This window comes from Oreochromis aureus, unplaced genomic scaffold, assembly GCF_013358895.1.
Source record: "Oreochromis aureus strain Israel breed Guangdong unplaced genomic scaffold, ZZ_aureus HiC_scaffold_259, whole genome shotgun sequence".
Lineage (NCBI taxonomy): Eukaryota > Metazoa > Chordata > Actinopteri > Cichliformes > Cichlidae > Oreochromis > Oreochromis aureus.
Genome location: NW_024108823.1, coordinates 1 through 62,500, shown reverse-complemented (window position 1 = coordinate 62,500; position 62,500 = coordinate 1). Strand labels below are relative to the sequence as shown.

Genomic DNA, 62,500 nt, shown 5'->3' with positions numbered 1-62,500 from the left:
CATAAAGCATCCACACAATAATAACTAGAAAAATTTGCATTTCCTGCGAAAATGCAGTGTGGATGCTTTAAAGCTGAAGCTTTCTGCTGAAACTAGCTGAAAAAGCTGAAAAGTTGCAGAAATTGTAAAATCTTTGCAGAAGCAAAGGAACTTTGCTAAAATGTAGTGACTTAGCAGAACTGCAATACCTTAGAGGAAACATAATACTTGGCAGAAATACAATAGCATAGCAGAACTTAGCAGAAATATTGTAACTTACCAGAAACACGATAACTTCTCAAAAATACAAGAATTTAGGAGAAATAGTATAAGATAACAGAAAGAATATATTTAGCCAAACATTCTTAAACATTACAGAAATACTATGATTTAGAGAAACAGTACAACATAGCAGAAATGCTGTAATTTGACAGAAATACTATATTTAGCACAAATCTTATAAAATAGCAGAAATGCTGTATTTAGCACAAATACTGAAAAGCAGCAGAAATGCTATGACTTAGCACAATAGTAATAACTTAAATAGAAAAATTGGATAAGCAAAATGGACAGCTGAAAAAATCCTGAACATGCTAAGGGTCCCTCAAATGTAATTGTTAAATAAAGAAAATCAGCAAAAAAAAGTATAACAGTCACACAATCACAAATATGGACACATATTGAAACACACATGCACAGAGAGACACACAGGACCAAATTCAGTCAACCAGTCTAAATATATTGAATTAAAATCATACAATAAGATGCTCCCATAAAAACTCTCTCTCTCCCTCCCTTCTCTCTCTCTCTCACACACACACACACACACACACACACACACACACACACACACACACACACACACACACACACACACACACACACAGCAGCAGCAGCAGCAGAGTGAACAGGGGCTGTTTCTAGGTCAGTCAAACAGCTGTGACCTTCTCAATTTGAATCCACCAATCAGAGAGGCTGTGTGCTTTTTCCCGCTAAAACTGGTGCACCAAGTGTAGGCTTTTACACATGCAGCACAGAGAGAGACAGGATTTTTGCAGTCTATTTCTCATAGTGAGAATTCCCTCAAACAAACAGCCATAAATTTCTAACCGTAGGGGCTAAAACAGTCATTCTTAGACCATTTTATTCAGAAGACATAGGGGAATCTTGAAATGCTGACCATTTAAAATAAAAATATGAAATATTAGAGATATATGACATAGATGATTGGTGGGCTTAGAAGCCACGAAGGGAACAATATGCAAATTTAAATGTGCCAGGACTCAGATATGATTGGCTGGCTGGGAAGCCATGAAGGTCCCAATAGGCAAATTTGAATGTGCCAGGACTCAGATATGATTGGCTGGCTGGGAAGCCATGAAGGCAACAATATGCAAATTTGAATGTGCCAGGACTCAGATATGATTGGCTGGCTGAGAAGCCATGAAGGTCCCAATATGCAAATTTGAATGTGCCAGGACTCAGATATGATTGGCTGGCTGGGAAGCCATGAAGGTCCCAATATGCAAATTTGAATGTGCCAGGACTCAGATATGATTGGCTGGCTGGGAAGCCATGAAGGCAACAATATGCAAATTTGAATGTGCCAGGACTCAGATATGATTGGCTGGCTGGGAAGCCATGAATGCCCCAATATGCAAATTTAAATGTGCCAGGACTCAGATATGATTGGCTGGCTGGGAAGCCGTCCAGGTCCTGATATGTAAATTTGAATATTAGGACTGACTCCCTGGGGACCTGGCAGAAATATATAGAAATACAATGATTACCCAGAAACACTGCATTTAGTAGAAATACTATGTTTTAGCACAAATACTATAAAATGGCAGAAATACTATAATTAAGCAGAAATATTATATTAAGTACAAATCCTATAAAATAGCAGAAATAGTATGATTTAGCACAAATGCTGTATTTAGCACAAATCTTATAAAATAGCAGAAATAGTATGATTTAGCAGAAATGCTGTATTTAGCACAAATACTGAAAAGCAGCACAAATGCTATGACTTAGCACAATAGTAATAACTTAAATAGAAAAATTGGAAAAGCAAAATGGACAGCTGCAAAAAGTCCCACAAGCACAGAGAGACACACACAGGATCAAATTCAGTCAACCAGTCTAAATATATTGAATTTAAATCATACAATAAGATGCACCCATAAAAACTCTCTCTCGCCTCTCTCTCTCTCTCTCTCTCTCTCTCACACACACACACACACACACACACACACACACACACACACACACACACAGGAGAGAAAATCAAGTTTCTAGCTCAGTCAAGCAGCCTGGGAGCTGCTAAATTTGAATCCACCAATCAGAGAGGCTGTGTACTTTTTCCCGCCAAAACAGGTGCAGCCGTTTTTACACACACAGAGCACAGAGACAGGATTTCTGCAGTGAATTTCTCATAGTGAGGATTCCTCTCAAACAAATGGCCATAATTTCCTAACCGTAGGGGCTAGAACGGTCATTCTTACACCGCTTTTGTTCAGAAGAGATGGGGAATCTTCAAGTGTTGACAATTTATCATTAAAATATGAATTATTGAAGATATTTGACTTCTAATGCACCATAACTGAGTAGAGCAAAGCAAAAACTGCCTTGACTTGCCCTCAAACAACGCTTTCTAACTCTAAATCTATTTGGAGTATCAATATCATTCTTTCACCGTAAGAGACAGCAGGCTTTGGTGAACAATCATGGAAATTTTCAGGTCTCTGTGGAAATCCATTAAAAGATATGACGAGAGAAAAAAGTGGTTCATTTCAGAGTTTGAAATCTGAAGAAATCTGAGCGAAGGACTAATTTCCTACCCTCAAACAAGTCTAACTCATTTCAGAACGGTAATAGGTGAGAAAATAATTCTTGAATTGTGAGCGTCATGAGTGTCTGAAGATATACGGGACAAGCCTCATGTCGTAACCCGCTTCGTTAAGGAGATATGACGATTCGAATATGCCTCTCATTACAGAAATCAAACGATGATTTTGAACAAACTCTCCATTGACTTTCTATGGAGAGTTTTCTGACTTTGTGTTGGTCTGAGGAGATTTGCCAAAATTCTATAAATTTCACAACAATGATGGTGACATTTTCTGAAAGCCAGCAAAAATACCTACGTTTTGATGTATAATTTGTGTGGGTTGAGTGAAAATTGAGCAAGTAGCAAGAAGTTGTTCGGACATGAAGAGAAGCCTGCGAAACCTACAGTGGCACACTGAAAGCCAAGTGCATAGCAACCATAACGACGCATGTATTTTCTGAAAAATCACAATTTTGCAACTCAAAACTTAAAGAGGGATAAGATGAAAACCGTAACAGATATGAAAAAGCTGAATCATCCATGAATAGCCCAATAATTTGTGAACATTTTAAAGTTTAAATGGAGTTTCTATGTGAAAGTATGAAAAAGTAGTTAAGTTTCAAAAACAATCAAGTTTTAGCAGAATTGCAGAAGTTTCCCATTCATTTCAATGGGACAAATTAAAGGAAAAAAGCTTAATATTTTAAAAAGTATAACAGTTAAAAATACCAAAAGTCATAGCGCACATTAGCAGAAATAGCAGAATAGTTTAAAATTTGAACGGTAAAAATCGGTTGAAAATTGTGGAAGTAGTTAAGTGCCAAAAAAGTACAAAAAGTTGCAACTAGAATAATAATAAAGTATAACTAGAAAAATTTGCATTTCCTGCGAAAATGCAGTGTGGATGCTGTAATGCTGAAGCTGTCAGCTGAAACTAGCAGAAAAAGCTGAAAAGTTGCAGAATTTGTAAAAACTTTGCAGAAGAAAAGGAACGTTGCTAAAATGTAGTAACTTAGCAGAACTGCAATATCTTAGAGGAAACATAATACTTGGCAGAAATACAATAGCATAGTAGAACTTAGCAGAAATATTGTAACTTACCAGAAACACGATAACTTCTCAAAATACAAGAATTTAGGAGAAATAGTATAAGATAACAGAAAGAATATATTTAGCCAAACATTCTTAAACATTACAGAAATACTATGATTTAGAAAAACAGTACAACATAGCAGAAATGCTGCGATTTACCAGAGACACTGTAATTTACTATTAATATTGAAATTTTTTTTAAAAATACTATGTTTTAGCAAAAATACTGTAATTTGACAGAAATACTATCATTCGGCAGAAATACTATGTTTCAGCAGAAATACTCTGGTTTAGCACAAATATTATAACATAGCAGTAATACAATTATATAGCAGAAATGCTATATTTAGAAAGAAAAATATAATATAGTAGAAATACTATGATTTAGCAGAAATACTGTAATCAGCACATATACTGTAACATGACAGAAATTCCTCCACTTAGTAGTAATACTGTAACATAAAACAAATGTTATGATTTGGCACAAAAACCATAATTTGGCAAAATACTATGATTTAGCAGAAATACTATGATTGAGCAGAAGTACTAAGATGTAGTAAAAGTACTTTGATTTAAGAGAAATCAATTATGGAGGAGTAATACTTTAAAATGGGAGAAATATTGATACACACACACATACACAGAGCCTAAAGGGAAGAGTATTTGTGCCATGGAGTGTTAACAAGAATCTGAGGTCCATATTAGAAAAGCTGCTAAAATCATAAAAGTTTGCAGAATTGTAATAAATGATGAATATCAATTACTGGTCTGTGATAGTGTATTAATTTGTAGGGAAAAAAAAACATGTTGCCCAAGGTGTAATTGAACCCACGACCTTTGGGTTGCAGACCTGTGTCATTACCAACTGCGCCACTGGGAAAGAGAGCGAGTGCCTGGAAAACTGGGTGATGAGCAGTCAGAATTAGATTGCGGTGAGAGGCGAAAAACACAGTTTTTGGAGTTACAAACGTCGTGTAACTCAAAAACTAGGTGCACTAGAAGCATAATTCTTATACTGGGTGAATCAGCGTACTTTCGTGTACTTTGACTGTGATTTGCATTGCTCTTTGTACATCTGTCGCTGAGATATGACGAGAGAAGAAAGGGCAGACCTCAGATATGATTGGCTGGCTGGGAAGCCGTGCAGGCCCTGATATGTAAATTTTATATGTATCAGTCCTCACAGAGGATTAGCTGCCTGGGGACCTGGCAGAAATATATACAAATAGTATGATTAAGCATAAATACTACATTTAGTAGAAATACTATGTTTTAGCACAAATACTATAAAATGGCAGAAATACTATAATTAAGCAGAAATACTATATTTGGCAGAAACACTATATTTAGTACAAATCTTATGAAATAGCAGAAATAGTATGATTTAGCAGAAATGCTGTATTTGGCACAAATCTCATAAAATAGCAGAAATAGTATGATTTAGCAGAAATGCTGTATTTAGCACAAATACTGAAAAGCAGCAGAAATGCTATGACTTAGCACAACAGTAATAACTTATAGAAAAATTGGAAAAGCAAAATGGACAGCTGGAAAAATCCTGAACATGCTACGGGTCCCTCAAATCTAATTGTTAATTGAAAAAAAAAATCAGCAAAAAAAAGTATAACAGTCACACAATCACAAATATGGGCACATATGGAAACACACATGCACAGAGAGACACACACAGGACCAAATTCAGTCAACCAGTCTAAATATATTGAATTTAAGTGATATAATAAGATGCTCCCATCAAAGGGCTCTCTCTCGCTCTCTCTCTCTCTCTCACACACACACACACACACACACACACACATACCTGTTTTTCCTACATCGTGGGGACCACTGAGTGACAGGTGCCTGATGGGATCCACCCTTTCCAAAGGGTGTAAAGACATGATTTTCACTCCTAAATTCATAATAAATTCATCTAGAGAGTGTTGAGACTTGAAAAGTCAAACACTCTCAAATAAATTTTTAACCTGAATTTTTGTTTTAATGGGGACCAGACATAACCTATCTACTGATACTGGGGACCAGTCATGTGTCTATGAGATTACAGTTAATAATACTGATCCATGAAACCTTACTATCATATAACATAATGACTGACACCCTGAATTGGGTAAATGGAAGAAAATGGATGGATTGCTTTATTAATCTCATCCTGACTGCCAGATACTCATTTCATTAATTTATTTTTTAATCTGATTCTAAAATATTAGTTAGGAAGTTATGAAATTACACAAACACTATTTATGAAATTAAGGAATGTTGTAAAAGTTGAGCAAAAGGTAACATTTTGTATAGTGTTTTACTTGGTATGACTGAACATATGCTAATAAAATAATTTTAAATCAATTCTGTTTGTCAGTTGATTTTCATCAGATATGAAGCATCAGATCTGCTTTAACAGAAAACAAAACAATATTTTTCCCGAAACCACCACATGCAATGTTTTCTTCCAAACCACATTTGACGGTTAAAAGAAGTCACCTACTGTACGAAATGGGCAGACAAACTGAGCTTATGCCTTCACATAACATTTATTCAGCCTTTTAAAGTTAAACATTCAGTCCCCTTACATCCAACAAACAGTGTATGTGTATATCTATTTTCTATATCTCTATATACCCACACATACATATATTTATATCCCTCTATATATATCTCTCTATATCTCTCTCTCTCTCGCTCTCTATATATATCTCTCTATCTATATATATCATATTATATACAAGTATAAATATAAGTATATATAAGACCGTACTCCCTGATAAGCAAGGTGGCATTTTTAGATATGTCAGAACGGGAATGTCTTTTCAAAACATAATTAAAACTAATTAAAATGGATGAGTTCCATTCTTTCCAAACGTTTTTTTTTGACGTCCAAAACATTGGTCTAGCACAGAACGTAAAAACATTGCAAAGGGGCAAACAAGGCACAAATGAACAATTAATAACAGGCTGATTAGGCTGTTAAACTCTTTTGCAGCTTTACGCTGCATTGCAGTGATTCGATTTTTCACATAGAACTTTACCGCTGTCCAGGTTCTGTTTTTAAGTGCTTTCGGTGAAGCCTCAATACAGGCAACGCAGTCTGACTTTCCTGGTACTTTACCAGACTCAATGAAGGACATTAGTGTCTTTTTTCCACAGCTTGGACCTCAGCTGATGTCCAAGTCCTCTTCTTTGATGTTCCTAAAATAGAAATGAAAGTGACTTAATACAGTTGTAATAATTAATTTAAGATAAATTAAGACAAAACTAAAAGGGTAGAAGCTTCAGTTTTAGAGTAATCACTTTCAAATTTTGCACTGTTTCCTCTTAGCTGTTGAGGGTCCAGTTAAATCATGAATTTTCAGAATATTAATAAAAGAAATCTCTCAGTGAACTGGCAAATTACACATTAGGTTCTTTATCACAGTTATATGTGGATACATTCTAGGTCCCTGAAGCTGCCTACATTTTTCTATCATTTGCATTTTTTCCTTGCTTCTGAGTACCTCCCAAGAAGGATGGAGGATAGATGCAAGAAAATGTAAGGGAAACATCCATTTCTAACAAGTGAGGTAGCTAATCACAGTTCAGTTGTCAGTCAGCTTTAACAGTTGAGACTAACAATAATAGAGACACTTGAAAGCAGCATTGTTTTCTCCCTGTATCCTGCTATCACTTTAGCACCTGTAGATAAGTAACAAGCTGCCATCTGGATTCATACTGCATCCTGCTCAGAGACACAGAATCCACTTACAGAATGAGTGTCAGTATGTACTTAAGTTCTAATTGTGAACTTATTTTTTTTTAATAATACAAAATATTCTAGCATATTCATAATACTAGAAACCATTTAGTTTAAATGTTTGACAAAATGAAATTTCAAAGATCAAATCAGATGCTTAGAAACAATCTCCTGTGAGTAGAAATAACTTAGTTATCAGTGTTTCTTGCTGACAGACCGACTTTATCCAACACACCATCATTGGTATGAAATTCAGTGATTATGTGATGGATTAGACCAGGGTGGGCAATCTCAGTCCACGAGGGCGGTGTCCCTGCAGGTTTTAGATGTGTCCTCAAACCAACACAACTGATTTAAATGGCTTAATTAGTTCCTCAACATGTCCTGAAGTTCTCCAGAGGCCTGGTAACGAACTAATCATGTGATTCAGGTGTGTTGACCCAAGGTGAGATCCAAAACCTGCAGGGACACCGCCCTCGTGGACTGAGATTGTCTAATCAGGGTGGGCAATCTCAGTCCACGAGGGTCGGTGTCCCTGCAGGTTTTAGATGTGTCCTCGAACCAACACAACTGATTTAAATGGCTTAATTAGTTCCTCAACATGTCCTGAAGTTCTCCAGAGGCCTGGTAACGAACTAATCATGTGATTCAGGTGTGTTGACCCAAGGTGAGATCCAAAACCTGCAGGGACACCGCCCTCGTGGACTGAGATTGCCCACCCTTGATTAGACCAGTTTGCTCAGCCACTTCAAAAAATAAAAAATAAAATAAAAAAATCAATAATATATAAATAGGGTGGCTTGTCAGTTGAAAACTACTTTTGTGAAGCCTGCTTCTGTGAATGTTGCCTCACTCATCAAACAGAAATAAGAGCTTTGAGATGGCCTGCAAGAGTTAGAATCAAACCAACTTTCAATTTTAAAAAAAAAAAAACAACAAGAAAATTAGTGAATTAGGATGTACCCAGTGTATTTATTTGCATCAGTATGACATCTTTGTCATCAAAATGACATATTGTGGCATGTCATATCTGATGACACTCACTACATGCTATTAAAAGGATTTTTTAAACAGTAACGCACAGGAAATGTTTGAATACATTGGAACTACCAGCCTAACAGCTGTACTGCCATCCAGAGTTGGTAAATGGGCTATAAATTTCATCTTTAACTGATAGTAAATCTGATGTCATTTCTGTTTCCATTCTTACGTTGGTAAATCATTATAAAATGCGGTCTTGTTAAGTACAGACTATTATCTCACAATGTCTGTAAAATGTAAATTTCTGCAAACTAAACCACTCAACTATGACCTTTGATGGCAACTTTATGGATGAGAAAAAGATTAAAAATGCAAGTCAGCCATTTCAGATAAACCAGGAGAAGGAGAGGAGTCAAAGAAAAGGTTAGGTTTACAGGGTCTGACTCAGCATCCACCCTCACTCTGAAATGGAAAACCTGGATTACCTAGTTTTAGCCAAACATGTTTTCTGACACAGAGCCCTGATTCCTGGAATGATCTTGTCCAGAATTAACATGACATAAAGACTTTTGTATGACTTTGGTTGCTTCAGGTAAAAGTATTCACCTACTGGAGCTCTCAAAAAAGAGCTGACAGAGGAAGAAGTGTTTTTCTGTTAAGTAACAACAGTAAATTCTTTGACCAGTAACAGTCTTTTTTGGACAAGAGTCTAATAACCAGCTAATCAACCAGAAGTAGTCAGCCTTAATAAATTTGGCACACATTTTGTCTACTGTAACGCTGACGAAAAAGCCTTGTACTGAAAGACCTCGTTTTTTTCTTACTGCCTGTTACATTAATCATTATTAATTCATCATCATGTCATCATCAAGTCTAGATAGGTTGTACTAAGAACATTTGTACAACTTTGAAATAAAAGCATTATTAGGGTAAGAAAGCAAATCTGTGCTTATTTTAGTATAGCCTTTTAGCTGTTGTGTGGAAAAGGGAATGGGTAAAGAAGAAATGTGGGCAAATGCCAAGCCTCAAGTCTGTGGGATACCTGCGGTAGTGTGGTCACCATCAGGCTCATCTGTGGTCCACTGTCCTTGCTTGAATCTTGGTGGTCCTATGGGAAGAAGAGTAAACTGTGTAAGTAGAAAAAATATGTACCTTGTGACCCTGGAACAGAGAAGACAAATACTGAAAAACATGCAAAATTGTGACTGAAATGCAGTACAGTCTTATCACCCTGCTACTTAACTCATCTGTGCTAAAATTTAAAATATTTAAAAGTTTCAATATTACACTGTCAGTCAAATACCTAGTCCAGTTCTCCTTCAGTTAAAGAATGTGTGATTTTTTTTTGGCAGAGCTCTTGAAGGAAAAGAATGACAAAGGTTGAAGCAAATGATTTTACCCATTCATGGTTCTCTATATGCAGAGAATTAATGCCAACTGAACTGACGTGGCTTGAAAATAAAATGGTGGGAAAGCAGCTAGCAGCAATAGAAAAAGCTAACAGTAATAAGCATGCAAGGGTACAAAGAAGGTTACACAATACAGGCAACAATAGTGCTATCAGGCTCTTTAGAAAGTAGGTTAGAAGTTTTTTTAGACTGATCGCTTTGAGTATCCCCTACCAAAGTACATTCAGTACATCCAGTTACAATTACAGAAATTGTGGTTTTCTTGTGGATTATTGGAAATCTGCTCTAGACAGGCAATAGGGACATGGAATGTCACCTCTCTGGTGGGGAAGGAGCCTGAGTTAGTGCGTGAGGTTGAGAGGTACCGCTAGATATAGTCGGGCTCACCTCACGCATGGCTTGGGCTCTGGAACCAGTCTCTAGAGAGGGGCTGGACTCTGTCTCAGTCTGGAGTTGCCCCTAGTGAGAGGCGGCGGGCTGGGGTGGGTATTCTAATATCCCCTCGCTTGCTGCCGGTACACGCTGGGGTTTTTCCCGTGGATGAGAGGGTTTGTTCCCTGCGCCTTAGGGTCGGGGAAAGGGTCCTGACTGTCATCTGCGCTTATGCGCCGAGTGGCAGTTCAGAGTACCCAGCCTTCTTAGGCTACGCTCACACTGCAGGTCTTAATGCTCAATTCCGATTTTTTGATCAAATCCGATTTTTTGTCTGCCTGTTCACACTACACATAAAATGCGACATCAAACGCTCTCCAGTGTGAACGCCAAAGCGGCCCGCATGCGCAAAAAGAAGATGTCACACAGAACTCGCTCTGTTTAGACCCAGAGCAAACAATATTGTTTGACTGATTGCCCTTAATATAAAGAATTCGGACTTTATGTTTCCAGATTTTTGCTTTAAGTTATTTTGTTATTTACATAATAATGTAGATGACCTAATAATGATCGTTTTTGCTGTTTTAGAGGAGCGGTGCTTCAAAGGATAGTTGCAGATTTCTGTCAGAATCTGCAGAAAATACAGTAAAAATAAAATGTTCACATTTCTCCAACATTGTCTTCCCAACAGTTTCACCGGATGGTAGGAAATCGTTCGCGATGTCTTCTCCGGCGCTGATAATTGGCGCCTGTCTTGTGTCAGTGACGTAAAGACGGATTTAATGCGACTTGACCGTTCACACAGCAGTCGCTTTCTAAAACATCGGATACATATCGGATTCAGTACCACATACGAAAAGTGACCCAGATCGGATTTGAAAATATCGGATGTGTGCCGCTCACACCGTCATACCATGATCGGATACGGGTCGCATAGGGGCGAAAAATCGGATTTGATGCGCCGCCTGCAGTGTGAACGTAGCCTTAGAGTCCCTCGGGGTGCTGGAAGGTGCCCCACCGGGAGACTCTGTTGTCCTGCTGGGAGACTTCAGTGCTCACGTGGGTAACAACAGCGAAACCTGGAGGGGCGTGATTGGGAGGAACGGCCTCCCTGATCTGAATCCGAGCGGTGTTTTGTTATTGGACTTCTGTGCAAATCACAGTTTGGCCATAACGAACACCTTGTTCGAACATAAGAGTGTCCATAAGTGCACGTGGCACCAGGACGCTCTAGGCCGCAGGTCGATGATCGATTTTGTAATCGTATCACCAGACCTGCGACCATATGTTCTGGACACTCGGGTAAAGAGAGGGGCTGAGCTGTCAACTGATCACCACCTGGTGGTGAGTTGGATCAGGTGGCGGGGAGGACGCTGGACAGACCCGTGCACCTAAACGCGTAGTGAGGGTGTGCTGGGAACGTCTAGCAGAGGCCCCAGTCCGCGAGATCTTCAACGCACACCTCCGGCAGAGCTTCAACAGCATTCCGAGGGAGACTGGGGACATTGAGTCCGAATGGACCATGTTCAGCGTCTCCATCGCCGAAGCTGCTGCATTGAGCTGCGGCCGCAAGGTGGTTGGTGCCTGCCGTGGTGGTAATCCCCAACCAAATGGTGGACACCAGAGGTGAAGGGAGCCACCAAGCTGAAGAAGGAGTCCTATCGGGCTTGGTTAGCCTGTGGGACTCCGGAGGCAGCCGACAGGTAACGACAGGCCAAGCGGAATGCGGCTCGGGCAGTGGCTGAAGCAAAACTCGGGTGTGGGAGGAGTTCGGAGAGGCCATGGAAAAAGACTTTCGGACTGCCTCAAGAGATTCTGGCAAACCGTCAGGCGCCTCAGGAGGGGAAAGCGGTGCTCTACCTGCACTGTGTATAGTGCTGGCGGAGCGCTGCTGACGCCGACTGAGAAAATTGTCAGGCGGTGGAAGGAATACTGAGGACCTCCTTAATCCCACTGACACGCCTTCCGAGGAGGAAGCAGAGTCTGGGATGAGGGAGTGACCCGCCAATTTCCGGGGCGAGGTCACTGAGGCAGTTAAACAACTCCTTGGTGGCAGAGCCCTGGTGTTGATGAGGTCCGCCCCGAGTTCCTGAAGGCTCTGGATGTTGTAGGGCTGTCCTGGTTGACACGCCTCTACAATGTTGCGTGGAGATCAGGGGCAGTACCCCTGGACTGGCAGACCGGGGTGGTGGTCCCCATCTTTAAGAGGGGAGACCGGAGGGTGTGTTCCAACCACAGGGGATCACACTCCTCAGCCTCCCTGGGAAAGTCTATGCCAGGGTGTTGGAAAGGAGAGTTCGTCCGTTAGTCGAACCTCGGATACAGGAGGAACAATGCGGTTTTCGTCCCTGGTCGCGGAACACTGGACCAGCTCTTTATCCTCTCAAGGATACTTGAGGGTGCATGGGAGTTTGCCCAACCAGTCTACATGTGTTTTGTGGACTTGGAGAAGGCATTCGACCGTGTCCCTCGGGGTGTCCTGTGGGAGGTGTTGCGGGAGTATGGGGTGTCTGGCCCATTGCTACGGGCCATTCGATCCCTGTACAACCGTTGCAAGAGTTTGGTTCGCATTGCCGGCAATAAGTCGGACTTGTTCCCGGTGGGTGATGGGCTCCGCCAGGGCTGCCCTTTATCACCGGTTCTGTTCATAATTTTTATGGACAGGATTTCTAGGCGCAGCCAAGTGGCGGAGGGCTTTCACTTCAGTGGCCTCAGAATCTCATCTCTGCTTTTTATGGATGATGTGGTTCTGTTGGCTTCATCAGGTGAAGGCCTCCAGCTCGCACTGGAGCGGTTCGCAGCCGAGTGTGAAGCAGCGGAATGAGGATCAGCACCTCCAAATCTGAGGCCATGGTTCTCAGCCGGAAAAGGGTGGAGTGCCCACTCCGGTCGGGGATGAGTTCCTGCCCCAAGTGGAGGAGTTCAAGTATCTCGGGTCTTGTTCGCGAGTGATGGGAGAAGGGAGCCGGAGATCGACAGGTCGTGGTGAAGAGGGAGCTGAGTGTAAAAGCGAAGCTCTCAATTTACCGGGTCGATCTCACGCCCCTACCCTCACCTATGGCCACGAGCTGTGGGTAGTGACCGAAAGAACGAGATCGCGGATACAAGCGGCAGAAATGAGCTTCCTCCGAAGGGTGGCTGGCCTCCCTTAGAGATAGGGTGAGAAGTTCGCCATCCGGGAGGGGCTCAGAGTAGAGCCGCTGCTCCTCCGCATCGAAAGGAGCCAGTTGAGGTGGTTCGGCATCTGACAAGGATGCCTCCTGGGCGCCTCCTGGGTGAGGTGTTCGGGCATGTCCCACCGGGAGGAGGCCCTGGGCAGACCCAGGACACGCTGGAGAGATTATATCTCTCGGCTGGCCTGGGAACGCCTTTGGTATTCCCCGGATAAGCTGGAGGAGGTGGCTGGGGAGAGGGAGGTCTGGGCTTCTCTGCTTAGGCTGCTGCCCCGCGACCCGGCCTCGGATAAAGCGGATGAAGATGGATGGATGGATGCTCTAGACAGTCATACCAATCAAAAGTTATCAGGTTTCCACAACTGAAATATACCCCCAAAAAGAACTTCTATACTCTCTGTGCTCCTGTTTGGTTTAATTCTACCAATTTGTAAAAGCAGGTTTCAAAAAGGAAGGTGGGGGGCCTTAAAGTTCTGTAGTTTGTGTGTAAATTACCCATTTTAGTGGCATCAGTGTCAGACTCCTTTTCCTTTGTTGAAGTTCCTGTTAACAAATTGAGATAGCACAATCAAAATTCTGTAATTTTTTTTAGGTATTTGTGAAGCTTGCTTAGAGGCTAAATTAAGACAGGTACCTGAGGCAAAACAGGGTGTGCGGTGGGTGTGAGAAGTACCCTCTTTAGGGTCATCAATGTCAGATCCTGTCTCCTTTCTTCTCTTAGGTGTTGAGGATCCTGTTAAAAAATATAAATATATATACATTTTAAATTTCTGTGTTTATAACAACCACAAAATAATTAAAAAGGTACCATCTGGTTAGTCTGCTGTAGGGATGGGTATCGCTTAGGTTTTATCCGATACCGTGCCAAACCGGTACTTTTGAAACGGTGCCGGTGCTTAAACGGTGCTCAAACCGGTGCTTAAAGAATGGAGAACACAAACTTTGTCCAAAACCTCTCATGTTCAGCTGGTTTTTTTGTAAAAGATAACAATGTTAGCCTTTTCTGCAGCTATAGGGCATATATGGTCTCACTCTTGGCTGGAAGTAGTGCTTAAACAATGGAAAAAAACACAAACTTTGTCCAAAAACATCTCATGTTTAACTGTTTTCCACTTTTTCTTTGGTCATTTTAGCCTTTTTGGCCAGGGTGAAGGGGGTATCTGGCATCAAACAAGAAGACAGCCGCATGTAACTACGACGCTGTTTGCTAGTTCACCTTACATGCATTAATGTAATAATGTGGTTAGCATACTCAACGCATAATTACACACGAACAACATGAAGCTACTCACGCAGAGGAGAACGGCTGCTGCTGCCATCATCATCCTCATCATTTCTGCTACGCTGACAGGGCTAGGGGCCAGGACTCTACTCTTTGGGTTTTGGGGATGTTGCTAACTCCGGTCCGATAACAGGCACCACACCCGCAGTAGATGTGCACGGTGTGAGGTCTTGCAGCAAGCTATCAAACACGGCGCATTTCTCAGCTTTAAAATAAAAAAAAAAAGCTATGCGTCGCCAGGTGTTTCATCAGATTTGAGGTGTTACCTCCTTTGACAGTATCACAGTATCAGCTTAAAGCACTTGTTGCAGGCTGCTGAGTTTGCATCTTTTGCTGTGAAGTACAGTCAGACTTTTGACCGCTTCGCCTTGGGCATTTTTAATCTGTAGCGCTGCTCTAAAAGAACGTGACGTACCTGGCCCCGCTACTATCCTCGGAAACGTAAAATGATTGGCTAGAATTGGCTCAGGAAAAAAAAAAGCACCGAAATAAAGCACCGAAATGTGCGCTGCTTTTCGGTCTGGTTACTACCGTTTATGTCAGAACCGGTGCCATCATGGCACCGGACACCGGTACCCATCCCTAGTCTGCTGGATACCTGTGGGTGCTTCATCAAACTCATCAGTGGTTGGCTGACTTCTCGATCTTTGGGATCCTTTGACAAAAAGTCAAAAGTCAAAGAAGTCAGTAATGGTATATGGTTGAACTGTGTGCCCATTCAGCCTTCACACTACGCAATGTATTTTTGTTAGAGGTATTAACTGTATGTAAAGATGAATGGCATGTCTCCACATCTTTGCATTATTCAAATATTAAGCCATAACAACAAGCGCAGACATCTGTTGCTTATCATTTGGATCAAGTGTCTGCACAATAGTGATGGGGCAGTGCAGCAAGGGATACAGTTCTTGTCCATCCGCCTGCCAGAAACAAACTGAAATCAGCTGTCAGTAATGACAGCTCACAGCCTTTTATAACATTTAAGTACACTTCAAACCAAACTGATCAGAAAATTTAACAATTGAACATACATTCATGTGATAACTAAGTAAAATGAGAGAAACTCTTTCGAACAATTTGGCATGTACTTTGAGGTTTCAGTTGTCCCCTCTGTTAACAGTCTGCCACTATAAGATTCCACGTTTTTACAAATTTAAAACTATCAATGTCATCTATTTTTATATGCAGTAAATGGCTGGATGCTAAAAACAGTTAAACCTGTCACCTACTCGATGTTGAGGAGCTGAAAGATGACTCCTTTGATGCATCGGTCTCTGAAAGATCACTTTCCACATCTTCCTGCATTTCTTCTGTAAAGCAGTGATAAGAAAACCATGTAGCACAAAAAGACATTTACTCTGAAATAAAAATAAGAACATTTTGTTTACCATTGGGATTAATTTGGATTTGATCGAGGCTCATTCCCTTGAAGTCTGACAGTCGGCCTTGTTCTAGAGCAATGAGCACTTTGCTGACTTTAGCCAACTCAAGTGTTCCTTCAGGCAGTCTATAGTACTCCCTATGGACTCTGATATCATGGCCTAGAAAATTTGCGAGGATGTCCATCTCATTGTCTCTCAGGTTTAGGACTGTCGACAGTGTGGACACATGCTTTCTCAACTTAGTTGAGGACAGTGTTTCTGGATGCTTCGCTCCACATTCCTTTGCAATCTGTCTGATGGCATCCGATCCCCTGAGGTGAGTGTCTGCTTCAGGTCTAGAGAAGAAAAGGATTTTCATCAGACACACCACAGGTCCGCCGATGTGAAACCAAGGCTTCCATTGAGGACAGCATGTCTGGTGTTAAGAGGATAGGAACTTTTCTGTTCCTTTTCCCTCTTATTTCGATGCGCTGGAAATGGCGACAAAGTTTTTGTTCAAACTCTGAAAGTCCTACTGCCAAATCCGAATGGACTCCTGAAGTGTCTCGCAGGGTGAATGCAGTTAGTGGCATTTTTGATACCTCACCCTCTCTCCTGCGATTAAACAGTATCACTTCAAAAGAGTCAAATTGGCCAGCATTGACCAGTTCTTCTTATTGGGATCACTGGCAAGTCTGGTTTGGTATTCTTTTCTGTACCTATCAAGATACATATGCATGGTTTTTACATCCTCGGTGAAAGGGAGGAGTTGAGGAGTGTTCCATTTTCCTTCTTTTAGAGTTTGCAGGGCACGAGATGAAACACACACATCCCATTTCTTCTCATAAAGATCCCGGCTTCTCTTCAGATTCTTAAGAAATTCCTCATCATGAAAATCTGCCATCTTTGCTTCACACTCAAGAATATCTGCAATCTTCTTGAGACTATGGCCCAGTTTCAGAGCCAATGATGGAGCTCTGTAGATGTTTTTGTCTTCATCAAAGCCAGCCACATCCTTCACTGCTTCAACCACAAACTTGAAATTTGAAGGTACATAGAAATCCTCCATTTTTTTCAGTGTCCCTGCTTCCCGTGAGCGCAGAAGTAATCGTCCTATTTCTCGCATTTTTTGTCTGATGTACTCATGTTTGGTCTTGTCATGTCCATGTTTTGAATACAAGTGTTCTCCTAGTCTCAAGATACTTTTCTCCTCTCTGATGATGTTTCTGACTTCATCCTGATGCATAGCACTGACCAGTTCCCAAACCTTTCTGCTGACACCATCTGGGACAGGCTGTGCAAAGGCACAAAGTGACTGGATCCGACTTTTGCCTGGTTTTGCTGTGCTGCACTTCTGTGAAAGCTTGCATCTTGAAATATGTCTCCATAATGAATGTCTTTTCAGCAGTGCCTGGCAGTTAACGCAGTGCATGTAGTCATTTGGCTTCACTGGTTTTTTAGTTTGCTGACTTGGGATTAGTGTCCCAGAGCCAGCTTTCAGAACCTCAATATTATGTGCACGGTTCCCCTTGTTTCTAATGAGGTCAAAATGTAGTTTGCGCCCTTTGATTTCAAAGGAAAACTGATTGCTTCTGCTACAGCCAGTTCACTGCTGTGCTTGCGTATTAAGTGCCTTGCCATTTTATGGCACTCCTGTGGACAGTATAAGCAGTGATGCTTTTTACTGTATACTCTAGCCCCATCTTTCTTTTTTTGCAGCTTCATCACAAAAATATTTCCCTGGTTAGGTTGAGAGCTTTCACTTTCTACTGTCTCATGGTCCTTACCCGAAGATGTACTTGGAAGTGTTTTTCTTCTGGAAGTCTTTTGTGACTTCTTTGTTTTCTTAATTTTCAACAATGGGACCCTTTTTGCAGGACTGTCAAATCCCTCTGAACTGCTTTCATTCCCTGAGTCTTTTGATGGAATATATTCATCATCAGTGCTTTCAATACAACTTCCAGAAGCTTCTGGTGTGTCAGCCACCTTGGAGATTGACTGCAGGTATTCACTGGTAAGCTGAAAACCAGATAGAGACATTTATAACTAAATTTGCAAGAATAATTACCCAGGTGTGAAAATCTTACACCGTCTGTGAGACCCCTTCAACACCTTCATTAAAGTGAACTTGAATTTGTTTGAACTGTTACCAGCTTAATGAAGGGTTATAGGATTTAGTCATTTTCATCAACAACTTTGGCTTTGTATACAGAAAGACTTGTTTACCGATAGTTTCAACCCAACCATAATATTAACAAGGAAAAATTAGGGCTGGATGATACCATTTCAGCACTACCATAAGAATTCACAACTGACAATCAAATGTCAAATGTTTGTGTCAAACAAGATACAAAAAACCCCCCCAAAAAACAACCTGTAAAATAATTATTGAACAGAACTGTTCAAATAATTGGATGAAAACTCCTGTATTTTTTCCTCTCTCTCATTACTTTACATTTTTACTCCAAGGAGGCAGACTTGTAATTTCTAAAGTGCTCTTGAGCAATAGTTCTCCAGACATTCGGAAGGTTTTTCAAAGTTTTTCTTTGGACATTGTCTACTTTTTCACTCATTGGACTCCAGTCCTTGTACCTGACCATTTTCAGAGGAATGTTTTTGCACAAAAAGAAATCGCAGCCATGAAAACATAAAAGGGAGGAAAAAAAAGATTACCTACAGCAGATCAGTATCTCAAAGTCTTGTCATGTTTGTGGTGCTTAAGAATGGTTATTAAAGCAGATGAAACTGAGAAGATGCTGAGGTATGCCGAATTACACAAAAACTGGACTTAAAAACAAAATCACTGGAAACATGGCTTGTGGAGTAAAAAAATCCAAAATTGAATTTTTTGTTTATAAGTCATCAACGTGTATGCAGGAGGACAGCAGAGAGGTTTAACAGTGAGGGTCTACAGTCATCTGTTAAACATGGTGGAGGCTCTGTCATGGTTTGGGGCAGCATGTGTTGGAGATCTTCTCAAAACTGATGAAATTATGACCAAAATTTAAAAAAAAATTGAAACATTAAAAGTCATTTATTTGCCTCCCCAGAGCCTGGACCTTAACATTATTGAAGCAGTGTGGAGTCATCTGACAGAACAGAACAAAATGCAGAAACAGCCAAAGAGGACCTTTGAATGTCCTTCAAGAAGCCTGGAGAACTATACCCATATTGCTAGTAAAATACAAAGAATGAAGAGTGGCCCAAGATTTTGTTAAGTACATATAGTTTAAAAATTGCAATGCTGCAATGCCAGTCTTCTACAGTAAGTTAAAGCCCTAATAAAAGTGTGGAAATAACCAGAATTATGCAAACTTACAAATATGCTGTCAGTTCGTTTGAGTGATGGCACATCTGGGTCAGCAGCATCAGAGTATGAACTTTCAGGAGTGATTATATCGATGTCAGTATCAGCATCAACATCAATAATTATTTCCTATGGAGAGAGGGGGATGTAAGACATTGACAGCAATGACTGTAATACATCGAGAAAGATATCAAACCTGATTTTTAACTTCTCAACCCAAAGCGAATTAAGAAACAAATTTTTACATTTAGAGTTCTGTAAGTAAACTGTAACAACCTCATGAGTTTGATCTGAATAACATATCTAGAAATTTTAACTTCCCATACATTTGCAATCCTGTGTAGACTTATGCTGACTTCACCACACCAGGAAAAAAGTTAATTTCATGAAAAATTCAACTCAAAGATTGCAAAGCATTAAAGCTGAAGCAAAGCCACCCATAGGCCAGATTGAACCTCCCTGTTGTTCAGTTCTCTGCCAGGCCATGTGGACAGTATGTGACATATAGACAGTACATGCTAACAAAACAGTGAATGCATGGTCAGGGCTGTGTTTGCTGGTTCTCTTTAAAACTGACAGCTTAACTCACTCTAGCAAAAACCTGCAAGTTATGAAAAAGTTTCAGAGCTACTTATGGTCATATGGGATAAGCTAAAAGTGCTTATTTGACACATACCATGCTCTCAGATGATGTTGGTAGCTCAAATGAAAGATCTGACACTGAGGTCTCCCCTCTTGATTAAGACTTGCCGAGGGCTTTAAAATAAAATTAAAAGGACATGTATTACCATGTCTACATACATAATGTTAATGAGGAACATGTTAGATAAGATGTGTGGTAAAGCATACTTGCAATTTTGAAAGTCATGCAAGTCAATTCAGCAGTTTGCACCTTGAAAACACTAAATATGAATGATATCTAATCCACATCAGAAACAGTACAGACAATTCTGGCTCTCCTTCACTCCTTTACCTCTCACACAGGATGGGTAACAAGAACTGGTATTGAAGTACTGCCATTGGCTTTTATTATTTGTTTACTCAATCCAAAGTGTTGAATGTGCATTTTAAAATTCCTAACAATCCTGAACTGAAAAATAAGCATTCTATAATTAAGAAGCAGTACAGCGCTGAAGTACGTAGCTCATGACCACAATAATTATATCTTAGTTATGAAAAAAGGTAACAGAATCACTCCTGTATCTTGTTTAACCATGTCAAGTCTTTGTTCCACATATCGATATGATAACCGAACATATAACATATCTAGGCCAAATGTAAACACTTAAAATCATGGAAATATCTGCCTTAAAACAATACAACAGAGCTTGCCTTTAAACTTAAAATGCCTTTCAGGGTCACTGGACTAGTACATTTTAGGTAAATGAGAGATTTGTTTGGTTTCTTGTCCTGACTGGCACTAAAGCTGTGTCCCAAAACGCCGGCTGCATCCTCCTGAGGCCGCATTTGTAGACCGATTACATCACAGCGACGCCATGAAGGCTGTCCCAATTCGAGACTCCTCCGAATCTGGCCGACAAATACGTCCTCCTTTTCCCCAGATTTGAAGGATGGGTCGGTGTATCCTTTGTGCCCCACCATATCCCAGAATTCATAGCGCGGCCCGGCCGATTCCAGTTTCCAACAATGGAATTAAACTTTTAATATTAATCTTATTACTCTTTCTGGGTCACAAAATAAACTTTTAACATATTTTCAGGTGAGAATGTAGCTGTGTAAACTTCAAATATCTGCTCAGTTTATCAAGAGATCACATATTTGCAAAAGTGCTCCTTTTAGAGAGACTTCTGTTACCCAGCCGCTTCGATAGCTGACCGGAGGGTTCAATGGTCACCGAGACAGCTGAGTTTATTAAACGCCAACGAGACAGCTGGTGACGCAAATCTGAATGCTAGACAGTCCCGTTTTACAAGCCTCGCACTTCCGGCCTTCTCGGTCGTTGAAGGACCCGCCCACGTAGACTGCGAATGCCGGGTCCTCCGAATGATGCGACCTAGGTTTTGGGACACAGCTTGAGTGTCAACATACTTTGCACACCATCTTAATATACAACCGATTTCTAAAGAATGCAAATTTTTATTACGTTTCATGAGCTGTGGAGGATAAAGTCACTTTAGCATTAGATATAACTGTGGAAAATTAATTGAGTGTGGTTTAAGGGGGTAATGAGTTATGGATTCTCAATCATGAGGTACATCCTGAAGTCCATTTCATTATCACTACTGTGGGCTGTGCTCTTGTGCTTGTGTGTCAAGTTCTGCTTCTGTCACCTACGCTGCGTGTGTGAACATAACCCATCTTTTATACAAATTAGGCTAACATGCAGTGAAAGAAAGGCAGAAAAGCCACATAATGACTGGCAGCTGTCTCATTTATTTATTTATTTATTTTTGATCCCAGCACCACTGCTAATTTTTCATCTATATCTACATGGTAAACTGTTAAACTTGTAGAGTACTGAGCCTGTTATATACCACAAGTTAAAATCAATTTGTTACTTACCAAAGTCTTGGCAGCTGCAAGCTGCTTAGGTGAGAGCTGGGGTTGTGATGAAGTCTCACCCTCTTGGTTTGTTCTCTCCGATGGCTAAACATTACAGAGACAAACATTTCTTTTAATAAGGTTCACAAAAGGTGATTAACAAGACCAAATGCATCCTCTGTTTTATTTAAACCTAATGCTGTGTAAGAAAACACAGCATTACTACACATACCTTGGTTTTGAAGTCTAAATTCAGAAGGCTTTAATTACAGCACAACCAAAAGAAAAAAAAAAACTTTCTATTAGCCTATAGTTGACTAAACATGGCTCCATCTTAAAAAGTGGCCCTCAGTACTGTTGTAAACTAAGCTGTAGACAATTTCAGCTTGCACTGAGTGATGGAATGTACCAAACATTTTTTCAAGTACTGTACAGAAGTACAAAAAAAAAAATGAAAAGCTGAATTTCAGATCAGCCAGGCTGATAACACCCCTGAAATACATGTAACTGTGTACACACTTTGCTTTTATGTATATATTTGATATTGAAGTACATTATTTGCCAGGTAATATTTATGATACTTAGATACATATATCGGATATTTAAGAACTTAATGATGTATTTACATGACTGCCTCACTTTTTTACCAAAGTACTAGTTTACTACAAACTTTTACATTTTAGTTTAGAATGACATTTGGGTACATCTTCTACTTCTTTATAAAAGGCTAATATGTCTTGCTTAAATGTCAGTCCTGGGTTTGTACACTATTCCCCCTCCTCCGACACTTGGCAAAAGCCATTTTAAATTAGTTAACTAAAGAGCTGACACAATGCTAAAGTTGCTTGGCTGAAACTCGGGCGTTAGAGAGACACACACACACACAAAACTTCAGCACCTGGCTTTGGTGAAAAAAATTATCTTTTCAGTACACCTGCGTAATCAAACCAACACACCCCTACAGAATGTTTTGGCACATGCATTCATACTGTCACAAATCTAAGTCAGAAGCACCACTGTATTTATTAATATTGTAATATAGGAAAAATCAAAACCCTATCATGATTACCTGTGTTTGGTGTTTTAAGGGGTCCATGGCTCTTGACAAGCATTTATCATGATGGTCTCTCAGGCGTTGCAAACGTGCCTTCAGTCTGGTGGATTGTTTACTCTGGAGGAGGTAAAACACAAAACAGCTAACATAACATGTCCATACCTGAAGTACACTAGTTTTATACATCAACAAGTAAGAAATACACAGTGATAATGGGGATAGTATTTAAGGTGACATCAATAGGTCTAATCACATATGTTAGTCACTATAAAGACATGGTGCAAATATAAATTCGGTTTTATAAAAATCAATCTTTTGAATATAAGTCAGTTTAAATTAAGCTGTGCAGTAGTCTGTTCACATGCTTAATATTGTTAGTTTTATTTATCTTAATTTACTATGATAGTAATTTTATTATTTAATATTTTTAGTACTTCATCGTTTGTGATTAACAGCAATCAAGCCACTGCAGAAGGAAAATGAATTTTTTTTGTCTATCAAAAACAATCACAACAAAAATTAAACCACCACCAAATTACTTTCCACGGCTGAATATTTAACTGAGGGAAAAGTCGGTCCACCTGCTGCTCTGGTACTGTCGCTGCCCCCCGCTACCTCACGCATCGTTTTGCATATCACGACACAACATTACACGTTAGCCATTTCTTAGCTCGTCACGACAATAATTGCATTATGAACTTGGGTCCTCGACAGCCAAAGCTAATCCAGACTCCTGGATTAGCTTCGGTGGTCTGTCTCGCTGTTCGACTGCCACCCTCCCGCCACGAGAAAAACTTGACGCTTTAAAAGAAATGACTCTGTAGCTGCTTAGCTTGTTTCTTGTTGTGAATACTTCAGGCCTATAGTTGAACGAAGTTGTTCTAGAAATTTACTCACCATTTAGAGCTAACACTATTGCTAGCTACTCATTAAGCTCATTGATTGCCCATTAAGCGCTCATTTTCAGTCCCACAGACGCCCGAATATTACGACAGTACCTAATAAAAGTGACCAAAACAGACATTCATGACTGCATGAATGTTAAAATATCAGCTAAAAACTGTACAGTTTAGGAGAATGTCGTCGAACACCCCATTAAGCTAAGTCACGCAAGCATTAGCAAAGCATGCTAACTATAGAGCAAACTGTCGGCTGCAAACACTTCACTTTGCCTAATTATTAAGTAAACACTAAAACAGTTTGTTTAATGTACTTACCACATTCATCCCTTCATCCTCTATTCTCTGACTGTCGGCCATCTCCACTTTCTCTCTGTCACGCTTCTTCATACTTCCAGCCGTCTCCTCTCGCCTCCGAGCTACGCCCGCGTCTGGCTGCACCGAGCACGCGACTAATTAGCAACACCTGCAAGCCTGTGACTGCGGCGGGTGGGGATGGGAATAGGTAAAGTGAGGACCGCAAAAGTCAGGAAAAGTGTGTTTTCCCTACTGCGGCGGGTGGGGATGGGAATAGGTAAAGTGAGGACCGCAAAAGTCAGGAAAAGTGTGTTTTCCTCATCCCTTCCTTCAGCACCAAAATGTCAGCATTAGATTGCTGAACTTGTGTTTTAACAAAATATTAAAGTATCCAAGAAAAACTAGTTTAATATGGTTTTAACATCCAAAATTATTAATTAACCTTTATTGACCAAGCATAATTTAGGCCGCCTGGACTTTTTGGTAATTTTGACTGTAAAAGGGTCAGAAACCATACTATAACTGAATGCTTTTGCCCCATTTTTAGAATAACCTCAGCCTTCAATATCTGGCAGCCATTTTATATTATTTTATTGTTATGAAAGTGGAACAATAGTTTAAAGTGAAAAAAAAAAAAAAAGAACTTGCGATTTATAGTGGAAACTGATATTCAACATTAAGTCTGTGAAGGTTCTCAGTCATCCAGGTCATCGTAGTCAAAGGAGCTTGCAAAGAAAAGCGTCTGGAGTTCTTTAAGTTGCTTAAAGACGTTTCACCTCTCATCAGAGAAGCTTCTTCAATTCTAAGGTCAAATGGTGGAGAGTCCCAGATTTAAACCCAGTGGGAGTATCCCGCCAAAGAGGGACAAAAGGACCCCCTGATGATCCTCTAATCACATGAGCCAAGGTTCAACATTAACAAAATACAACACAATATCAACTTGTAATATGAACTATACTAAATATGATATGTACAAAAATGTTTTTTTAGCCTTGTTCACTCAGTTTTTAATTGCTTTTGACTGTCCTTCCCTGCTGTTTGTGGGGACAGCAAAATGGTTGGAGGTCGGTGCTGGTGGGCATCCTGATTTCAGAGAAAAACCAAGGAGATGAGCACATTTCACCTGCTGATGGATTTCCAGAATTTAGAGGTGGCTGTACACCAGGGGTTCTTTTTGGGATAAACCTTGGTGGCTGGGGGACCACATCAGGGTCTTCAGTAGTTTTCCAGCGACAGCATGGTGACCGGCTGCGAACAGGATTCCCAGAAGTTCGATCCCTCTGTCGACGAATCTGACCCTGGGTGACACTCCTCTCCAATACAGAAACCAGAAAACCAGCAGAAACTTTGGAGTCCAACAAAGCAAAATCCCGGCAAGAGGAGTCCAAAACTAAACAGATGAGCTGGGAAAACCAAAACCACAGAGTCCAAAAACAAAGCTCAGTGGGCCGATCAGGAGGCCAGTGGCTCAATAATACAAGACGGTAACTCCGGGGGCCAACCCAGAGGTCGATGGCACCAGGGTCCAAGGTACTTAAGTTCAGGGGGCCGACCAGGAGGCCAGCAACAGAAACCAAGTAGTTCTGGAGGCCGGCCGTGCAGAAGGCAGCGGTGGCAATGTAGGCGATCTGAAGGCCAACCGCGCGGAAGGCAGCGGCAGCATCGGAGCATTTCAGGATGCCCACCGCGTCGGCGACGGAGTCCAGTCAGCGACCTGGAAGGTGGCCGCTGACACCAAACCACACACGGACAAGGTCGAGCAGGCTGAGCCGGACGTGGACGAGGTAGCGGTGTGGCAGGACCAGGACCAGACGAGGCAGGACCAGACGACAGCGTGGCAGCCACAAATGATGGAGTAGGTGGCGCTGCAGGCTGGATGGATCCCTCGGACCCTCCAGCGGGAACAGATGCAGAACCAGCAGGCACAGGGGACCTCTAGCAGTGTTGACACTGGCTGGAGCTGAGCAGCACATTGGCTTGGCTAAGGCAGCGACAGCGGGATGCAGTCCTCAGAGTGCTGAAAGTGTTCACTAATACACCCAGCAGAGGATGGAGGCAGATGGGTGAACTCGCTGGAGCTCTCAGCGGGTGATGACGGCTGAGACTGCTCAGTGGAGTTCCCAGGTGAGGTAACTGGCACTGGCGCCTTAGCGTCCAGGGATCTAGAGTCGGCTGGTGGCTGACAGTCAGCCTCTGGGGAGGCCCTGGAGGGAGCTACTGTCTCTAACATCGCCAGATTTTGAGAACCAGCATAAGTATTCATGACGTGTGTTCCCTGCGTAGGATGAGTCATTGAACCAATGAGTGGAATGACAGCTGAGCTAAAGGTGAGTGAGCTAGGGGCTGAGCGACAGACTGAACAGGCAGTTAAACTAAAGGCTGATCTGCAGACTGGACTGATGATAAAAGAAATGGCTGAGGTGCAGGCTGTGCTAATAGCAGAGGTACAGGCTGTGCTAAGTGGAGCTAGCGGCAACACAGGAGACTGAGCTAGCGGCAACACAGGAGGCTGAATAACAGACTGAGCTAGAGATGAGTGAGCAGGAGACTGAACTGAGGGTCACTGAGCAGGATACTGTGATAATGACTGAAGTAATGGTTGAGGTGAAAATGGAGCTACAGGCCGGGCGGCTAACTGGGCTACAGGCCGAAGTGGTAGTTGTGGTAGAAGCGGATCAGTTGGTTGAGCAACTGACTGAGCTAGTGACTGAACAGACCAAGCAGTGAGCATTTCTAGAAGTGTGGCTGAGTCCTCCTTGCCTGGGCTGCCCATGCAAAACAGTTCAAAATAGAGCCTCGAACATGTGGGAAAACAGCCAGGAGAAATTAGACTTAACAAGATGGAGGAAGGAAAACTACAAACACTGACATAAGTCATGGACCTTCAAAATAAAGCAGTAAATCCACGGACAGAACTCAGAGGTACAACACCAACAGAGAACAGAGGGAACACAGAATACAGGGACCTGAGAGACATGAGACATGACTGGGGAACAAGAGAATAAACACAAGGGCGGAACTAAACCTACAAGCTAGAATTCACAATCCCAGAAGAACAAGAGAAAAGAAACCAAAACCCCAATAGTCACGAACCATGAACCAAAAGGAAAACAGACTAATAAAGCATAATACAAAATCAAACACTGGGCCACAGGCCCAGGACAGTAACAGACGCAGGTTCTGGTGAGTTAGGGACTGCCTGCCGCTGTAATCTACCAATGCTCAGGCTGGATCGCCAGGTATTCTGACCATAATGCTGCATGTCGCTCCAGGACCAGAAAATGTGTCAGAGTACCAGTGACCCAGACCACCTGGCCAACCTCCATAAGTGGGGCACTCATTGCTGAAATGGCTGGGTCACCCACACGTCTCTGTTTTGTATTACAGAGATAGAATTTGAAACTATGCAAAGCTAGCATATTGCTAGGTGCTATGGCAATCTGTGTTCAAAATATTTTATTTATTTATTTATTTTTTACAAAACGGGATCGCCTAAAATTTTGGGAATACAAGTGGACTGTTTTTGTTGGTGTTTAATTGAAAAGTTAAAGATTATTTGACGTCAATGGTGAGTGGATTTAACTTCTATATCACTTTTTATTTGCTTATACTCTAATTTAGAGGATGTAGTTGCTGTTGTGCTTGAATCTCAAAATGGTTGGCATTATTCAAACTGCAGTAAACAATTTGAACAATGTGGGTTGACTTTGCATAATACAGTGATGCGTTTCCTGAATTTGTTTCTAATTTGTCATCAGTATTTTGGCTGAAAATGCTTATTTATCCCAGTTTTATTGTTTCATAAGTTGACCATTTATTCATTTAAAAATAATAAGTATTATATACTTTAATGATTTGATATTTTGTCTCCTTAAATGATATCAGTTGTGTAAAAATCTTAAGAAAATGAAGTATAATAAGTAAATGAGCTCCCTTAGTAACTGTGGTACAAATAATTAAATAAAATAGAAGTCTGGTCACATTAAAGTGGGCAGGCTCTAATACTAATAATAAAGGAACAAAGTGGTATCTTATAAATACTTTCATACTTTGTCAGAAAAGGGATCCAATAGATGCAAGTTTACACACTGCAATACCATCTTAGACCACTGGGATACACAGTTATACACACTGTCCGAAAATGTCCCCACGGATGCAAATTCACACACTGCAATACCACCCATGGTCACTAGGGTATACACAAAGTTGTGAAAATTGAATCTGTGGGGACCTTTTTTTTTTGAAAAACTTCACCAGGCATATCAGCAGCCTGTTTTCTATTGAATGCAATGGTTGTGCCCGTGGGGACCAGGGCTCGGTCCCCACGGGAAAAATTGGTCCCCACGGCGTGACTGATATCTCAGGTCATGGACCCCAGGAGGATAGAAAAACAAACGCACACACACACACACACACACACACACACACACAGAGCCTAAAGGGAATAGTATTTGTGCCATGGAGTGTTAACAAGAATCTGAGGTCCATATTACAAAAGCTGCTAAAATCATAAAAGGTTGCAGAATTGTAATAAATGATAAATATGAATTAGTGGTCTGTGATAGTGTATTAATTTGTAGGGAAAAAACACATGTTGCCCAAGGTGTAATTGAACCCACGACCTTTGGGTTGCAGACCTGTGCCATTACCAACTGCGCCACTGGGAAAGAGAGCGCGCGCCTGGAAAACAGGGTGATGAGCAGTCAGAATTAGATTGCGGTGAGAGGCGAAAAACGCCGTTTTTTGCAGTTACAAAACGTCGTGTAACTCAAAAACTAGGTGGACTAGAAGCATAATTCTTGTACTGGGTGAATCAGCGTACGTTCGTGTACTTTGACTGTGATTTGCATTGCTCTTTGTACATCTGTCGCTGAGATATGACGAGAGAAGAAAGGGCAGACCCCAGATATGATTGGCTGGCTGGGAAGCCGTGCAGGCCCTGAAATGTATTTGTATGTATCAGTCCTCACAGAGGATTAGCTGCCTGGGGACCTGGCAGAAATATATAGAAATAGTATGATTAAGCATAAATACTACATTTTTTAGAAAAACTATATTAAGCACAAATCCTATAAAAAGCAGAAATACTATATTAAGCAATATAAATATCCTCTAAAAATCCTATAAAAAGCAGTAAAACTGTACTATGATTTGGTAGAAAAACCTAATTAATCAAAAAATACTAAATTTGGCAGAAATAGCAGAAACACTATATTTAGCACAAATCTTATGAAATAGCAGAAAGAGTATGATTTAGCAGAAATGCTGTATTTAGCACAAATCTCATAAAATAGCAGACATAGTATGATTTTGCAGAAATGCTGTATTTAGCACAAATACTGAAAAGCAGCAGAAATGCTATGACTCAACACAATAGTAATAACTTAAATAGAAAAATTGGAAAAGCAAAATGGACAGCTGAAAGAATCCTGAACATGCTAAGGGTCCCTCAAATGTAATTGTTAAATGAAAAAAATCAGCAAAAAAAAGTATAACAGTGACACAATCACAAATATGGACACATATGGAAACACACATGCACAGAGAGACACACAGGATCAAATTCAGTCAACCAGTCTAAATATATTGAATTTAAATCATATAATAAGATGCTCCCATAAAACTCTCTCTCGCCCCTCCCTTCTCTCTCTGTCACACACACACACACACACACACACACAGGGAGAGACAAGCAAGTTTCTAGGTCAGTCAAGCAGCCTGGGAGCTGCTAAATTTGAATCCACCAATCAGAGAGGCTGTGTACTTTTTCCCGCCAAAACAGGTGCAGCCGTTTTACACACTCAGCACAGAGAGAGACAGGATTTGTGCAGTGTATTTCTCATAGTGAGGATTCCTCTCAAACAAATGGCCATAATTTCCTAACCGTAGGGGCTAGAACGGTCATTCTTACACTGTTTTGTTCAGAAGAGATGGGGAATCTTAAGGTGTTGACAATTTATCTTGAAAATATGAATTATTGAAGATATTTGACTTCTAATGCACCATAACTGAGTAGAGGCAAAGCGAAAACTGCCTTGACTTGCCCTCAAATAATGCTTTCTAACTCTAAATCTATTTGAGTATCGATATCATTCTTTCACCGTAAGAGTTTGGTGAACAGTCATGGAAATTTTCAGGTCTGTGTGAAATCCATCAAAAGATATGACGAGAGAAAAAGTGCCTCATTTCCAGAGTTTGAAAGCTGAAGAAATCTGAGCGAGGGACGAATTTCCTACCCTCAAACAAACCCAATTCATGGCCAAATGGTAATAGGTGAGAAAGAAATTCTTGAACTGTGAGCGTCAGGAGTGTCTGAAGATATATTGGCACAAGCCTCATGTCTTAACTTTGCTGCGTTAAGGAGATATGACGATTTGAAAATGCCTCTCATTAGAGAAATCCAGCGGTGATTGTGAACAAGCTCTCCATTGACTTTCTATGCAGAGTTTCCAGACTTTGTGTTGGTCTGAGGAGATTTGCTAAAATTCTATTATACAGAAATACTGTAATCAGCACATATACTGTAACATGACAGAAATTCCTCCACTTACTAGTAATACTATAACATAACACAAATATTATGATTTGGCACAAAAACCATGATTTGGCAAAATACTATGATTGAGCAGAAGTACTAAGATGTAGTAAAAGTACTTTGATTTAACAGAAATACAATTATAGAGGAGTAATACTTTAAAATGGGAGAAATATTGATACACACACACATACACAGAGCCTAAAGGGAAGAGTATTTGTGCCATGGAGTGTTAACAAGAATCTGAGGTCAATATTAGAAAAGCTGCTAAAATCATAAAAGTTTGCAGAATTGTAATAAATGATCAATATGAATTAGTGGTCTGTGACAGTGTATTACAGTTTTTCTGAATGCTTAAACCCTAACTGTGATTCTTATAGCACAATTTCTAAAACTATCAATACTTATAGCAAAACCACTCACTGAGTTTGCAAAACTAAAAGCACAAACACTGCTTTGCACTCAGTTTGCCATTTTGTAAGACACACTTTGCAGAACTTTAAACACAACTCACTGCTTACACTCAATTACCAAATTTTCAACACACTCCTAGCAAAACTATACACATTTATGGCCATTATTTACACTATTTTGCCAACTGTCTGGCACACTTTCACATGTGAAAACTTTTTAGATAATTAGTTCACTTTGCAATCAGCCTAAGCACTATGAATAAGCTACAGGTAAGCTCTGTGTGTGGAGTACAATGGAGGGAGCAGGAAGAGTGAGAAGTAGAGGAGGCCGAGGAAGAGGGGCGTGGAGGGAAGAAGTAGGATGAAGAGGACGACAAGGACAAGGAGGAGCAAGAGGAGGACGAGGAGGGGGAGAGGGAGGATGAGGAGGGGGAGAGGAAGGGTAAGAAGAGTAAGAAATAGAATTGCTGATGACATCAGAGCTACAATAGTGGACCATGTAATCAACCATGGAGTGACGCTGAGGAAGCTGGCCAACGGGTTCAGCCTAACTCAAGCCGCTACACTGTAGCAAGCATCATAAGGACATTTTGAAATGACAGTTGGTTAGTACAGTCACTTTGCACTAAGACTTGTAGCACTGCCATGCTAATGAGAAACACAACAATAGCATAGATGTAAAAATACTGAAATTGTTACTTTACAGAATTGCTAGACGACCAGATGCTGGGGGCAGAGGAAGCATGTTCACTGCAGACCAAGAAACCCATATAGTCAATATGGTGATTGCAAATAATCCTATACTTGGAAATAAACACTTGTGTTTGTTTTGATGTGCGTGAATAAAAACCAGTACTTGAAATTTGGATCCCTCTATGCTTACGGATCTATGACAAAAGTATGAGCTCAAACTGACATGGCCTACCTTGTGCACAGAGAAAGCAAAAGCCAGATGTGTTTTGTATTCATACCATCAGTGTGCAGTTGCCGCATTGTGTGCTTAGTAGATGATGGCTTGTGTGTACTGTTTGATACGAAAACACCATTTTTACGAAGGTGTGAAGAGTTAATCTAGCTGTGTTTGCTTTTGCAAGAGAACTACAATGTTTTGATAATTGGGTGACAGGTTTTCTTATTTCTGTGTAGAGTTTTGCAAAAATAGCCAATAGTTACAAAAATGTGCTTAAACAATCAGAAAAACTGTAATTTGTAGGAAAAAAACATGTTGACCAAGGTGGAATTGAACCCACGACCTTTGGGTTGCAGACCTGTGTCATTACAAACTGTGCCACTGGGAAAGAGAACGAGCGCCTGGAAAACAGGGTGATGAGCAGTCAGAATTAGATCGCGGTGAGAGGCAAAGAGCGCTGTTTTTTGAAGTTCCAAAATGTCGTGTAACTCAAAAAGTAGGTGGACTAGAAGCATAATTCTTGTACTGGGTGAATCAGCGGACTTTGGTGTACTTTGACTGTGATTTTCATTGCTCTTTGTACATCCGTCGCTGAGATATGATGAGAGAAGAAACGGCAGACCTCAGATATGATTGGCTGGCTGGGAAGCAGTGCAGGCCCTGATATGTAAATTTGAATGTCTCAGTCCTCAGAGGATTGGCTGCCTGGGGACCTGGCAGAAATATATAGTAATAGTATGATTAAGCATAAATACTACATTTAGCAGAAATACTGTATTAAGCACAAATCCTATAAAAAGCAAAAATACTATATTAAGCAATATAAATATCCTATAAAATCCTATAAAAAGCAAAAATACTGTACTATGATTTGGTAGAAAACTATAATTAATCAGAAATACTGTATTTGGCAGAAATACTATATTTAGCACAAATCTTATAAAATAGCAGAAATAGTATGATTCAGCACAATAGTAATAACTTAAACAGAAAAATTGGAAAAGCAAAATGAACAGCTGAAAAAATGCTGAACATGCTAAGGGTCCCTCAAATGTAATTGTGAAATGAAAAAAATCAGCAAAAAAAGTATAACAGTCACACAGTCACAAATATGGACACATATGGAAACACACAAGCACAGAGAGACACACACAGGATCAAATTCAGTCAACCAGTCTAAATATATTGAATTTAAATCATACAATAAGATGCTCCCATAAAACTCTCTCTCCCCTCCTTTCTCTCTCTCTCTGTCACACACACACACACACACACACACACACACACATACATAGGAGAGACAAAGCAAGTTTCTAGGTCAGTCAAGCAGCCTGGGAGCTGCTAAATTTGAATCCACCAATCAGAGAGGCTGTGTACTTTTCCCTTAAAACAGGTGCAGCCGTTTTACACACTCAGCACAGAGAGAGACAGGATTTCTGCAGTGTATTTCTCATAGTGAGGATTCCTCTCAAACAAATGGCCATAATTTCCTAACCGTAGGGGCTAGAACAGTCATTCTTACACCGTTTTGTTCAGAAGAGATGGGGAATCTTCAAGTGTTTACAATTTATCATTAAAATATGAATTATTAAAGATATTTGACTTGTAATGCACCATAACTGAGTAGAGGCAAGCGAAAACTGCCTTGACTTGCCCTCAAACAACGCTTTCTAACTCTAAATCTATTTGGAGTATTGATATCATTCTTTCACCGTAAGAGACAGCAGGCTTTGGTGAACAGTCATGGAAATTTTGAGGTCTGTGTGGAAATCCATCAAAAAGATATGACGAGAGAAAAAAGTGCCTCATTTCCAGAGTTTGAAATCTGAAGAAATCTGAGCGAGGGACGAATTTCCTACCCTCAAACAAGTGTAACTCATCTCAGAACGGTAATAGGTGAGAAAAAAATTCTTGAATTGTGAGCGTCAGGAGTGTCTGAAGATATACTGGGACAAGCCTCATGTTTTAACTTCGCTCGTTAAGGAGATATGACGATTCGAATATGCCTCTCATTACAGAAATCAAGCGGTGATTTTGAACAAGCTCTCCATTGACTTTCTATGGAGAGTTTTCAGACTTTGTGTTGGTCTGAGGAGATTTGCCAAAATTCTATAAATCTCACAACAATGATGGTGACATTTTCGGAAAGCCAGCAAAAATGCCTACGTTTTGATGTACAATTTGTGGAAGTTGAGTGAAAATTGAGCAAGTAGGAAGAAGTTGTTCGGACATGAAGAGAAGACTACGAAACCTACAGTGGCACACTGGAAGCCAAGTGCATAGCAACCATAACAACGCATGTATTTTGTGAAAAATCACAATTTTGCAACTCAAAACTTTAAGAGGGACAAAAGTAAAACTGTAACAGATATGAAAAAGCTGAATCATTCATGAATAGCCCAATAATTTGTGAACATTTTAAAGTTTGAATGGTTGTTCTGCGTGAAAGTAGGAAAAAGTAGTTAAGTTTCAAAAACAAGCAAGTTTTAGCAGAATTATGGAAGTTTCCCATTCATTTCAATGGGACAAATTAAAGGAAAAAGCTTAATATTTTAAAAAGTATAACAGTTAAAAATACCAAAAGTCATAGCGCACATTAGCAGAAATAGCAGAATAGTTTAAAATTTGAACGGTGAAAATCGGCTGAAAATTGTGGAAGTAGAAAAGTGCCAAAAAAAGTGCAAAAATTGGCAACTAGAATAACTAGAAAAATCTGCATTTCCTGCGAAAATGCTGTGTGGATGCCTTAACGCTGAAGCTGTCTGCTGAAAATGACCGAAAAAGATGAAAAGCTGCTAAAAATTATATGGCAGTAAAGAAACTGAAAAATTCTGCTGAAAAGAGCTGAAGAAGCAGAATTTTTGCTGAAAAGCGTGAAAAGGCAAAGATTCTGCTTAAAAGGGTAAAGAAATTTGTACTGAAAAGAGGTGAAAAAGTTTCTTCTGAAATGACCAGAAGATACTGAGACTTGTACTGATAAGAGGTGAAAGGCTGAAAATTCTGCTTAAAATAGGTGAATCAGCAGAATTTCTACTGAAAACAGGTAAAGAAGTAGAAAGTTGCACTGAAAACAGGTGAAAAAGCAGAATTTCTGCTAAAAAACAGATTTCTGCTGAAAACACCTGAAAAAGCCGGGATTGTGTTGAAAAGGGTGACGAAACTCACAATTCTGCTGAAACGGGTGAAGAAGAAGAGGTGTTGTGGTCTTGAGAAGAGTTAAATAAGTTGAACTGATATGTTTGGGTACAAATACTATGATTTGGCAATAATACTGCGTTTTAGCACAACTACTGAGATTTGATTAAAATATTATGACTTTGTACAAATACAATGTTTTGGCACAAATACCATGATTTAGTTCGAATGCTATGATTTGAAACAAATACTATGATTTGGCAGAAATACTATGATTTATTAGAAATACTATAATTTACCAGAAATACTATGTTTCTGCAAAAACACTCTGATTTTGAAAATTACTATGCCTTAGTAATAATACTATAACATAACAGATATACTGTGATTATGCAGACATTCTGTTTTTACACAAATACTATAATATGGCACAAGTACTATGTTTCAGTACAAATACTATGATTTGGCAGGAATAGTATGATTTAGCAGAAATACTATGATTGGGTACAAATACTACGAATTGGCAGAAATACTGTGACTTAGTAGCAATACTATAACATAACAGATATACTGTGATTATGCAGACATTCTGTTTTTACACAAATACTATAATATGGCAGAAATACTATGTTTTAGTACAAATACTATGATTTGCTTTAAATACTACGATTTGGCACATATACTACAGGGAGTGCAGAATTATTAGGCAAGTTTTATTTTGGAGGAATAATTTTATTATTGAACAACAACCATGTTCTTAATGAACCCAAAAACTCATTAATATCAAAGCTGAATGTTTTTGGAAGTAGTTTTTAGTTTGTTTTTAGTTTTAGCTATTTTAGGGGATATCTGTGTGTCCAGGTGACTATTACTGTGCATAATTATTAGGCAACTTAACAAAAACAAATATATACCCATTTCAATTATTTATTTTTACCAGTGAAACCAATATAACATCTCCACATTCACAAATATACATTTCTGACATTCAAAACAAAACAAAAACAAATCAGCGACCAATATAGCCACCTTTCTTTGCAAGGACACTCAAAAGCCTACCATCCATGGATTCTGTCAGTGTTTTGATCTGTTCACCATCAACATTGCGTGCAGCAGCAACCACAGCCTCCCAGACACTGTTCAGAGAGGTGTACTGTTTTCCCTCCTTGTAAATCTCACATTTGATGATGGACCACAGGTTCTCAATGGGGTTCAGATCAGGTGAACAAGGAGGCCATGTCATTAGTTTTTCTTCTTTATACCCTTTCTTGCCAGCCACGCTGTGGAGTACTTGGACGCGTGTGATGGAGCATTGTCCTGCATGAAAATCATGTTTTTCTTGAAGGATGCAGACTTCTTCCTGTACCACTGCTTGAAGAAGGTGTCTTCCAGAAACTGGCAGTAGGACTGGGAGTTCAGCTTGACTCCATCCTCAACCCGAAAAGGCCCCACAAGCTCATCTTTGATGATACCAGCCCAAACCAGTACTCCACCTCCACCTTGCTGGCGTCTGAGTCGGACTGGAGCTCTCTGCCCTTACCAATCCAGCCACGGGCCCATCCATCTGGCCCATCAAGACTCACTCTCATTTCATCAGTCCATAAAACCTTAGAAAAATCAGTCTTGAGATATTTCTTGGCCCAGTCTTGACGTTTCAGCTTGTGTGTCTTGTTCAGTGGTGGTGGTCGTCTTTCAGCCTTTCTTACCTTGGCCATGTCTCTGAGTATTGCACACCTTGTGCTTTTGGGCACTCCAGTGATGTTGCAGCTCTGAAATATGGCCAAACTGGTGGCAAGTGGCATCTTGGCAGCTGCACGCTTGACTTTTCTCAGTTCATGGGCAGTTATTTTGCGCCTTGGTTTTTCCACACGCTTCTTGCGACCCTGTTGACTATTTTGAATGAAACGCTTGATTGTTCGATGATCACGCTTCAGAAGCTTTGCAATTTTAAGACTGCTGCATCCCTCTGCAAGATATCTCACTATTTTTGACTTTTCTGAGCCTGTCAAGTCCTTCTTTTGACCCATTTTGCCAAAGGAAAGGAAGTTGCCTAATAATTATGCACACCTGATATAGGGTGTTGATGTCATTAGACCACACCCTTCTCATTACAGAGATGCACATCACCTAATATGCTTAATTGGTAGTAGGCTTTCGAGCCTATACAGCTTGGAGTGAGACAACATGCATGAAGAGGATGATGTGGACAAAATACTCATTTGCCTAATAATTCTGCACTCCTGTATATTCAGCACATATAATTTAACATATGATTTAGAAGAAATACTATGACTCCATACAAATCGATGCTTTGGCACAAATACTATGATTTGCTATAAATACTATGATTTGGCACATATACTATGATTTGCTATAAATACTATGATTTGGCACATATACTATATTCAGCAGATATACTATAACATAACAGAAAGTCTACGACTTAGAAGTAATACTATAACATAACAGATATACTGTGATTATGCAGACATTCTGTTTTTACACAAATACTATAATATGGCAGAAATACTATGATTCGGCACAAGTACTATGATTTAGTACAAATACTATGATTGGGCAGAAATACTATGTTTCAGTACAAATACTATGATTTGGCAGGAATAGTATGATTTAGCAGAAATACTATGATTGGGTACAAATACTACAAAATACTACAAATACCTGAAAACAGGTGAAGAAGCACAAATTTTGCTGAAAAGTGGTGAAAAGAAATTTTGCCATGAGCAGGATTTGAACCTGGCCCTCCTGGTCTCAAGGAAGCTACTCATCTCACTGAGCCAAACTCATTCTCTCAAAGAAGAGGTGGATAGACTGACAATTCTGCTGAAATCAGCAGAAGCTGCTGAGAATTGTGCTGATAAGAGGCGAAAAGGATGAAAATTTTGCAGAAAAGAGGTGAATCAGCAGAATTTCTGCAGAAAAGAGGCAAAGAAGCAGAACGTTGTGCTGAAAAGAGGTGAATCAGCAGAGTTTCTGCTGAAAAGAGTTTTTTTTCTGAAAACAGCCCAAAAAGCTGGAATTTGTGCTGAAAAGGGGTGAAAAAAATGAAAATTTTGCTGAAAAGGGTGAAGAAGCTAAAGTATACCAAATCAAAGTATTTGTGCCAAAACATAGTATTTCTGCCATATTGTGGTATTTGTGCCACAAAAGTTACTACATTACAACATGAATACGGATTAAAGATGAAAGAAACTGGCAACAAATTCCTCCACTACAAACCAGTCTGATACCACTTCTTTGCAGTGTTCACGTTTACTAAGGCACTACCCAAAAGGCGCCACAAGAGGGCACTCCAACACAAGAGATGACCTATGTACACTGATGCACTTAGTAACAGTCAGCCTCCTACTTAGCCACTACGTAATACAGCGATATTACAGTGTACAAATTCACATAAATTTGTAGGGGAACAAACAAAGCAGGAACAAGCCTAAAACAATAAAATAACTGGGCTGCCATAGCTATTGCTAACTAGCACATACGCTAAAGGTAACTAAAACCAATACACACAAGTAGCAGGGTAAACATCTTAAGCATGGAACATTAACTCACGTTTATGTGACACACACCATCCCCAACAAATACAGGATGGGCTATTTGCTCCCCTTCCCAGCAGCTCTCTCCTCAATCGTTAGCCCAGGAACGAAGGAAGACCATCTAGCTCAGAAGTCCCATGAATTCCCTCACTGCTCAGAGGCTGCTGGGTAATGTAGCTCACAATAACACAGGTTTTTCTACAAGCACAAATACTATAACATAGCAGAAGTACTGTGATTTTGTTGAAATACTATGCTTTAGGACAAATAGTATGATTTGGCAGAAATACTATGTTTTAGGACATATAGCTACTATGATTTGGCTCAAATACTATGATATAGCAGCAATACTATGTTTTGGCACAAATACTATAATTGAGTGCAAGTACTTTAAGATAACAGAAATACTATGATATAGCCGTAATACTATGATTTGGCAGAACATAACAGAAATTCTACGACTTAGTAGTAATACTATAACATAACAGAAATATTAACTGGGCACAAATACTATAATTTTGCACAAGTACCATGTTTTGGCAAAATCCCATAATTTGGCACAAATACTATGATTTGGCAGACACTATGATTTAGCAGAGATAATATGATTTGGCAGAAATACTAAACTTTGGCACAAATACTATAATTGAGTACTTTAAGATGAGAGAAATACTATGATTTAGCAGAAATACTATGTTTCAGTACAAATACTATGACAAAGCAGAAATACTACGACTTAGAAGTAATACTATAACAAAAGGGATTCCTCAAAATACTATGAAATTGCAGTAATTCTATGATTTGGCAGAAATACTGTACTTTGTACAAATACAATGCTTTGGTACAAATACTATATTTTGATTTGAATACTATGATTTGGCACGAGTAGTATGATTTAGTACAAATACTACTGATTGGCAGAAATACTGTGACTTAGTAGTAATACTATAACATAACAGATATACGGTGATGTTGAAGACATAGTATGTTTTGCACATATGCTACGATTTCGCTCAAATACTGTGAAATTGCAGTAATACTATGGTTTTGAAGGAATACTATGATTTGGTAGAAATACTATGCCTTAGTAGTAATACTATAACATAACAGATATACTATGATTTTGCAGACAGTCTATGTTTTTGCACAACTAGCACAATGTGGCAGAAATACTATGATTTGGCACAAGTACTATGATTTAGTAGAAATACTCTTATTGGCACAAATACTATGTTTCAGTACAAATACTATGATGTGGCAATAATACTGCGTTTTAGCACAACTACTGAGATTTGATTGAAATACTATGATTTAGAAGAAATACTATGACTTCGTACAAAATACTACTATGTTTTGGTTCGAATACTATGATTTGCAAAAATATTATGATTTGGCACAAGTACCATGATTTAGTACAAATACTACGAATTGGCAGAAATACTGTGACTTACTAGTAATACTTTAACATAACAGATATACTGTGATTTAGCAGACATAGTATGTTTTGCACATATACTACGATTTTGCTCAAATACTATGAAATTGCAGTAATAATATGATTTTGAAGGAATACCATGATTAGGTAGAAATACTGTCTTAGTAGTAATACTATGACATAACAGATATACTGTGATTTAGCAGACATAGTATGTTTTTGCACAGATACTACGATTTCACTCAAATACTATGAAATTGCAGTAATACTATGATTTTGAAGGAATACTTTGATTTGGTAGAAATACTATGCCTTAGTAGTAATACTATAACATAACAGATATACTATGATTTTGCAGACATAGTATGTTTTTTGCACAAATACTACAATTTGGCAAGAAATACTATGTTTGGGCACAAATACTATGATTTGCTATAAATACTATGATTTGGCACATATACTATAATCAGCAGATATACTATAACATAACAGAAATTCTGCGACTTAGTAGTAATACTATAACATAACAGATATACTGTGATTTTGCAGACATAGTATGTTTTTGCACAAATACTACAATTTGGCAAGAAATACTATGTTTGGGCACAAATACTATGATTTGCTATAAATACTATGATTTGGCACATATACTATAATCAGCAGATATACTATAACATAACAGAAATTCTACGACTTAGTAGTAATACTATAACATAACAGAAATTTTAATTGGGCAGAAATAACATGATTTGGCACAAATACCATGATTTGGCAAAAAATACCATGATTTGGCGCAAATACAATGACATGGCAGAAATACTATGATTGGGTACAAATACTATGATTTGGCACAAATACTATGATTTAGCAGAAATAGTATGTTTTAACATAAATAATATCTTTTGACAGAAATTTCTGCTAAAAGGTACTATTTCTACTTTTAGCAGAAATACTGTAATTTTGCATAAATACTATGATTTGGGATAAATACTATGATTTCCCAGAATTACTATGATTGAGCAGAAGTACTAAGATGTAGTAGAAGTACTTTGATTTAGCAGAAATACTATTATGGAGGAGTAATACTTTAACATGGGAGAAATACTGATACACACACACATACACAGAGCGCAAAGGGAACAGTGGCTGTTAAGAGTCTGGGCTTGGTATATCTAGGTCAGCTAAATTAGCTGCACCTGCTCTAATCAGCCCTTACACACACAGACACAGAGAGAGCTCTGAGTTTTCTTTAGTGTATTTCTCACATTCAGGATTCCCCCGAACAAATGGCCATAATTTCCTAACCGTAGGGGCTAGAACGCTCATTCTGACACCGTTTTGTTCAGAAGAGATGGGGAAATCTCCAGGTCTTCATAATTCAGAGATAAAATATAAATTATTAAAGCTATATGACTTGTAACACACTGCAACTGAGAAGAGGCGAAGCAAAACTGCCTTGACTTGCCCTCAAACAACGTTGTGTAACTCTAGATCTCTATGGAGCATCAAAATCATTCTTTCACCGTGAAAAACAGCAGGCTTTGGTGAACAGTCATGGAAATTTTCAGGGCTCTGTTGAAATCCATCAAAAAGATATGACGAGAGAAAAAGTGCCTCATTTCCAGACTTTGAAATCTGAAGAGATCTGAGCGAGAGACAAATTTCCTATCCTCAAACAAATGTAATTCATGGCCAAACGGTAATAGGTGAGGAAAATACTCTTGAATTGTGAGCATCAGGAGAGTCTGAAGATATATTGGCACAAGCGTCATGTCTCAACTTTGTTTCGTTAAGGAGATATGACGATTTGAAAATGCCTCTCATTAGAAAAATTCAGCGGTGATTTTGAACAAGCTCTCCATTGACTTTCTATGGAGAGTTGTCAGACCTTGTGTTGCTCTGAGGAAATTTGCAAAAAAATCTGTAAATCCCACAACAATGATAGTGACATTTTCTGAACGCCAGCAAAAATACCTACGTTTTGATGTATAATTTGTGGGGTTGAGTGGAAATTGAGCGAGTAGCAAGAAGTTGTTCAGACATGAAGAGAAAATTCGAACAGACCAGCCCTCACTCTGAGTTAATTGCATAGCAACCATAGCAACGCATGTATTTTCTGAAAAATCACAATTTTGCAACTGAAAACTTAAAGAGGCATAAAATTAAAACGGTAGAAGATCTGAAACAGCTGAATCAGACAGGAATAGCCCAATAATCTGAGAACATTTTAAAGTTTGAATGGAGTTTCTAGGTGAAAGTATAAGGAAGTAGTTAAGTTTCAAAAACAAGCAATTTTTAGCAGAATTGTGGAAGTTTCCCATTCATTTCAATGGGACAAATTAAAGGAAAAAGTGTAATATTTTAAAAAGTATAATAGTAATAAACACCAAAAGTCATAGCACCCATAAGCAGAAAGAGCAGAACAGTATAGAGTTTGAACGGAGAAAATCGGCTGAAAACTGAGGGAGTAGATAAAGTCCAAAAAACGTACGGAAGCAACTTGAAAAAGAAAAATAAAGAATAAAGAGAAACAGGAACTCAATAGTGTGGAAGCCCTTTGAGGGCATCCACACAACTAGAAAAATTTGCATTTCCTGCGAAAATGCAGTGTGGATGCTGTAAAGCTGAAGCTGTCAGCTGAAACTAGCTGAAAAAGCTGAAAAGTTGCAGAAATTGTAAAACCTTTGCAAAAAATTGTAATAACTTTGCAGAAGCATAAGAACTTAGCAAAAATGTAATTACATAGCAGAACTGCAATAACGTAAAGAAAACATAATACTTGGCAGAAATACAATAACATAGCAGAACTTAGCAGCAGAAATTAGAATAAATATTGTAACTTAGCAGAAACAAGATAACTTTTCAGAAATACAGGATTTTAGCAACCATGGTACAAGATTACATAGATGCTTTATTTAAACAAAAATACCTAAACATTGCACAAATACTGTGATTTAGGACAAATACTACAACATAGCAGAAATGCTGTAATTCAGCAAATATACTATGCTATGACACAAATAGAAAGAATATGCTCAAATACTATGATTTTGCTCAAATAATATGATTAAGCAATAATACTAAGATTTAGCAGAAATACTGTATTTAGCACAAATACCAAAAAGTAGCAGAAATACTATAATTTAGCATAATAGTAATAACTTGCACAATTACAAATATGGACATGGTAAATGGCCTGTATTTATATAGCGCTTTTATGGTCCCTAAGGACCCCAAAGCGCTTTACATATCCAGTCATTCACCCATTCACACACTGGTGATGGCAAGCTACGTTGTAGCCACAGCCACCCTGGGGCGCACTGACAGAGGCGAGGCTGCTGGACACTGGCGCCACCGGCCCTCTGACCACCACCAGTAGGCACACAATAAGATACACCCATAAAAAGGCTCTCTCTCTCTCTCTCTCTCTGTCATACACACACACACACAGCAGAAATGCTATGACTTAGCACAATAGTAATAACTGAAATAGAAAAATTGGAAAAGCAAAATGAACAGCTGAAAAAATGCTGAACATTCTAAGGCTCCCTCAAATGTAATTGTTGAATGAAAAAAAAATCAGCAAAAAAAAAAAAAGTATAACAGTCACACAATCAAAAATATGGACACATATGGAAACACACAAGCACAGAGAGACACAGCATCAAATTCAGTCAACCAGTCTAAATATATTGAATTTAAATCATACAATAAGATGCTCCCATAAAAATGCTCTCTCGCCTCTCTTCTCTCTCTCTCTGTCACACACACACACACACACACACACACACACTAGCAGCAGCAGCAGCCAAATAGCCTGGGAGCTGCTGAATTTGAATCCACCAATCAGAGAGGCTGTATACTTTTTCCCGCCAAAACAGGTGCACCTGTTTTTACACACACGCAGCACAGAGACAGGATTTGTGCTGTCTATTTTTCATAGTGAGGATTCCCCTCAAACAAATGGCTATAATTTCCTAACCGTAGGGGCTAGAACAGTCATTCTTACACCGTTTTGTTCAGAAGAGATGGGGGATCTTAAAGTGTTGACAATTTATCATTAAAATCTGAATTATTGAAGATATTTGACTTCTAATGCACCATAACTGAGTAGAGGCAAAGCGAAAACTGCCTTGACTTGCCCTCAAACAATGCTTTCTAACTCTAAATCTATTTGGAGTATCGATATCATTCTTTCACCGTAAGAGACAGCAGGATTTGGTGAACAGTCATGGAAATTTTCAGGTCTCTGTGGAAATCCATCAAAAAGATATGACGAGAGAAAAAGTGGTTCATTTCCAGAGTTTGAAATCTGAAGAAATCTGAGCGAGAGATGAATTTCCTACCCTCAAACAAACCCAATTCATGGCCAAATGGTAATAGGTGAGAAAGAAATTCTTGAATTGTGAGCATCAGGAGTGTCTGAAGATATATTGGCACAAGCCTCATGTCTTAAATTTGCTGCGTTGAGATATGACGATTTGAAAATGCCTCTCATTAGAGAAATCCAGTGGAGATTTTGAACAAGCTCTCCATTGACTTTCTATGCAGTTTTCAGACTTTGTGTTGGTGTGAGGAGATTTGCCAAAATTCTATTATACAGAAACTGTAATCAGCACATATACTGTAACATTTTAGAAATTTCTCCACTTAGTAGTAATACTATAACATAACACAAATGTTATGATGAGTTGAGCGGCTGGTACTCTGGTGCAGTCAGCACAATCTGGAGCTGAACACTCTTAAAACTGTAGAGATGACAGTGGACTTCAGGAGACATCCCTCAACTCTGCCCCCTCATCATATCAGACAGCCCTGTGTCGACTGTGGAGATCTTGAAGTTGCTGGGTACCACCATCTCCCAGGACCTGAAGTGGGAGACCAACATCAACTCCATCCTCAAAAAGACCCAGCAGAGGATGTACTTCCTGAGACAACTGGGGAAGTACAGTCTTCCACAGGAGCTGCTGATCCAGCTCTACACTGCAGTCATTGAGTCTGTCCTGTGCTCCTCCATCACAGTCTGGTATGGTGCAGCCACTAAACAGGACAGGTGCAGACTGCAGCGGACTGTACGGGCAGCAGAAAGGATCATCGGCGCCCCCTGCCCTCCATCCAGGATCTGTACCTCTCAGGAAACGGGCAGGAAAATCATCACAGACCCCTCACACCCTGGACACAGACTTTTTGATCTGCTGCCCTCTGGCAGACGGTACAGAAGCCTGCAGACCAGGACCACCCGACACAGGAACAGTTTCTTTCCCTCACCATCTCCCTTCTAAACAGTTGAACTGTCACACTGCTCCCACTGCCAGACTGCAACTGCACCTTATGTACATTCTGTAGTATTCATTCCACCTCATTTCATTTCTGTATTTTATGTATATACGTTTAGATTAGTTATTTATAGTTGGTTTACACAGCTTTGTGTATGTATGTGTATGCATGTGTAATGTATATATAGATACGTGTGTGTGTGTGTGTGTGTGTGTGTGTGTGTGTGTGTGTGTGTGTGTGTGTGTGTGTGTGTGTGTGAGATTTACATTGCTGTGCTCGAGAGCCACCATCTACCGGAACCAAATTCCTTGTATTTGTATGCACATATACTTGGCCAATAAACATGATTCTGATGACTGGGCACAAAACCATGATTTAGCAGAAATACTATGATTGAGCAGAAGTACTAAGATGTAGTAAAAGTACTTTGATTTAAGAGAAATCCAATTATGGAGGAGTAATACTTTAAAATGGGAGAAATATTGATACACACACACATTCACAGAGCCTAAAGGGAAGAGTATTTGTGCCATGGAGTGTTAAGAAGAATGTGAGGTCCATATTAGAAAAGCTGGTAAAAGTTTTGAGAATTGTAATAAATGATGAATATGAATTAGTGGTCTGTGATAGTGTATTAATTTGTAGGGCAAAAACGTGTTGTCCGAGGTGGAGTTGAACCTGCGACCTTTGTGTTGTAGAGCTGTGTCATTACCAGCTGCGCCACTGGGAAAGACAGTGAGCCCTTGGGGAACAGGGTGATGAGCAGTCAGAATTAGATCGCGGTGAGAGGCAAAGAGCGCCGTTTTTTGGAGTTATAAAACGTCATGTAACTCAAAAACTAGGTGGACTAGGAGCATAATTCTTGTACTGGGTGAATCAGCGGACTTTGGTGTACTTTGACTGCGATTTTCATTACTCTTTGTACATCCGTCGCTGAGATATGACGAGAGAAGAAACTGCAGACCTCAGATATGATTGGCTGGCTGGGAAGCTGGCAGAAATATATAGTAATAGTGTGATTAAGCATAAATACTACATTTAGCAGAAATACTGTATTAAGCACAAATCCTATAAAAAGCAGAAATACTATATAAAGCACAAATCCTATAAAAAGCAGAAATACTATATTAAGCAATATAAAATCCTATAAAATGGTATAAAAAGCAAAAATACTGTAATATGATTTGGTAGAAAACTATAATTAATCAGAAATACTATACTGGGTAGAAATACTATATTTAGCACAAATCTTATAAAATAGCAGAAATAGTATGATTCAGCACAATAGTAATAACTTAAACAAAAACTGGAAAAGCAAAATGGACAGCTGAAAAATGCTGAACATGCTAAGGGTCCTTCAAATGTACTTGTTAAATGAAAAAAACTGAGCAAAAAAAAAAAACAGTCACAAATAATCAGAAATATGGAAACATATGGAAACACACATGCACAGAGAGACACACACAGGATCAAATTCAGTCAACCAGTCTAAATATATTGAATTTAAATCATACAATAAGATGCTCCCATAAAACTCTGTCTCGCCTCTCTTTCTCTCTCTCTGTCACACACACACACACACACACACACACACACACACACACACACACACACACACACACACACACACACACAGGAGAGAGAAGTAAGTTTCTAGCTCAGTCAAGCAGCCTGGGAGCTGCTGAATTTAAATCCACCAATCAGAGAGGCTGTGCACTTTTTCCCGCCAAAACAGGTGCATGCAGCACAGAGAGACACAGGATTTTTGCAGTCTATTTCTCATAATGACGACTCCCCTCAAACAAATGACCATAATTTCCTAACTATAGGGGCTAGAACGGTCATTCTTACACCGTTTTGTTCAGAAGAGATGGGGAATCTTAAAGTGTTGACAATGTATCATTAAAATATGAATTATTAAAGATATTTGACTTCTAATGCACCATAACTGAGTAGAGCAAAGCAAAAACTGCCTTGACTTGCCCTCAAACAACGCTTTCTAACTCTAAATCTATTTGGAGTATTGATATCATTCTTTCACCGTAAGAGACAGCAGGCTTTGGTGAACAATCATGGAAATTTTCAGGTCTCTGTGGAAATCCAACAAAAAGTTATGACGAGAGAAAAAAGTGGTTCATTTCCAGAGTTTGAAATCTGAAGAAATCTGAGCGAAGGACAATTTCCTACGCTCAAACAAGTGTAACTCATCTCAGAACGGTAATAGGTGAGAAAAAAAAATTCTTGAATTGTGAGCGTCAGGAGTGTCTGAAGATATACTGGGACAAGCCTCATGTTTTAACTTCGCTTCGTTAAGGAGATATGACGATTCGAATATGCCTCTCATTACAGAAATCAAGCGGTGATTTTGAACAAACTCTCCATTGACTTTCTATGGAGAGTTTTCAGACTTTGTGTTGCTCTGAGGAGATTTGCCAAAATTCTATAAGTCTCACAACAATGATGGTGACATTTTCGGAAAGCCAGCAAAAATACCTACGTTTTGATGTATAATTTGTGGAAGTTGAGTGAAAATTGAGCAAGTAGCAAGAAGTTGTTCGGACATGAAGAGAAGACTGCGAAACCTACAGTGGCACACTGGAAGCCAAGTGCATAGCAACCATAACAACGCATGTATTTTGTGAAAATCACAATTTTCCAACTCAAAACTTTAAGAGGCATAAAAATAAAACGGTAAAAGATTTGAAAAATCTGATTTATTCCTGAATAGCCCAGTAATTTGAGAACATTTTAAAGTTTGAATGGTTGTTCTACGTGAAAGTAGGAAAAAGTAGTTAAGTTTCAAAAACAAGCAAAATTTAGCAGAATTGCAGAAGTTTCCCATTCATTTCAATGGGACAAATTAAAGGAAAAAAAGTAGAATATTTTAAAAAGTATAACAGTAATAAACACCAAAAGATATAGCGATCATTAGCAGAAATAGCAGAATAGTTTAAAATTTGAACGGTGAAAATCGGCTGAAAATTGTGGAAGTAGTTAAGTGCCAAAAAAAAGTGAAAAAGTGGCAACTAGAATAATAATAATAAAGTATAAAGAATAAAGAGAAACAGGAACTCAATAGTGTGGATGCTTAAAGCATCCACACAATAAAGTAGGATAAAGAATAAAGAGAAACAGGAAAACAATAGTGTGGATGCATAAGGCATCCACACAATAAAGAATAAAGAGAAACAGGAACTCAATAGTGTGGATGCATAAAGCATCCACACAATAATAAAGTATAAAGAATAAAGAGAAACAGGAACTCAATAGTGTGGATGCATAAAGCATCCACACAATAACTAGAAAGCGAAAATTTCAGAAGAAATTTTATGTGTGCCTATGCCGCTGCTATTCAGTGTAGTTTGCCATTCATACAGCTACAGAGAGCAAAACTCAGAAAAGCACCCATTCTCCACCATGAACTATGGTAAAAACAAACACCGCTCACGCTTCACAGATAACAGCTTACAGTTTTGTGTAAAGATGAAGTTACTTCGTACAGCGCCGATTTGCAGACGCTGTGCACACAGGTTCATGAGCAGAAGTCCCATTGTACCACGGCAGATCCGACAATGTTTGCATGAACACGCTTTGAAGCATTACGTTATGGACCACTTTTCACACATGGTTGATGTACCCAAACAGCCGGCTGTAGCTTTTCAACTCACAGCCCGACACACACTCAAAAACAGCCGAGAGAGCACAGACTACGCCCGAGGCGTGATTGCAGGTGCCGCTCAGGTGGGTCCACCTCCCCTGCAGCGGCACTGCAGACCACGCCCGCCACACACATCAAACACGTAAAATAAATATTTATGCACTTTTGCATTCACTTTTTGTTTTTGTTATTTTTACACAGTGTTCTGAATGATGAACAATGGTCTACAGCCAATCTTGTGTATTATTATACAAACTTTGGTTGTGAGATTCAGATAACTATTTAATAAAAGCTAAATATTTTATATGAGAGTAAGAAAGAAAAGTATATCTTTGTGTCCACCTTTCTCTGTTAATGCCCTAGCTGCCCTAGCTTTGCTAGATCCGCCCCTGCACAGTTACCAGCTGTCAGCTACACAAAAAAAAGGCTTGGTGTATATTTGTCTGTCAGAAACAGTTCATAACTTCCTTTCAACTCATTCATGTCACCTAAGGGTAAACCTGTTTCTCCATCACCAGTTCAGCTCTGATGATTCAGTAAGGACATCTCCTGATTTCATCTTCATGCTCCAGCAAACATCAGCTGATACTAGAAATTAAAATCAAAAGAATTCTAACAACAGCTGATCAAGCTTAAACGTGCTGCTGTTGTTTAGCGCGATAAACAAACAAGAGAGAAAAGCCGATCATTGATCAGTTTCATGACTGAAGTTTCAACAGGCGAGAGAATGACAGGGGAGGCTGCCATAAAGTTCAACATCGGTAACATCGGTAACTTAGCACGCACACAGCTGTATACAAACTCCGTGGTGCTAGCTAGCACGCAGTACGAGTTATTGTAAGTGATTGAAAAAGTCAGCACAACGAAAATAAACTACACCTAAACTCGGTTTATATCTGACCCAAATAGAGTGCAGGTCATAACTTCTTACCTGAAATTCAGTTCACCTCACGCTCCTGCCTTTGCTTTCCCTGATCCACGATTGACCTCCGCGTTAGCAAACACCGTCGATCGGCGGTAGCCTCACCGCCTTGTGTGTCGTTCGCGGCATGTCCTTTCTGTCACACACGGTGGATAGCTGCCCTCTGTTGTAGCTCCACCACCAAACAACTCAGTTATTTTTTCCACATCGACCAGCATCATCGGCCCATATAAACGAAAAATAAGTCCAGCTAAGACACAGACCCTTGCCGAGCGATCGGGCGATTAAACAAATTTTAGCCACCTCACTATCAGCCAAGCCTGGGTGGTTTTTCACGAAGGGTCGCTAGCCGCGCTAGCTAGCTAAGCTAGCGGCGCTAGCTAGCTAGCCAGCCGGCTATCAGCAACACGTAAGAGAACTGTTGCTAAATAAACTACACCTAAACTCGGTTTATATCTGACCCAAATAGAGTGCAGGTCATAACTTCTTACCTGAAATTCAGTTCACCTCACGCTCCTGCCTTCGGTTTCCCTGATCCACGATTGACCTCCGCGTTAGCAAACACCGGTCGATCGGCGGTAGCCTCACCGCCTTGTATGTCTCGTTCATGGCATGTCCTTTCTGTCACACACCGGTGGATAGCTGCCCTCTGTTGTAGCTCCACCACCAAACAACTCAGTTATTTTTTCCACTTCGACCAGCATCATCGGCCCATATAAACGAAAAATAAGTCCAGCTAAGACACAGACCCTTGCCGAGCGATCGGGCGATTAAACAAATTTTAGCCACCTCACTTTCAGCCAAGCCTGGGTGGTTTTTCACGAAGGGGCGCTAGCTAGCTAGCTAGCTAGCTAGCCGGCTATCAGCAACACTTAAGAGAATTGTCGCTAATATGGGATGTCTTGATAAAACGAGCAGATATTTGAAGTTTACACACCTACATTCTCGCCTGAAAATATCTTAAAAGTGTATTTTGTGACCTAGAAACACGAATAAAAGACATATAAAACGAAGTGGTGTCCGCCATTGTTTGACTCGGTAGAGGCATGCTATGAATTGTGGGATATGTAGTTTTCACCAAGCATGGCACTCTTTAGGCCGTACTACTCCCGGTATACCACTAGAGAGAGCCAACACACCACAAATGAAGTCTGTTTCTATGGTGCCAAAAGCAGAATCTTTCTCAGGAGCCTAGAAATTGGCCTAAATTTGCACTAAAATCTAAATATTTCAAAAACTATAAAAGTTATAAACACCAAAAGTCACACCATACTAGCCCAGCTCCAGCCGCACAAAATGATGTAACATATGTACCCCTATTGTCAAAACTGTTTGGCAGAGGAGCGCTGGAAAATTTTCACTAAAATATTAATATTTAAAAACTATAATATTCATAAACACCAAAAGTCATAGCACACCATTCCAGATCCAGCCGCACAAAATGAGGTAACATATATGAAGCTTTTCTCAAAACTGCGGGGCGTGAGATACGTGCCGAAATTTAGGCGGAAGATGGAGAATAATAATAATAATAATAATAAGAATAATAAATCCGAGGAATAGTAATATGTGTGCCTCTTGGCATAGGCACACATAATAACTAGAAAGCGCGAAAATTTCAGAAGAAATTTTATGTGTGCCTATGCCGCTGCTAATCACTGTAGTTGCCATTCATACGGCTACAGACAGAAAAACTCAGAAGAGCAGCCATTCTCCACCATGAACTATGGTAAAACAAACACCGCTCACGCTTCACAGATGACAGCTTACAGTTTTGTGTAAAGATGAAGTTACTTCCATACAGCGCTGATTTGCAGGCGCTGTGCACAGGTTCATGAGAAGTCCCATTGTACCACGGCAGACCCGACAATGTTTGCATGAACACGCTTTGAAGCATTACATTATAGACCACTTTTCACACATGCATTCACTTTTTGTTTTTGTTATTTCTACACAGTGTTCTGAATTATGAACAATGGTCTACAGCCAATCTTGTGTATTATTATACAAACTTTGGTTGTGAGATTCAGATAACTATTTAATAAAAGCTAAATATTTTATATGAGAGTAAGAAAGAAAAGTATATCTTTATGTCCACCTTTCTCTGTTAATGCCCTACCTGGCCCCTGGCAAAAGCTTTGCTAGATCCGCCCCTGCACAGTTACCAGCTGTCAGCTACACAAAAAGGAGCTTGGTGTTTACAGGGAGTGCAGAATTATTAGGCAAATGAGTATTTTGTCCACATCATCCTCTTCATGCATGTTGTCTTACTCCAAGCTGTATAGGCTCGAAAGCCTACTACCAATTAAGCATATTAGGTGATGTGCATCTCTGTAATGAGAAGGGTGTGGTCTAATGACATCAACACCCTATATCAGGTGTGCATAATTATTAGGCAACTTCCTTTCCTTTGGCAAAATGGGTCAAAAGAAGGACTTGACAGGCTCAGAAAAGTCAAAAATAGTGAGATATCTTGCAGAGGGATGCAGCAGTCTTAAAATTGCAAAGCTTCTGAAGCGTGATCATCGAACAATCAAGCGTTTCATTCAAAATAGTCAACAGGGTCGCAAGAAGCGTGTGGAAAAACCAAGGCGCAAAATAACTGCCCATGAACTGAGAAAAGTCAAGCGTGGAGCTGCCAAGATGCCACTTGCCACCAGTTTGGCCATATTTCAGAGCTGCAACATCACTGGAGTGCCCAAAAGCACAAGGTGTGCAATACTCAGAGACACGGCCAAGGTAAGAAAGGCTGAAAGACGACCACCACTGAACAAGACACACAAGCTGAAACGTCAAGACTGGGCCAAGAAATATCTCAAGACTGATTTTTCTAAGTTTATGGACTGATGAAATGAGAGTGAGTCTTGATGGGCCAGATGGATGGGCCCGTGGCTGGATTGGTAAAGGGCAGAGAGCTCCAGTCCGACTCAGGCGCCAGCAAGGTGGAGGTGGAGTACTGGTTTGGGCTGGTATCATCAAAGATGAGCTTGTGGGGCCTTTTCGGGTTGAGGATGGAGTCAAGCTCAACTCCCAGTCCTACTGCCAGTTTCTGGAAGACACCTTCTTCAAGCAGTGGTACAGGAAGAAGTCTGCATCCTTCAAGAAAAACATGATTTTCATGCATGACAATGCTCCATCACACGCGTCCAAGTACTCCACAGCGTGGCTGACAAGAAAGGGTATAAAAGAAGGAAAAACTAATGACATGGCCTCCTTGTTCACCTGATCTGAACCCCATTGAGAACCTGTGGTCCATCATCAAATGTGAGATTTACAAGGAGGAAAACAGTACACCTCTCTGAACAGTGTCTGGGAGGCTGTGGTTGCTGCTGCACGCAATGTTGATGGTGAACAGATCAAAACACTGACAGAATCCATGGATGGCAGGCTTTTGAGCGTCCTTGCAAAGAAAGGTGGCTATATTGGTCGCTGATTTGTTTTGTTTTGTTTTTTGAATGTCAGAAATGTATATTTGTGAATGTGGAGATGTTATATTGGTTTCACTGGTAAAATAAATAATTGAAATGGGTATATATTTGTTTTTGTTAAGTTGCCTAATAATTATGCACAGTAATAGTCACCTGCACACACAGATATCCCCTAAAATAGCTAAAACTAAACACAAACTAAAAACTACTTCCGAAAACATTCAGCTTTGATATTAATGTGTTTTTGGGTTCATTGAGAACATGGTTGTTGTTCAATAATAAAATTATTCCTCAAAAATACAACTTGCCTAATAATTCTGCACTCCTGTATGAGAGTAAGAAAGAAAAGTATATCTTTGTGTCCACCTTTCTCTGTTAATGCCCTACCTGGCCCCTGGCAAAAGCTTTGCTAGATCCGCCCCTGCACAGTTACCAGCTGTCAGCTAAATAAAAAAAAGGAGCTTGGTGTTTATTTCTCTCAGAAACAGTTCATAACTTCCTTCAACTCATTCATGTCACCTAAAAAAAGGTAAACCTGTTTCTCCATCACCAGTTCAGCTCTGATGATTCAGTAAGGTCATCTCCTGGTTTCGACCAGCCGCTTCTACAGCTGTGGCTCCAGCAAACATCAGCTGATACTAGAAATTAAAATCAAATGAATTCTAACAACAGCTGATCAAGCTTAAACGTGCTGCTGTTGTTTAGCGCGATAAACAAACAAGAGAGAAAAGCCGATCATTGATCAGTTTCATGACTGAAGTTTGAACAGGCGAGAGAATGACAGGGAGGCTGTCATAAAGTTCAACATCAGTAACTTAGCGCGCACACAGCTGTATAGAAACTCCATCGTGCTAGCTACCACGCAGTACGAGTTATTATAACTGATTGTAAAAAGTCAGCACAACGAAAATAAACTACACCTAAACTCGGTTTATATCTGACCCAAATAGAGTGCAGGTCATAACTTCTTACCTGAAATTCAGTTCACCTCACGCTCCGACCGGCAGCCGCCTGCTTCTCCTGCCTTGGGTTTCCCTGATCCACGATCTACCACCGGTCGATCGGCGGTCGCCGCCGCCTCGTTCCCCGCATGTTCTTTCTGACACACACCGGTGGATAGCTGCCCTCGGTTGTAGCTCCGCGTCAGCGACTACCAAACAACTCAGTTATTTTTTCCACATCGACCAGCATCTGGACAATCCACCGCCTTTCACTGTTTGTACCGTTACTAAAAAAAACCCTCATCGGCTCATAAAAAAAGCGAAAAATAAGTCCAGCTATGACCCTGAGTCAAAAAGACAGCCAGCTCGGGTTAGCTAGCTACCTGTCTAGCTCTTTGCAGGCACCGAAAACATCAGAGCTAATATGGGATGTCTTGGTAACACGAGCAGATATTTGAAGTTTACATCTGGCCAATCCACCACCTTTCACTGTTTATACCGTTACTAAAATGAATAAATAAATAAATCATCGGTCCATATAAACGAAAAATAAGTCCAGCTAAAACACATACTGTCGGCGACGACCGGTGCTGACACGAGTTTCACCCGCCTCAATATAAGCCAAGCCTGGGTGCTTTTTTTTCACGAAGGGTCGCTAGCGGTGCTAGCTAACTATGCTAGCGGCGCTAGCTAGCTAGCCGGCTATCAGCAACACATAAGAGAACTGCTGCTAAATAAACTACACCTAAACTCGGTTTATATCTGACCCAAATAGAGTGCAGGTCATAACTTCTTACCTGAAATTCAGTTCACCTCACGCTCCTGCCTTCGCTTTCCCTGATCCACGATTGACCTCCGCGTTAGCAAACACCGGTCGATCGGCGGTCGCGGCATGTCCTTTCTGTCATACACGTGGATAGCTGCCCACTGTTGTAGCTCCGCGTTATAGCACCACCAAACAACTCAGTTATTTTTTCCACATCCAGCTGTAACTCCGATTCTGTGCGAGCATTTGCGAGAGACCGGGGAGGTGAAACGACAGAGAGAGTCCCCTCGCTATCCATTTGGCAGCCAAGTGCGGCAGCTAGCTAGGTAGCCGGCTAGCTGTCAGGCAGGACCGACGTCGTCAGAGCACTGTCGCTAAATATGGGATGTCTTGATAAAACAAGCAGATATTTGAAGTTTACACACCTACATTCTCGCCTGAAAATATCTTAAAAGTTTATTTTGTGACCTAGAAACACGAATAAAAGACATATAAAAGCGAAGTGGTGGCGCCATTGTTCACTCTGTAGAGGCGTGCTATGAATTGTGGGATATGGAGTTTTCAACACAAGGATAAAATCTTTTCGCTGTACTACTCCCGGTATACCACTAGAGAGAGCCAAGACACCACAAATGAAGTCTGTTTCTATGGTGCCAAAAGCAGAATCTTTCTCAGGAGCCTAGAAATTGGCCTAAATTTGCACTAAAATCTAAATATTTCAAAAACTATAAAAGTTATAAACACCAAAAGTCACACCATACTAGCCCAGCGCCAGCCGCACAAAATGATGTAACATATGTACCCCTATTGTCAAAACTGTTTGGCAGAGGAGCGCGGGAAAATTTTCACTAAAATATTAATATTTAAAAAACTATAATATTCATAAACACCAAAAGTCATAGCACACCATTCCAGATCCAGCCGCACAAAATGAGGTAACATATATGAAGCTTGTCCAAAAACTGCGGGTCGAGATACACTGCAAAATTTCAGGCGGAAAAGGAAAATAATAATAATACTAATAATAACTAGAAAGCGAAAATTTCAGAAGAAATTTTATGTGTGCCTATGCCGCTGCTAATCACTGTAGTTTGCCATTCATACGGCTACAGAGAGCAAAACTCAGAAGAGCAGCCATTCTCCACCATGAACTATGGTAAAAACAAACACCGCTCACGCTTCACAGATGACAGCTTACAGTTTTGTGTAAAGATGAAGTTACTTTGTACAGCGCCGATTTGCAGACGCTGTGCACACAGGTTCATGAGCAGAAGTCCCATTGTACCACGGCAGACCCGACAATGTTTGCATGAACACACTTTGAAGCATTACATTATAGACCACTTTTCACACATGCATTCACTTTTGTTTTTTTCTTATTTTTACACAGTGTTCTGAATTATGAACAATGGTCTACAGCCAATCCTGTGTATTATTATACAAACTTTGGTTGTGAGATTCAGATAACTATTTAATAAAAGCTAAATATTTTATATGAGAGTAAGAAAGAAAAGTATATCTTTGTGTCCACCTTTCTCTGTTAATGCCCTAGCTTCCCCCCCTAAAAGCTTTGCTAGATCCGCCCCTGCACAGTTACCAGCTGTCAGCTACACAAAAAGGAGCTTGGTCTTTGTCTCTCAGAAACAACTCATAACTTCCTTCAACTCATTCATGTCACCTAAAGTGTAAACCTTTCTCCATCACCAGTTCAGCTCTGATGATTCAGTAAGGACATCTCCTGATTTCATCTTCATGCTCCAGCAAACATCAGCTGATACTAGAAATTAAAATCAAAAGAATTCTAACAACAGCTGATCAAGCTTAAACGTGCTGCTGTTGTTTAGCGCGATAAATAAGAGCGAACAGCCGATCATTGATCAGTTTCATGATTGACGTTTCAACACGCGAGAGAATGACAGGGGAGGCTTCGTAACGACAGAATAAATCATAATGTTTTCTCTGAATGTGGGACGATTCCGTTTGTACGGCACGGCAACTCTATGAACTAACCCTAATGAATAAAATAAAGTCCAACGTCAGTAACTTAGTGCGCACACAGCTGTATATAAACTCCGTGGCATTACGATTGTAAAAGGTCAACGAAAATAAATTACACCTAAACTCGGTTTATATCTGACCCAAATAGAGTGCAGTTCATAACTTCTTACCTGAAATTCAGTTCACCTCACGCTCCTGCCTTCGGTTTCCAGCATCATCGGCCCATATAAACGAAAAATAAGTCCAGCTAAAACACATACTGTCGGCGAGCGACCGGTGCTGACACGAGTTTCACCCGCCTCAATATAAGCCAAGCCTGGGTGCTTTTTTCACGAAGCGTCGCTAGCGGCGCGAGCTAACTATGCTAGCGGCGCTAGCTAGCTAGCCGACTATCAGCAACACATAAGAGAACTGCTGCTAAATAAACTACACCTAAACTCGGTTTATATCTGACCCAAATAGAGTGCAGGTCATAACTTCTTACCTGAAATTCAGTTCACCTCACGCTCCTGCCTTCGCTTTCCTGATCCACGATTGACCTCCGCGTTAGCAAACACCGGTCGATCGGGCGGTCGCGGCATGTCCTTTCTGTCATACACCGTGGATAGCTGCCCACTGTTGTAGCTCCGCATTATAGCACCACCAAACAACTCAGTTATTTTTTCCACATCCAGCTGTAACTCCGATTCTGTGCGAGCATTTGCGAGAGACCGGGAGGTGAAAGGAGAGAGAGTCCCTCGCTGTCCATTTGCAGCCAAGTCGCGGCAGCTAGCTAGGTAGCCGGCTAGCTGTCAGGCAGGACCGAGGTCGTCAGAGCATTGTCGCTAATATGGGATGTCTTGATAAAACAAGCAGATATTTGAAGTTTACACACCTACATTCTCGCCTGAAAATATCTTAAAAGTTTATTTTGTGACCTAGAAACACTAATAAAAGACATATAAAACGAAGTGGTGGCCGCCATTGTTTAACTCGGCAGAGGTGTGCTATGAATTGTGGGATATGGAGTTTTCCACCAAGCATAGAAGCCATTGTGTTTACCGTAACTATTCAATGGTTCGCGCAACCTTAAAACCTCAATGGTTCCTGAAAGCAGCGAGGCTGTGCGCGCCATTGATATTGTGTCATTACGGTATCCAAATAAGGGTAGACAGGCTGTACCACTCCCGGCATACCACTAGAGAGAGCCAACACACCACAAATGAAGTTTGAAATTTGTTTCAATGGGACCAAAAGATGGCGCCAACACACCACAAATGAAGTCTGTTTATTTGGCGCCAAAAGATGAATTGGCCTAAATTTGCACTAAAATATTAATATTTAAAAACTATAAAAGTCATAAACACCAAAAGTCATGACATAATAGTCCAGCTCCAGCCGCACAAAATGATCTAACATATGTAACCCTAATGTCAAAACTGTTCGGCAGAGGAGCGCGGGAAAATTTTCACTAAAATATTAATATTTAAAAACTATAAAATTCATAAACACCAAAAGTCATAGCACACCATTCCAGATCCGACCGCACAAAATGAGGTAACATATATGAAGCTTTTCTCAAAACTGCGGGCGTGATACGTGCGAAATTTAGGCGGAAGATGGAGAATAATAATAATAATAATAATAAGAATAATAAATCCGACGAATAGTAATATGTGTGCCTCTTGGCATAGGCACACATAATAATAAGAAGGAAAATTTCAGAAGAAATTTTATGTGTGCCTATGCCGCTGGTAATCAGTGTAGTTTGCCATTCATACAGCTACAGAGAGCAAAACTCAGCACAGCAGCCATTCTCCACCATGAATTATGATAAAACAAACACCGCCATACCTCACAGATGACAGCTTACAGTTTTGGGTAAAGATGAAGTGACTTTGTACAGCCCCGATTTGCAGACGCTGTGCACACAGGTTCATGAGCAGAAGTCCCATTGTACCACGGCAGACCCAACAATGTTTGCATGAACACGCTTTGAAGCATTATGTTATGGACCACTTTTCACACATGGTTGGTGTACCCACACAGGCAGCTGTAGCTTTTCAACTCATAGCCCAACACACACCCAAAAACAGCCAAGAGAGCACAGACTTTACACCCGTGGGTCCACCTCCCCTGCAGCGGCACTGCAGACCACGCCCGACACACACATCAAACACATAAAATAAATATATATGCACTTTTGCATTCACTTTTTGTTTTTGTTATTTTACACAGTGTTCTGAATGATGAACAATGGTCTACAGCCAATCTTGTGTATTATTATACAAACTTTGGTTGTAAGATTCGGATAAGCATTTAATAAAAGCTAAATATTTTATATGAGAGTAAGAAAGAAAAGTATATCTTTATGTCCACCTTTCTCTGTTAATGCCCTACCTGGCCCCCTGGCAAAAGCTTTGCTAGATCCGCCCCTGCACAGTTACCAGCTGTCAGCTACACAAAAAAGGAGCTTGGTGTTTACAGGGAGTGCAGAATTATTAGGCAAATGAGTATTTTGTCCACATCATCCTCTTCATGCATGTTGTCTTACTCCAAGCTGTATAGGCTCGAAAGCCTACTACCAATTAAGCATATTAGGTGATGTGCATCTCTGTAATGAGAAGGGGTGTGGTCTAATGACATCAACACCCTATATCAGGTGTGCATAACTATTAGGCAACTTCCTTTCCTTTGGCAAAATGGGTCAAAAGAAGGACTTGACAGGCTCAGAAAAGTCAAAAATAGTGAGATATCTTGCAGAGGGATGCAGCAGTCTTAAAATTGCAAAGCTTCTGAAGCATGATCATCGAACAATCAAGCGTTCATTCAAAATAGTCAACAGGGTCGCAAGAAGCGTGTGGAAAACCAAGGCGCAAAATAACTGCCCATGAACTGAGAAAAGTCAAGCGTGCAGCTGCCAAGATGCCACTTGCCACCAGTTTGGCCATATTTCAGAGCTGCAGCATCACTGGAGTGCCCAAAAGCACAAGGTGTGCAATACTCAGAGACATGGCCAAGGTAAGAAAGGCTGAAAGACGACCACCACTGAACAAGACACACAAGCTGAAACGTCAAGACTGGGCCAAGAAATATCTCAAGACTGATTTTTCTAAGGTTTTATGGACTGATGAAATGAGAGTGAGTCTTGATGGGCCAGATGGATGGGCCCGTGGCGGATTGGTAAAGGGCAGAGAGCTCCAGTCCGACTCAGACGCCAGCAAGGTGGAGGTGGAGTACTGGTTTGGGCTGGTATCATCAAAGATGAGCTTGTGGGGCCTTTTCGGGTTGAGGATGGAGTCAAGCTCAACTCCCAGTCCTACTGCCAGTTTCTGGAAGACACCTTCTTCAAGCAGTGGTACAGGAAGAAGTCTGCATCCTTCAAGAAAAACATGATTTTCATGCAGGACAATGCTCCATCACACGCGCGTCCAAGTACTCCACAGCGTGGCTGGCAAGAAAGGGTATAAAAGAAGAAAAACTAATGACATGGCCTCATTGTTCACCTGATCTGAACCCCATTGAGAACCTGTGGTCCATCATCAAATGTGAGATTTACAAGGAGGAAAACAGTACACCTCTCTGAACAGTGTCTGGGAGGCTGTGGTTGCTGCTGCATGCAATGTTGATGGTGAACAGATCAAAACACTGACAGAATCCATGGATGGCAGGCTTTTGAGTGTCCTTGCAAAGAAAGGTGGCTATATTGGTCGCTGATTTGTTTTTGTTTTGTTTTTGAATGTCAGAAATGTATATTTGTGAATGTGGAGATGTTATATTGGTTTCACTGGTAAAAATAAATAATTGAAATGGGTATATATTAGTTTTTTGTTAAGTTGCCTAATAATTATGCACAGTAATAGTCACCTGCACACACAGATATCCCCCTAAAATAGCTAAAACTAAAAACAAACTAAAAACTACTTCCAAAAACATTCAGCTTTGATATTAATGAGTTTTTTGGGTTCATTGAGAACATGGTTGTTGTTCAGTAATAAAATTATTCCTCAAAAATACAACTTGCCTAATAATTCTGCACTCCCTGTATTTGTCTCTCAAAAACAGTTCATAACTTCCCTTTTTTCAGCTGTGGCTCCAGAAAACATCAGCTGATACTAGAAATTAAAATCAAATGAATTCTAACAACAGCTGATCAAGCTTAAACGTGCTGCTGTTCTTTAGCGCGATAAACAAGAGCGAAAAAGCCGATCGTTGATCAGTTTCATGAGTGAAGTTGCAACTGGCGAGAGAATGACAGGGAGGCTTCAGAACGACAGAATAAATCGTAATGTTTTCTCTGAATGTGGGACGATTCCGCCGTTTGTACGGCAACTCTCACGAACCAACCCTTATGAATAAAATAAAGTTCAACGTCAGTAACTTACACAAGACACAGCTGTCGTGCTAGCTAGCACACAGTACGATTGTAAAAGGTCAGCACAACGAAAATAAACTACACCTAAACTCTGTTTATATCTGACCCAAATAGAGTGCAGTTCATAACTTCTTACCTGAAATTCAGTTCACCCTCAGCTCCTGCCTTCGCTTTCCTGATCCACGATTGACCTCCAGGTTAGCAACCACCTTCGCTTTCCCTGATCCACGATTGACCTCCAGGTTAGCAACCACCTTCGCTTTCCCTGATCCACGATTGACCTCCAGGTTAGCAACCACCGGTCGATCGGCGGTCGCCTGCCCCGCCTCGTATGTGTGGTTCGCGGCATGTCCTTTCTGTCACACACCGGTGGATAGCTGCCCTCTGTTGTAGCTCCAGCTAGCTCCACCACCAAACAACTCAGTTATTTTTTCCACATCGACCAGCATCATCTGCCCATATAAGCGAAAAATAAGTCCAGCTAAAACACAGACTTGGCGAGCTATCGGGTGTTGCAACAAATTTTAGCCGCCTCACTATAAGCCAAGGCTGGGTGCTTTGAGGGTCGCTAGCAGCGCTAGCTAGCTATGCTAGCGGCGCTAGCTAGCCGGCTGGCTATCAGCAACACATAAGACAACTGTTGCTAATATGGGATGTCTTGATAAAACGAGCAGATATTTGAAGTTTACACACCTATATTCTCACCTGAAAATGTCTTAAAAGTTTAGTTTGTGACCTAGAAACACGAATAAAAGACATATAAAACGAAGTGGTGGCCGCCATTGTTTGACTCGGTAGAGGCCTCTGTAGAGGCATGCTATGAATTATGGGATATGGAGTTTTGGGCCAAGGATAGATCTTTTTATGTGTGCCTATGCCAAGAGGCACACA

At 40.2% G+C, this 62,500-nt stretch overlaps 1 protein-coding gene across 1 annotated transcript; it reads right to left on the bottom strand.

Annotated features, from left to right (window-relative positions):
• Window positions 1–7,040: 7,040 nt before the first annotated feature.
• Window positions 7,041–24,403, bottom strand: LOC120436869. The gene is made up of 11 exons (XM_039607716.1): window positions 24,302–24,403; window positions 23,100–23,201; window positions 22,052–22,135; window positions 19,541–19,657; window positions 18,009–18,240; window positions 16,090–16,170; window positions 15,459–15,515; window positions 14,213–14,311; window positions 14,074–14,121; window positions 9,667–9,732; window positions 7,041–7,102 (listed from the first exon to the last, which is right to left on the bottom strand). The coding sequence occupies exons 1-11, from the start codon at window positions 24,371–24,373 to the stop codon at window positions 7,041–7,043; spliced, it is 1,020 nt and encodes a 339-aa protein (XP_039463650.1). The 5' UTR covers window positions 24,374–24,403.
• Window positions 24,404–62,500: the final 38,097 nt, after the last annotated feature.

Excerpts from the sequence above, each read along its gene's own strand:
- LOC120436869 (XM_039607716.1), bottom strand. The coding sequence starts at position 24,373 with ATGAAGAAGCGTGACAGAGAGAAAGTGGAGATGGCCGACAGTCAGAGA. Across the intron at positions 16,171-18,008 it reads ACTTCCAAGTACATCTTCGG|AAGAAATGCAGGAAGATGTG; the intron begins GTAAGGACCATG and ends ACTGCTTTACAG. Across the intron at positions 9,733-14,073 it reads CACTGATGCCACTAAAATGG|GACCACCAAGATTCAAGCAA; the intron begins GTAATTTACACA and ends TTCTTCCCATAG.